This window comes from Stegodyphus dumicola, chromosome 4 (assembly GCF_044657685.1).
Source record: "Stegodyphus dumicola isolate Sdum_Otavi_A_Nest chromosome 4, ASM4465768v1".
Classification (NCBI taxonomy): Eukaryota; Metazoa; Arthropoda; class Arachnida; order Araneae; family Eresidae; genus Stegodyphus; species Stegodyphus dumicola.
In genome coordinates, this window is record NC_140771.1 from 37307019 (window position 1) to 37379107 (window position 72089).

Sequence of the window (72089 nt, forward strand, 5' to 3'; positions counted from 1 at the left end):
CAATAGCTATTCTGTGTACTACTCTAAACACGTCATCATTATTTGCAAAATTTTCATCGTTTTAATTACAGTTTTCAGAAACAACTGCAGCTGGTCAATAATTTGGAAATTTTCCGATCGTCGTTCATTGTCAGTTTCGTTTCAATTACAATAGAGCACCAATTATGTTTTTCAAGGGATCATTCACAAATGGTGTATGAATGAGAAAGATTACAAATTATATTTTAATTTACGATGCGAAAGATATATATTAGTTACATAATTTTGATACTAATGTTACACAATTTTATTATTGTACAACCTGTTTAAAATATTAACTGTTCAAACAAATTGAAAATAAACATTTTAAATAAGTATTTAATTAATATTTTAAACAATTTAAGGAATTTTTTGTAATTAATGTTTTAAAAATTATATTAATATAAATTTAACATTATTAAAATCAGAAGAATCCAAATTTTTTGTATGTAGCTACATTAAAGAAAAAAGGTCATACATTTGTTTGAATTACTATCTTGAATAAGAAATCCCCCCCCGAATAATTTAAGGCAAATTTTAACTCTTTTTACAAAGAAAAAGTATTTAACAATCATCTGATGTGTTTTTGATTTCGAATCTGAATGCTATGAATCAAATTCTAGTCTTGAAATGTTTTCTTGTTTGTATTATTAAATACAAAGAAATTTATGAGGGTGTCTATGCATTACATAGCATGTTATAATTTATTAAAGGTGGTATTATTTATTCAGTTTCTTCTTCATCCCTGTTACTTAAATCTCCATCTGGTAAAATGTTTTGAATCTGTTTTCCAATTATGCATAACTCTGATGTCATTACATTTTGGGATTACAGTTCATGTATTCCTCATTTGTAATGTCTAATCCCAATAGTTTCCGAACTTGACTCTGGGTTTAAGATACTTCTTTAATAAAGCAATTTTTAGTTGTTTACTGTTTTACTTGAACCCAGGCAAGTGAAATCACATTCATAGCCTCAAGAATATTTAAACTATTCTGTGTATTTCCTGTAGTTATGTTCTGTAGGGCTATTTGAATCGAACTTTGAACGGTAGAAAATTTTCAAATTCTTAATGATGCCCAGTTCTAAAGGTTGCACTACACTAGTGCAATTTGCTGGCAAGAAATTAGTTTCCATATTTTGCAACAAACCTGTCGTTTAAGAATGGGTGGTATACTGATCCATGAAAAGTAAAATTTTACAGTTTAGTCTATTTTCTTGAGCTTCCTCTACAAAAACGACAAGTCATCAATGCTTTCTGATTTGCTTTATATTCTACTAGCCCAGTTTTAATATCCTTGAAGCACCTCGATTTCTGTTACTTTCCTATAACTAAAGAAGTTGTTTTTTCATATCATCGGCCTTTGCACTGCGTAAAACAGCTGTTCTTTAATCAATTTTTTATCTGGCTTAGTTTAATGAAACTCTATACATGGGCACCATATTTTTTTCTGCTTCAATATTAGATGAATTTCATTCAAGAATAAATTTTTATAAGTTTTATAATGACAAAAAATAAAATTCAAATAATTTCTTAGTAAAATTCATGCAAAAATTGAATTTTCCACAAATGGCATCTCAAACCCCAGTGGTACTGCATACAAAAGGGGGGGAAAATGAGAAATTACGTTCACTGAAAGCTCTGTTTTACAGCAGGAAGAATGGCTAACACAATGCAGCTATTTAAATTCCATAAGTAATTTATCGAAAAAAGTAAGACCATGTGGTAGAAGTTGGAAAATTTAGTAACTCTGATTCAAATAAAAACAAATATTCAAAATTTCTGGAAACAAGGAGGATAAAGAATCCATTAAATTGATCAATTTCAATGATCCCGCATCATGGCTGACAATTTTAGGTAAAATTCAGTTTTTCTTCATAGAACATGCACCAGACCAAGGACAGGATGCTGATAGCTTTTAAGAAGCATTCTAATAGGAAGAGAATTCATCACAACTGACTCATCTGTTCAAAAAAGATCTCTGCGATACTGTGTTTTTCATGCATTCTTTTTACTAAAATAAGACAGGTTCTACTATCTCCAATCCAAAGAGGTTTCAAAGATTGGTCAAACTTAAAACTAATTTCAATCATGAAAATTTTGTTTCATTGCAGTGCTTATCAATGGGATTGCTTTGAAGGGAGGGAACAATATTGGGGGTTGTTTCATAGACAATTCATTGCACAAAGTAATAGAATCAGAAAAAGAAAAAGGAGGAAATAGTTTATGCAATTTTGCAAGAAATAATTTACCTCTTAGAGATATACATGAAACTACAGGCCATCTATAGCAGGAACATCCCTGAACTTAATTGAATTAATTTATTCCATTATATTGGGTCAGTCCATAAATTCATGCACATTTTTTGGTAAATTTTTAAATATAAATAAACACAATTTAACATTTTAATCAATTATATATTTTCCTCCATTATCTACAATGTCTCGCCATCTTATAGGCAGCTTTTTTATGCCATTGCTGTAGAAAGACTCTGGTTTTGATGCAAAAAAAACTTGAAAGTTCATTGTGTACACCCTGTTTAGAATAAAATTTTTTTCCCAATAAAAAATTTTGTAAGGCACGGAATAAGTGACAATCACTGGGGGAATATCTGGGGAGTAAGCAGGATGTGGCAAAAGCTCCTAATTAAATTCACTCATTTTTTACAGCGTTGTTCGAGCCGAATGCGGTTTAGCGTTATCACGATGAAACAACACTTTCTCGATATACACCAATCGTGGGCATTTTTTTTTATCAATTCTGAGTTTAGATGGCAAAGTTGTTCATTATAAACTTCTGAATTAATCGTTTGATTTGGTTCTAATAGTTCAAAATGTCCTGAACGGGGCTCATCATCAATGCTGCTTTTTCCAACTTTAAATTTTTTAAACCATTTCTGGGCAGACCTTACACTAATAGTGTGTTCACCATGTACACTATTAATTTTTGTCGCTGCAAACCTGGCAGATTCTCCACACGAAAATAAAAAATGTAGCACAGCACGTTTGCACTGATTATGTATATTCATCTTCTTCAATGGTCAGACAGCCCAGGATGGGCCCTTGCCTTTCTTAGAATCGAATTCCAAGCTCTTCTTTCCCTGGCCATGGACATCCAATTGGTTATTTTTAAAATTCTTAAGTACGTTTCCAAACAGTTGAGCCACCTAAGTTTATGTCTCCCTCTTTTTTTCGGGTGCCGAATGGTCTGGCCGAGATCTTTTTAGTTACTCGATTTTTATCCATTCTGCACAGATGGCCTGCTCATTTAATTCTCCGAATCCTTATATATTTTACTATATCTATTTCTTTAAAGGATTCATAGAGTTCAGAGTTAGTTCTTCTTCTCCAGATATTGTTACATTTTATGCCACCAAAAATACTTCTCAAAATGTTTCTTTCAAAGACTGAAATGATACTTTTAGCTTTTTCTGTCATTGCCCAGGTCTCAACAGAGTATGTAAGAATGAGTCTGATTAAGCTTTTGTAAATTAAAATCTTCGTTTTTCTGCTAGTGAAGTTAGACCAAGTATTTTTTTGAGACCGAAAAAACATCAGTTAGCATCTGTGACTCTACTATGGATCTCGGGCATTAAATCATTGAGAGTATTAACTTCTGATCCTAAATATTTAAATTTGCTAACAGTTTCAAATTTGTAATTCCCAATATGTATTTAGTTTTATTTTGGTTGAATATTCAGTTTCTATGGGTACTAAAATGCATTCGATATTTACGAAAGTTGGTGATGAACTGAATAATATGGTAGTCAACTGATGACAAGTTTCAACAGGCTCAAAATTGTATTTAGTAAATGCGTCATAGTGAATTTCACGCATACTCTTAATGCGCACGAACTTATGGACTGACTGATATTTGGAATACTGTCTATCATGTAGCTAGTCACAGAATGAGATCCATTCTTATCATTCTAATAAAGCAAAAGATAAGTTTATAGTTATATTTTTAATTAAAATTCTTTTTACTATCGAAAAAGGGAAAAACATTTTTTGATATTTGATAGCATAAAAGAAATTTTGCATCATGATCAACTGTGTCAAATTATTAGATACCTGTACATTAATGATGGATCCATAACTACTGATGAAAGCTTTATAAATTCTGTAGAAATAAAACAGAAAACTAGAAGTCGTTTAGCAAACGAAATTATTTATAAGAGATGGCCTCAACATTCAAAATTTTTAAGGTCAAGGATATGATAAAGGGACTAATATAGCTGAACTGCATAAATGTATTCAAGCCATTATTTGTTAAAGAAATGATAAAGCTACATTATTCCTTGTTCAGCTCATAGTTTAAATTTAATATGCAAAAATACCACCAATGCTCCTAAAGGATTACATCTACAAATGACTGATGTACACTGGTTATTACATGGCATTAAATGATAAATTTTTGCAGTGGTCTAAAAATCACAGCATTTTGAATAAGCCAGTATTAAATTTTTAGGTATCACCTGTATGTAATTTAATACTGCAAGAAACAGAAAAGGTAAAATAAAGTCTTACAGTCAAAAAGGCCTTTCATTTCAATAACTGTGAGTTAATATTCATTTTTGAAATATATAAAACTATGATAAAATAGTATTGTAAGAGTTTGAAATAAATAGTGTTACAAATTTTGTATATATGTAACATGAAATGCTTAAAAGGGACTAAGCTCTATCATAAAAATAAGAATACAGGAGCAAGTCTACTTAACATCCAGCTAAATGGCTATTTTGCTAAACTGGTGAGATATCGCTAAACTGATAATGGATTAGGGGACTAATTTGGTGATAAATCTCCCAAAGTGGCCAAAATTGGTGACATTTTTGACCGGCCCCTGTTTAACTGTAATAAGTATTCTAATCGAATAATTGTCATTGATCCCTATATGTAACTGTAAACACAAATATACCTCAAATGCTTTCCACTAATTTCGAGAAATGGAAGGTAATAAAGATTTCTCTGTGGCTGGGGTATAACTATATACGGTTAGAGAGAACATCATATCTCAGTTCATGGTCAACTAGGGCATACTGAGATACCTCCATGAGAGCTTTACTCTTTAGATGCACTTTGCATTGCATTGCATTTAAAATTCTTAGTAGTTTGATGTGTAATTACTGATTGCTTTCTGTGACACTGTGAAGAGATGTATCAGTATTTTTGTGGAAAGACAGACATAAAGTGTTCCTTCTGGTAAAATAAATTTTATCAAGCTATTATCAGTTCAGAGCGCATTCAATCTATTACAAACCTGTATGCATGCAACAATACTTTTTAAAAGTATGAAAGTACATAAATATAGTCAAATTGTATTGTATGTATTACTCTCTCTCTATTATATATGCATAATGCTCAGTGGTTAAATTACAGAAACTATTCTTAACCTTTTATGCCCATTATATGCAAATATTTTTTAAAAAATGGCATTTGTATTTAGATCTTCAATAGCTGAACTGTAATAATAAATATTCAATGCATAAATGCTGTGGAATGCAATAAATAAACAAATATGTAGAAAAAGTATTTTTATAGACACATCTAGTACAAAATTTCCTTAGACAAGATAAAATATAAAAAAGGAATATTTAATAACTTACAAAAATATATTTTTTCTTTTTGAGTAAAATTTCCAAACTTGATACAAAAGAATATAACAAAGAATGTAAGAATAATTAAAATATGTATTTTATAATCTGAATATTCACACGAATATTACATTCAGAAATTAAATATCACATTTTCTAATAATGAATATTTTTAATAATGCTGCAATACTATACAAAGAAATTTTAAAATGTTCATTTCTGCAACTTTAAAATCAATGATTCTATTATTACTAAAAGTTGCATATTAATTCATATAGCTGCATATATATTCTACTAAATGTTGCATAAAACATCCCCCCCCCAAAACCAAATACTTTTTGATGAAAAGCAATTGTACATCTGTATAGTTGCATACCACAGACGAAATATTGGCCATTTTCAGAATTACTTTTATTATAAATGTGACATTTAAAATTATAAATGATGTAATATTAATTTATAATGTGAATATTTGAGCATTTATAATATAAAAATTATTCATAAAACATGAGAAAATTTGGCAGCATAATTGAGAGTGAATTTAAAATGTTAAGAATGGTACGAGATGCTCTCCTATATCACAGTATATAACATTACATTTAGGCATATTCAACAGAAAAGAACTGTTCATGTGATAATATAAGGTATGAATTTTTCAATAATAAAATCCAATATTTTTTAAAAAAGGGGCTAATAGATATTACAGTGCACCAATAACATTATTGAAAATTCATTCAGTATGTAATAAATGTTTAGATTTCTTCCGATATGCCATACAATTTTGATATTTTTATAAGAGGATCACAGCACTTAATTTTAAAATATCTAAGCATTTTATATCCTGATACCTCCTCAAAGAAACCTCATTCTTATTCAACAAGACTGTACAATAATGGTATTAGAACGTTTCTCTCTAGTTGTAATTATTTGATCTTTTCACTGGTATAGGTTGAAGAAAGCAGTCTAGCATCTTTTACTTCTCCAGGAAGACTCAATTCTAAACCATTCATAGCTTCTGTAACAATTATTTGACAAGCCAATCGAGATCTAAAAAAAGAGACAATGTTTATAATGTCCATAGTTTTTAATTTCAGATACAAATCTATAAAAGAAATTATAAATAAGCATTTCAATCTGCTTTGTTCATTCCAGTTCTCAGACTACAAAAGAACCATTAAAAATTAGATAAACACATCACATACTCCCCTAAGATAAAATTCCTGTAAATAATCAAGTACATATAAGCCTCATACTGTATTTTTCGATGACCATTCAACTATTAATCATAAAAAAGCCATCAGATTTAAAAGATAAACAAGATCAAGTACATTTGCTTTTATTAAAATACAACTGCATTTCAAATTAAGAAAATCTTACAAGAATCAAACAAACTAATTTATTTTAGTGTTTTGCTTAATTCCATTTATGCATTTATAACATAAAAATATACAAAATCTAATAAATGAAAATAACATTTCCATCCTCTGCTTTGAAAATTGTATTTTCTTCAATAATATTTTATTTCATGTCTTTAAAATTTTAATAGACAAGAAAATGCATACATTTTAAAATATGCAGATCACATAAAGTCATGAAAATTTTTTTTCAGTGCACTAGATCAAGGAACATTGTTCTGAAAAATATTATGTTCTCATCTTTAAATAAATGGCAAACCATAATATATACATATACAGGGTGGTTATAAAAAAATCTCCTCCGATATATGAACTCCTAGCCACCTAGCTGCTCAACCAATCGAAATGAATTTCAGATATTATTTTTTGAAGGTGTGCGCTCGATTGCAATGATTTAAAATAACACAGCTTCTCATGGTTATGGTTAATGAAAATTTTTTTTAAAGTTCCCACCTTTTTCCCTGCACCAAATGGCGCTGAAAAACCATATATAGTTTGGTTTATTTAACTATGGTACAGCACTCGAGAAGTATCTGCCTAAGGGGGGGGGGGGTTTGCGGAGGAGTTTCTAAGGGAAACTAGCTCACATACACATGACATATATGCTGGGATTCAAACCCAGGACCGAATTACCAGTATTGAACAGCTTTACCACTCGACTACTGGTGGGCAACCATAAATGGCAAGTTAGCCATATGACAAAAATTGCCAGCATATAATATCTGCAAAGAAGAGTACTGTAAAGGACCATAAACAACACAAGAGAGGAATCTGTATAACTTCACATTTTATGGCATCTATCAGTTCTGACAGATCTTATTTTGTAGACCTTAAGGTTTCAGATAATTCCAGAACCAGAACCCCACCGAAGTGAGGTCAGCGGATTGTGACAGCTATGAAAGTGCAAATTTACAGGAGATGAATATCTTGAAACATTGTACACATTGAAAACCTCTAATTCTAAAACAGTTTTTTCTTCTCTCCTCTCTATTATCACTGATCCTTTATAATGCTCTTCTTTGCAAATGTTTTATAGTCATACATGTATCTTTCCATTGTCATTTAAGATTTTCCAATGTGCTAATAAATTTGCCCAGGGAAAAAAGTGGGTGTTACCATCTGAAAATTTTGGAATTTCTTTACTGCAACCATAACTGCGAGAGCTCTGTTGTTTTAAATCATCACAATCTTGAATGCATACCTTCAAACAATATCTAAAATTTCATTTCGACTAGTTGAGTGGATAGGCCACTAGAGGTTCATATATTGGTAAAAATTTTTTATACTATCCTGCATATACTAAGTTCACAGTGCCTTTACTTTCAAAACCCTTGGTCATAGACACATAGTGCATTTAATGGCATATTCCCCAGCTTCACGTAATTCTCTCCTTTTTCAAGGTGTTCAGAAAGCAAGCTTCCCATAATTTTAAAACAGATTTGTTCATTTAGACATTGTTTTGATCTTACTAATTGATTTGTTCATGGATTTGGGGTACATGGGCTCTGACTGATGAAACAATAATAGTTAAGTTTAAAAAAAAATAGGGAATATCTAGTGTTCTGGACAGTTCTGAAGATCATTGCAGGTGGAAAGATAAACTGAATAGCGATATTGATGATGGCGACAACTAGCAAACAGCAGACTTGATAGCAGTTCCATCACGATTAAACAACTTCAGACCTCAAGAGTAGCTAGCAGTGAACAACAATAAAAAGGGATGAGATTTAAAACAGAAGCATAAATGAAAATCTTGTGTTAGATACTTTAATGTTAATGTCATTAGTAATTTTTAATCTGATTAGAATGCAGGTTTCTTTTAACCCTCTAAGCGGCAAGGGCGTACATATACGGCCTAGAATATTTTTTCTGATATCTGTAAGAATGTATATATACGTGCATATTAAAATATATCAAAGAAATTAAGACACTATATCAAAAGAAAACAAATCCAGGCATGAAATACCAACCAGGAGAGTTTCTACATTAAAATCAAAAAATAATTTGTTCTCATAGTAGTTTTGGGAAATTTGTGCTTTCTTAGCGAAAACCCTGGCCGCTCAGAGAGTTAAATAAATAATATTGTGATAATTACCAAGAGTTTATCTATGAATATTTTTCATTTGTTATGTTTTTTCTGTAACTGTGTCCTTTGCATATCTCTTCCCCTCTATTTTTGTATGATAAAATCATAAAAAAAAAGGGGAAAATATGTGAATAAATACAATACTTCCAATTACAAAAATGCTTTAAATGATGGAGATATTTTTGCTTTTCCATTTTTTGAATTAAAAAGAATTAAGTTCATAAAAATTACGAAATCTAATCTTTTATACACTCCTTCAGTCCATAATGAGAAAATTTCCTACACATTCTTAAAAATATAACAACAACAACAAAAAAAAAAAAAGACTCTCATACATATTACATTTTAAAGTTGAAGATCATATTTAGAGATCATACAAAACTTGAAGAAATAACATTTCCATTTGTACGCAAGTAAAAATACAATACATTAATTTAGAAAAAGGTTAGATTGCCTGTGGGCCACATGCACAACCTGAAAAACAGCTGACGGGTTCGAATTTTTTTTTAACAAAATAAAAAGCGTTTAAAATAAATGTTGTTTACTAAGCATTTTTCGGAAAAAATTCAAACTTATATTTATTTTTTGTATCTGAAATTTAAAGTCTGGTACTTGCAAGACACTTATATTGGTTACACTTTGTAATTCAAATATTTGACAATTAAAAGTTCCAGACTTACTATAATCATTAAATAATTTAGTTCAATTTAAGCTGAAAGAAATTATGAAAACTTTCTTAACTTTTCAGAGAAAGTTTTCCAGGCAGAACAAAACTAGAGAATAAATAATGACAAACTTAAGTCTCTTTTCCTTATTTATTGAATTCGTTTCTATGCATAAATAAAAATACATATTTGTATGTATATAACTATAAATGTTTTTATTCCTCGACTTGACACTTAATGGCATTTCAGTTTTGATAAAATTTGAAGCCTTAGAGAGAAATACTAGAAATTGTCTTTATCACAGATTGTAGATGCTCATCGGTAAATCAGATTTCCTTCTTATTAATTTTCAATTGTGGAAAAAAAAATTCTTCACAAATAATTATAAAATATGTCAAGTACAAATAAAAGTTAATAAAATCCATATCTTCAAATCTTGATTAAGACTTGTATCACACTGTAAATTAGTTAACTCAATTTATAATGAAAATGTCTCTCTCTTGAACTTGATTTTGAAATCTTTGTATTTGCAACAAATTCATAATTAAAATATTTTTGTAAGCTACATAAAATTGCTTAGGGGTTTGGCAGTTCGAGTAGTAGTAGTAGCTAGTAGTAGAAGATTTTCTTGGCACATTTTCTTTTAGCCTGAAAGACTATTTGAACCAAACACATGGTAGATACATCCAAAACTTATAACCCATAATACAAACCCATCTCTTTCAGGTATTCAAATAAATGGTATCGACCTCTTCTCCCATTATACAGTAAAGAGGCAAGTCATATTTATTAAAATGCTTCAATCAAAATCTGTTAAAATATGGATATTCTACGAGGGTTGGGGCAAAAGTCATGGCAACTATTTTTTTCTTGTAGATATGTGAATGGATCACAAAACATATATGTGTTGTGTAGAAGTTCTGCAGGCATAGAGTGTATACACAACAACAGATGGCTCTGTGGTAGGGAGGGCTCTGAAATCAGTCAGTTGGTGAGTTCCGTGCGAGATGGAAGTAACCCGTGTTGAGCAGCACGCTTACATCAAAATAGCCGTTCTCCGAGGGAGAAATGCGAAGGAGTGTCACAGTGAATTAGTAGAAGCCCTTGGGAATAATGCCCTACCATATCATACAGTAGCATGGTGGGTAGGAAAGTTTCAGCAAGGACGTGTGTAAACCAGTGATGAGCAACGTTCGGGATGACCGGTGAGTGTGCAGACCGACTTGGCACGTGCCGTCATCAAGCACCTCATGGATGAAGACAGACGATGGACATTACTGGAGTTAGAGAGGGCAAGTGGCATCTAGAAACGCACTGTCCACAGGATATTGCATAATGAGCTAGCGTCAGAATCCTTCCCCAGTCAAATTGATGGTTATTGTCGCGTATGATGTCAGGGGTGTCATTGTTTGCCACTTTGTTCCTCATGGCAAAACAGTGACCGCACAGTACTGCAGGGACTTCCAGGTGCGATGTGGCATTTAGGATAAACGTCCGGATCTTGTGGACAGTGCAATAATTCTGCACGACAAGGCGAGGGGATGGGAAGAATTGGAGCACCCACCATACTCTCCTGACCTTTTGCCCTGTGACTTTGATCTCATTCCCAAGATTAAGGAACCAATACGTGGCAGACGGTTTGCAACACGAGAGCACATTGCTAATGCTGTGCGCCAACAGATGACCCAATTCATACATGGTGTGGAAAATGCTGAGGCTCATGGTATTCAGCACCTCCCACATCGTTGGCAGCGTGTGGTGACAGTAGCAGGGGACTACATTGAGGGTCTTTAGGCCCAGGTTTGTCATATCAACTTTATGTGTATTGTGTTATCATTCTTTTGCACGGTGAAGGCTATATTGCCCTGTATACTACTGTAATAAATTCGTGTGTTACGATATTTTAGTGCTATTTATTGTCCACACATGTAGTTAAGACCTTGTCCTTTCGTCTGTATATGTGACATTTTTCAACCGGACTGGTATCTTCAAGAAAAAAAATAGTTGCCATGACTTTTGCCTCAACCTACGTATTAAAAAATGACAAACGGACAGAACAATATCACAATTAGGACCCACTGACTCACTCTCTGCTTTTAGAAGGTAAATGCGAGTGATCGATTTTAAGATGGGTTAACAGCACCTCCTCCTTTCGATTTCTGGCACTCTTCCAGCTTTCCATCCCAAGTTTCAGACGTCTTAACTTATTACTAGCTGAACATCACAGAGTAGCTTCCATTTGTTTAAAATTCTCTGTCTAATATCAGATGTTATGTCTAAAAAGGGAACAGGTCTGCTGAACACTTCCACAGAATTCTTTGCTGTAATATCTGCAAGTTCCCTTTATTTCGAATGTCCAGACACATAGCAGTATATAATGTCATAATGGTCATTCTTTAAGACACTATTCAAGTTTAGGATTGGATTGGATTATTCAATTATGGCAAAGCACACGAGGGCTATCTTCCTAAAGGGAGGGATGCTTTCGTGGAGGACTTTCTAAAGGAAACTGACTCATATACACGTTACACATGAGGAAAACCACGAAAGGCCCATGCAGCCAGCCTGTTCGTGGGATTCGAACTTCAGACCAAACTACCAGTGTTCAGCGTCTTTACCGCTCGGCCGCTGGTGGTCCTCTACTCAAGTTTAGAACTTCTAAAACAGAAGAACTGTTTTCTTCAGAAAAACTCTGCAGTGAACTTTTGGGCACAAGTTTTGGGTAAACAAATAACTGTTGTATTAATTTCTGTGATCTAAAAAGCTTTAACAAGGCATTTACATTACCTCGTTAGAGCTGTTCTCAAAATGTTTGAAAACTTTAAGAAATTCAATTTTTACATCATCCCAAAGAGGAATTTGAAAATAATTTATTGCTTTTCATCTCAGAAATGCTGTATTCTTCAACTAATGACTAAGATCTTTTTGAATAGGTAGAAATCTAGGAAGGCTGTGCTTGGAAAAGGACATTTGAATCATATAAAAGAATATACAGGAAAATAATAGCAAAGAGACAGTTGCTCATGCCTTAAATGAAGTGAAGGCTCAACACAATCTACGTACAAGCTCTGTACAGGTGTTGATTGGAAGGCTCCAAAACAAATGTCTTATGCCTGATGGTAAACAGGATCAAGCTTTAGTAATGCAGATTGACATGAAGATGCATCCACCACAGAGGTGTAATCTAATTTGGAGCTGATTACAGCACTACAAAGAACTGGAGCAAAGAACAGCAGTCAGCTCCCCACCATGTGCTCGATAGAATTTTCTTGAGCTTTTGAGAACAGAGAACCAAGCTTTACTCGGAATAATCTATTTTTTAAAGACAGCTAAATTACCATGTAGATTAATATCACAAAGGTCATGGAGAATGTCACATCTCCGAGCCTTATCATATGCTTTTTCTATATCTAAGAAAATAGATACTAGGTGTTTCCTCCCAACTTCACAGCAAGGTCTCAAATATCACAACATTAACCAAAGTTGACCTACCTCTTTAAAACTCACCCTGATATGAAGAACTGCAATCATTCTTTTCCAGTGATGAGCTAGATGAGAGTTTATCTTTTTTTCGAGATTTTGCAAAGGCAGCAGGTTCATTCTTATCAATCTATAATTGCAAGAATTCTTACAAGATTCCTTATCAGGTTTTGCTATGAGAATAACTAAAGCTCTTCTCTATATATTTAGGAAAATATGCTTCTTCTACACTTTGTTAAAAGGGGTAAGAAGGGCAACTAATGATTCACAGGACACAAACTTTAACATAGTAGTTTAGAAACTTTAACATACTTATAGCTCCCACCATCTAGAGTTGTAACTGTCTTATGTATCCAAGAAAGAGTTCTTCGAATCTTGAGTATTGTGAATTCTGTGTTATAATTTTCACAGTTGAGCTCATTAAATTTGACAGAAACTCTCTTAGATTGTACCTGATGGGGGAAAAAAAATGCGGACAAATGGTTTACTTGACACAAAAGCAAAAGCCTCACAAATACTATCTGCAGTTTCTTCCCTGCTGTTTATCAAACTATCAAGACAGAAAGTGAGTGATTTTGACATTTTCTTAATACATTCTTAAATTCTTTTTCTCAGAGTATCAAAACTTGTTGATGACACAGAAAACAACACATATTTCCCTGGCTCTGCCATCTGACATTTTGTGCCTTTACCTTAGCCTGCTTATAGGTCAGAAGGTTGGAGACCCGAGTATTTGTAGGAAACATTCCACAGTTTTCTCTGCATCCTGTGCTTCTTTATATTCATTGCTCCACCATGGTTTTGCATACTTGATGCCTTGATGATGATTTAGGAAGCCTTGATGATGATTTAGGAATCGAGAGTTTAGTTGCCTGCAGGATGATGTCAGTTACCACAGTCACTGCATCTTCAATATCTGTATTATTCACTATTTCTTGACTAATCACAGCTAGGAATGATAAAAGTGATCAGTATTCTCTATCATAAATAAAATGATAGGTCAGCTCCAAAGGAGGTATATCCTTGAACAAGAAATAAAAACTGGATGACACAGAAAACAACACATATTTCCCTGGCTCTGCCATCTGACATTTTGTGCCTTTACCATAGCCTACTTACAGGTCAGAAGGTTGGAGATCCGAGTATGTGTAGGAAATATTCCACAGTTTTCTCTGCTTTCTGTGCTTCTTTACATTCATTGCTCCACCATGGTTTTGCATACTTTGGAAGTCTTACTGATGATTTAGGAATCGAGAGTTTAGTTGCCTGTAGGATGATGTCAGTTACCACAGTCACTGCATCTTCAATATTTGTATTATTCACTATTTCCTGACTAATCACAGCTAGGAATGATAAAAGTGATCAGTATTCTCTATCATAAATAAAATGACAGGTCAGCTCCAAAGGAGGTATATCCTTGAACAAGGAAAAAAACTGGAAAATGATCACAACTGAAAAGAACATTACTAACTTTAAGTGAAAACTAAGGTAGCAGTGAGGGAGAACTGATAGCTATATCTGTTGCATGAAATGACTTGGTTGGTTGGGAAAAGAAAGTCTCATTTCCAATATTTAGTATATACAGACAATGATCATCAACCAACTGTTCAGTTTGTTTACCATGTGAATTTACTTGTTGGTTTCCTTACAAAGAGTTATTGCCATTTAACCACTTGGGCTAAAATGACGCGCCATGTATGTCGAGATGCTTTTGTCTCAAACCGTGAGCGACGTGAACATAACGTCGATAGGCATTTATTGCAAAAATGAAAATAACGTGATACACATGTCGCCTAACAACAAAATTGTTTATTTCTTGAGTTACAGCTCTGGATTGCACTCGCAGATGCAGAGCGACATAAATGAGACACTTTACCGCTTGTTATATTGTAGCGTCCGGCACCGCAACTGTGAAGTTTACTCACAGTGCAAGTGATTAAATCTCCAAGAATAATAAATGAGTGAGTGGATGATCAATGTAATGATGTAAAGATTCTTGAAATGCACTAATTGTGTTATCGACTGGTTGTCTTAGCCCTCTCGACAAATACTGATCCTGCAGAAAGAATATATACCTAAACTGAATTAAGCATTTATAGCTTTCTAAATTATTTCAGATTTATTTTAAGTAGTTTGATTCTTCATAATGAAATTTTTGGATTGGAAGTATTAACCGATACAGCAGCTTTTCATCGTAAGCTCAATTAATCCATCAATGACTACAGTCACATCTTTCCTTCGTATCCCAGAGACCTTTCCTGTACTCTTATGGTTACACGTACCAATGGCTGAGAAACTAATCTAGGGAAGCTTTTAAGAAGCAAGTTGCTAAATAACACGATTGAAAAATTTAGCTGCTTAAATGCATCTGAAACAAGAATTTAAACATTCACTTGGCTGTATAAAGAGCACAATCACGCATCTTTTCGATGATAATCCCGAATTTCACCAGTCGACTCCATGTATATTCCCTTCATGTTTCTATCCAAAGAGAAACAAGTTAGGAATTATCAGTTCAACAATAAAACAGTGATCACAAATCTATTAACCGTGATATCCACCTCATGCAAGTAACACGCTCTTTCAATTGTTAACTATTGCGAGTACCATGGGCAAGAATCGTATGCTTGTTACGCGGGGATGTTTTAAGAGGTCCTCAAGGGTTGCCAATTTGTTTTTTTATTGCATGGTTGATTGACTTAAGTCTTTGCTTAAAATAAAGCATGTGTATCCTGAGGCTTTCAAATCCGACTGGAACTTATGCCATATAAAGACTACATTCTTGGTTATTTTCTTGAATTAAGGTATTGGAGAAATATTTAAAATTAGCATAGAGTTTAATTTCCAAGTATACCACTTAAAGGTTAACATAATATTTGTATTCATTCTCGAAGTTAATTTAAAATACTGTACTATTGGATAGTGCCCATTTCCAACACTGTCAGCTTCTAAACATGACAGAGTTGGCATCCTGCATTAATGAAGCATAACAATTCAAAGCGAAATGTACCTTTGATTTTCGCCTGTTACAGCAATCTAACTAGTGCCCTCCGAAATTCGGTATCTTAAGCAACTGCTTATATCGCCTAGTTCAGAGATGACATTGCAATACTGTTCAGTACATAAAAAATGAATGTTCCGTAAAACAAAAATTTAATTGAAACACTTGATTAAGATTTGTTGCACACCTGAAGGTAAATACTTAAGATATTTAGGAGTAAATGGGAATTTATTACATAGACTGCAAATGAGTGTGCACTTACAGTATGAACAAATGATGAAATTGTCAAAATTGATTTTTGAAGGCGTTCTGTAACAAACTTCGCTTTAATGCAGAGTCTTACAATTCTTGTGTGAAGAATTTAAAATCTATCGGGAAATTAAGAAGCAGTGCTTTGCATGCTGTTAAGATTAAAATTTCTCGTACATTTGGATAAGTAACATATTCATTAAAGAAATGAGAAATTCAAGGGAATATTTTAAAAGTTGAATGCAACTCCTTGGCAACCATAGGTTTGCTTAGATTTTTTTTGTTCATGTAGCTGAGAGCTGCAATTTTCATCAGACACTTAAAACTCTCGAGAGCTAGGAATGCCAAACGAACGAAGATTTTTAAAAATTAATTTCGATTTTAAAATTTTTATAATATCGAAAATCAACAAACTCTTCATTGAAAGATAAATTTAATATCCTCATTACAATACAGTACCATAAACTATTTTAACGAGAAGGAATTACTTATTATACAGTTACAAAAATTGAAATTTCGATCGCAATTTTCTTAGTGATGTGAAAATGCAAGGGTGCGAAAAAAATCCATCCCCAAGCTAAGAAATGAGCAGATTATCGATTTTAAAAATAATTCAAAGTAGGATACTGATAAACATATAAACTCGGTAACTACTAAATTATAGAATTATTTGAAAGCAAATAAATGAAAAATGCAAGATAAAATAAAGCTTTAACTTAAATTTAATTCTTCAAATTTTAACATACGAAAAGTTAGGGCAATGAAAGATAAATATTAGATACAGCAAAAGGCTTAAAAGTTAAAAATGTAGCATCAAAATCATTAAAAATATTAAAATGCAATACATTAGAATTTTCTGAAAAATACAATAAAGAACTAGAAATTACAATATGTAAATGTTCATAAACTTGCACCATTTTTCACAAGAAAAGATTACTTATTTCCGCAACTTGCTGTTCTTATCTATTTAGATAGATCAAAATTCAATGTCGCAATCTTCAATCTGTCACGGGAGACACAGCATACTTAAAAGTTCTTCTGTCTGCATTGATTTTTTCTAATTTTATGTTAAATTTTAGGGTCTTTTTTCTCCACCCCGAGTCTTAGGTATTTCTCCCTTTTTTAGGAGATTCTTTTGCAATTTTCTCAGGAATTTCCGACTCCAGGGCGGTTGATCGCTTTAAATTCACTTCGTAACCTGATGCTTCACCCCAATATGACGAACCTGGGACTGGTGAAAGGAAGTCTACTTGCTGTAAAGGACCTTTCCCAAGTTTTAAACTGTCAAACTGCTCTATCTTGGACTGCCTCTGAGGAAGAAAATTTTTGAAATTATCTATCGCTTTCAAACCACCGTAAGGATATTGAAGTTCAGAAAGAGCAGATTTTACGCCAGTGTCCACTATCTGCGCATCTTTTGCTGTTTTTTTCAGGTCATCCCAGATATCCTGAAATTCTGTGCCTTCCTTTCTGCTGAATTCTTCCAAAAAATTATCAATGAAGAAACTCGCCCACAATTTGGGTACTGATCTTAGATCAAAATTTTCATCTTCGCTATATTTGCGTATAGCAAATTCTGCGAAAAGTAGACATGACCCCATAGTTAGGTCTAAGATATTCTTTTTCGGTATGAAAACGTCCAACCACCTCCGCACTAAATCTTGGAAATCTGTGGTTCCCATAACCAGCTTTGGATTCTTATCGAAAGCATGCTTTATGTCACTTCTAAAGCACAGCGCATTCGTAACAACCGCAAATCCAATATCGTCGGTATAGTCATTAGACACCATTTCATTATTGATGGGGTAGATCTTCTCCTTTGGCACTTTTAATTCGTGGAACGCATAGCGAAATAAATGATGAGCAAAACGTTCAACTCGAATATCCATTCTTTTGCTTCGCAGTTGCCGCCAAAACGTCAGAACACAAAAGCCAAGGAGCTTCCAAAGTACGGTCTTTAAAAGCTTACACTCAAATGATTGATTTGCGTAATCCTACCTAATTTGTATGGCATCAAACCATCTTGTCTGAATGAGCGTTCGAGCTCCTTCCTTACGGCACATTCATGTGAATGATTTAATTATACATTGCCGGATAACGAATTAATTAATTTTCCAAAATGTTTGGTGTTCCTGCAAATAGTGGAAGCTGTTCTAGTTGATATATTTAAGTATTGTTGAGGGTGCTGTTTGGTATTAAAATGCGATGAGTTACGAGAGATAATTGGTGCTGGTTCCAAAGTAAAACTAACTAAGTTAGGCCACACAAATATTTAATTATTTACATAATGTACAAGGTTACAAGTTAGGTGCTCCATTAGCACAAAGTGGAACGAGCGAATGCACCATAGATCCGCTGCGTACATTCTTCAACAATAGAGCTGGAGCAAACCGCATGTATTCGTTACTGAGTAACGGGTACATCGGTTGACTCGAAGTACCGATTCGGTACTCACAAATTCATTTCGTTACTCGCATCTGTCGTGCGATGCGGTTTGTTCGAGTACGAATGATGCGGTTTCTATGCGAATACGAATGCTGTTCGAATAGGAATGATACGGTTGCGTCCAAGGAGGTTAGAATAGATGGAGTAAGCATGACGTCACAAAATTGAAGCCGAGGAAGGATCGACAGCGTGACGTCAGGACTGATGAGGCAGCATGGCTGCCGTGTAGCGTACGGATAAGACGAAAGCTTTGTTTATAATTGTATTAAAACTGCTCAGCCAGATAAAATTGGTGAATGTAGTGAAGGATGTCAATCGTTCCCGCTGCTACGCAGCTAATTTCATAAGTAAATGCCATAAACAGGTATTTTAGTATTTCTATTATTCTGACTTTATTGCTACTCGCTATTAGTTCAGCATTGCTTTGTTGATCGTTTCGACCCGATTTTGAGAAATATGGATAGATGTGCTGCACCAAATTGTCAAATCATTCTAGAAATAACTTTAGGATGTTTTGTTTAGCAAAAAATGAAAAAAGACGAAGAAGTAATTCTTTCTGGTCGAGATCAATGGATTTCGGTCGCAGGAGCGTGTTTTTGTGAAGTAAGTGCAGCTTCGTATTTTTTCATAGCATATGAGAAAAATTCCCTTATTATTTTTTTTCAAAATGTGTACTTTCATTTAGCTGTCACTTATTGACGCTGAAATGATTTTACAAATATAAAATCAATTGTGGAATGTGTGTAAATGCACAAAAAATGTGCAGCAAAATATCACCAATACTGTTTTTTACTGTTGCTAATAGTTTATACTGTTTGTAAAATTGTATTCTATATTTCATGTAAACTTTGTCTCGGTCCGGATCGTAATAGGCGTTTTTTTATTTAAATTTCACTGTACGAATAGTGTATTAAAGCTCTATGCTGTATTTTGATTCTGATGTATTATCGCCAAATATATCAGTTGGCGCCAGTCTTAAAAATTGGTAAGTATAACATAAATTATAAATTGTTTAGGTTATTCTGTATAGTGAGGTAAATATATTCTGTGTCCTTCAGGAAGCTTCATAAACTTAATTATTTATTCTTAATTTTGTCCTATTTTCATATAAAAGTTAAAATTTTTCACAAAATTTCATTCTTAATAGTGTGATTAAATTCATTTAGTACATGCAACTGTAATTAAATACTAGTGTTTTTGATTTTAATGTTAAACTTCATACATGCTTTTGTTAAATTTGAAGGTGCATTTTGAAGAAAACCAGTTTGAATGTTCTAGGAAAGATGGGTTTAAAAAACTAAAGCCTTGTTTAATGTGCCTAATCCAACACAACTGTTGACCCCACAGCATGTAAAAGGCATTGGGTTTACCAAACTACCATTCATAGATATCCAGTTTTTAAAATGTATGTTTTTTTTTTAAGTTTTATAGTTTTCATAAAAAATGTTTCATATTAAAAATGGACTAATTTGTTTTATAAATAAATCCAAATATTGAAATTCAAGCATTATATGATTAAGCTTTAATTTCAGTGCTTAAGAATAGATTAAAAATTGAAATTTTGGTTGATCTTTACATTACGGTAACTTGGCGATTTTTTGGCGACCAACTCCCCTACAGCAACCCTCTATTTTTTTTTCCCCGCTGCCATTTTGTCTTCACGAAGTAAAGACATGTTTCTTTTCTTCTTATCTACTGAACACTTCTTCCAACAATCTACTAGCCGAATTACACTTATGTTAGAAATTTTATCAAACAAAACTGCTTAATCATGACAAATATTCACTGCAAAATTCGGAAAAAGTGCACAATACCATACACCTTACGCGTTTTTCAAAATAACACATACACATAAACCATGTACACGCTGACTTATTTTTACTTAAAAAAACATCCCAGAATTGCACAAAAATGGCATTGTGCACACTCTTCACTATATCCATGTACACTGCTTTTATCTCATAAATTCGAAAAATTTCACGAAAATACATGACAATTTTCTCAATCTTTAAACCCGGTAAAAAGAACATATATGAAATTACCTGATCACGAAAAAGTATTTACCCTTTACAAATATGAACATTTCCACATATAAAATAAATAAAATATCCAAAAACTTTTACCTCTAAATCATCTATTACATTATACACGTCACCAACGAATTCATACCGCAAGCATTACAAATATTTAGTATCAAATATTTAAATTATTTCCATGCACGTTTATTTCAACTTAAACGTAAACCAAATTCCTACAAAGCATAAAATTCACAAAATAACTATCATTTCATTAAAATATCACTGAACCATGTACACGTCGACTTATTTTTACTTAAAAAAACATCCCAGAATTGCACAAAAATGGCATTGCGCACACTCTTCACTATATCCATGTACACTGCTTTTATCTCATAAATTAAAAAAATTTCACGAAAATACATGACAATTTTCTCAATCTTTAAACCCGGTAAAAAGAACATATATGAAATTACGTGATCGCGAAAAAGTATTTACCCTTTACAAATATGAACATTTCCACATATAAAATAAATAAAATATCCAAAAACTTTTACCTCTAAATCAACTATTACATTATACACGTCACCAACGAATTCATACATGAAGCATTACAAATATTTATTATCAAATATTTAAATTATTTCCTTGCACATTTATTTCAACTTAAACATACACCAAATTCCTACAAGTATAAAATTCACAAAATAACTATCATTTCATTAAAATATAATTAAATTCAAAAACACCACTTAAAATATACATGAGCACATACATTCAATTAATAAAAATTACCTTACAATCCTAATTACTTTAAACTAAATCATTGCTAATAACAATTTTCCCAATAATACCAAATTCCTTTCCACCTTACATTTCCAACAATGCATAAAAATAATTAAAAATACTAACTTACCTAATCTCCTTCAGAATCTTCATTACGTGGCGGATACACTTTTCTTCATTCTCTTTCAGAATCTTTAAAATCATACTTATCTTTCAAAGCAAGATACCAGGTAAAATAAATAACATAACAAAACATGTTTATTTCTCTCTCACACAACCTTAAAAAACATTTCTTACTATCCTTTTCAATACCACTAAATACCCATTTCGAATTCACTTTACTTACGGCCATGGGATCCAAAAATTCACAAACACTATTTCACACAACACAGAATAAAGCCAAATACAAAATTTCCAGATTTTTTCCCGATTTGCCCCCTTTTCCGATTAAAGAACCGTAATTCGTCCATTAATATCACATGACATATCCCATGATCTCTCATTTCCCCCACACAAAATAATGCGTAATCGGAACTCAGTACTGCTCACATTATTACCAAAGTCGCAGGTAGTAACCTTTATCGCCTCCAAAATGTCGCCAAACTACCAGTTACCTAATGTAAAGATCAACCGAAATTTTTAATAGATAATAATTCATAATACTGTTTAAATTTTGCTGTTATATATATATATAATTAAATGTGTATTTTATTATAATAATCATATTTAAAATGAGGCATAAAAGCAACCTCAATTTGATATAGTTTTTGATTAAAATTACTGATTTCGAGGCCTATCAGACACAGGTCTCATTTCTTCAGATTTGCCCCTAAAAAAGAGAAACCTGTATTTGATTGCCTTCAAAGTCCACAGAGGTTTGTTCAAAATCAGGATTAAACTAAAATAACTTTTTTGCTTAATTTTAAATTTTACATATAGGAATATGCATTAAGTAAGCAAAAGAACAGTATTATTGAAAGTAATAATTTTGAGTAATATAATAATATGGTAATGTATGTTTTAATGTCCTATATGTCTTGTCTAAGTCCTCGCTTTCAGAAGTGGGGCTTCATTGTTTAAATAATGTAAAGTCCTTCACCTATTATAAATTTCAGATTTTACATAGAAATATCATACAAAGTAAATTTGCAGTACTCAATTACGTTATTATTTCCATCATTATTGGATTAATTTGAAGTTAGTCATTAAGGTTAAGTATTTATAAAATGTTTGTATTTTGTTCACAAAAACTTCCATCATGTAGCAGTTACTTTTATGTTATGGAAGATATCAAGCTCTGCTAAATCAAATTTACTTTTGTGTGACCTTAAATCTTAAGCACCAATCGTAAATTTTTTTTGGCATGTTTTTAAGAATTTGAATGAAAAATTTATTGCTACTGTGAAAGAATGATCAACTGATGTTTACCTTACTAATCAATGTCTTACAGTGTTGTAATGATTCATAGGATTTTTCATAATGTGATGTTGCATATATGTTTTGATCTTATCAAATAAATATAAAGAATGTATTCCTAATCAGATATTTCTTCTTACGTAAGATTATTCTCTATCATGATGTGATGCTTAGGATTTGTTTTTAGAAGCCAAAACACTATTTTTTGAGATGCTAATAAAAGCAATGTATTTTATTTATTTACTTACTGCTTTAAAACAGGTTTTGAATTAAGGCTTTCCCCTTCCTTACAGTATGCTCATAAAACTCACTTAAGCTATATTTTTAACATATTAATGAGATATATGTAAATAAAATATGTCTCTTAGGGTAGCTCCTTTAATAGGGGGGAAAACTGAACTAAAATGGTATACCTTAAAAACATTTTATTGAAAACAAAAATACTAACATAACAGTGTCTGCTAAGATTTATTCAGATGGTTTTTTTTTTTTTTTTTTTTTTTTTTTTTCATTTATTCTGGCATTTCCCCATAAATTCATATAAATAAAATTTCAGGTAAAGTAGGTCTAGCATTATATCATTCTATACAAAGCTGTTGACTTTATGTATATTCTATATAAAGGTGTTGACTTTAATGGAAAAAATCCAGTTGTGTTTTAATAAAATTTGATTATAATGGAATGACTTGCACTGTGTTAGAAAAAAAAAGAGTGAAAAATAACAATTTTTGTTTTATTTTCACTATAAGTACAAGTATTTTGCATATGTTTGTTATCAAAAGATGTAGATTTAAAGCTAAATAATACTTTTGTTTTTACTTATGCAAATTAATTAATAAGGATATTAACTAATTATAGAATTATTGGTACTCTTCTGTTATCGGGACTGGATTCAGAAATCTCTATATGGATGTATATTGAATGTATGTATATATGAACCATGCATATGTATGTGTGTATACATACATTTTTGATTTCCATCCCGATAACAGAAGAGTACTGAATTATCATTAAATATTCAGATATGTGTAATAATATATTAACAACATTGTTTCACGAGAAAATAGTAAAATTAAATTAATTTTAATAATTTTCTTGTGCCATTGCTTCAAGCAATGAAATTTGAATTTAACAAATATTCACTATTTGTATAAAGCAAATATAAAATTCTCTACTCATATAAAGCAAATATAAAATTAAAATTTTAAATTTTATGTATGTTTTTTCCCTTGTTTAATTCATAAATTTACCAGTTTTTCTATGTACTGTATAAAGTATTTTCTCAATAGCAAATGTATCGGTAAATAGTGTCTAAATTTTGTGTGGAAAGGTATTCTTTTTATTTTTTATTTATTTATGTAAGTATTTATTAATTTTTAAAATTTTCTTTTTAGCTAAATAAAGAACAAAAATAGTATTTTTGATATGGAATTTTTACATTGCTAAATTTATATAAAAATATATTTTTGAAATATAGATTCCCACAGCCATTAGAGCATTGAAATAGTTTTTATAGCATTCTGCTAAAACATCAAAATTTAAAGGTGTATATCTCAAATCAGTATTTAAAATCATAAAGCTTTTAGCTACCTTTTTCTGGATATGCACACAAAATAACATTTTTAACCAAATTGTTGCAATAATAGACATTCGATTCCATGTGAGCAAACTTCAAACTGCATATTAAAAATGATAAACAAGAAGTAGATTAAAAATGAAAAACAAGAATTATTATGCAGACAAGCTATTAAATTTTTCAGAAGTTTAAAATGCGAACTTGCTAGATATATTACAGCATCAGCATGTATTTATCCACTTATCATATAAAATTTTCTTACAATTTTAGAAAAGTAACTTTTGATTCAGAAAAGCTTTAGAAACTTAAAAATTACTGAAGTTTTCTTCATACAAATTTGTAACCACAGCTTTAATGTTCTCTAAATAATTTAACATGTAATGTAAATAAAAGTAATATGCTTAACTCCATCAGTACTGAAATGGTATAGTTAAGATATTAAGAATTATCATACAAGTACTGTATTGAAAGGCTTATAATTTTTATATAATACATGAAACTACCTTGAATTATAAAAGAAAAGTAGTTACATAAATATGAAAACGTGATTTCAAACCCATTATAACCTCATGAAAATTAAGAATACAGCTGCGGGAAATCTCTTGTCAAAAAGTACATTTTGAGTTGTCTAACATTATGCATGTATTGTATGCATGTATGTAAAAGTATAAACTGAAAATTCAGAAGTAAGTTGACAAGAAAGTTTTTGTAACTTATATATGAATTTGAAGTATATGTGAAAATGTTTTAAAAACGCATCATGAATCACATGAGAAATTCGTCATTTTAAAAAACTACGAGAGAGAAGTCACACATCTCTATATGAGTGCGAAAAATCGGAACTTAAGATTCTCTAAAAGGTCCTCTAAAATGTTAAATAATTAAAGTTTTAACTAATACGGCTAAAGAGCCAAAGATTGGCCCCCAACCGAAATTGCAACCCTAAAGGGTCGCAAAAACATGGCTGACGACTCACACATATCAGTCGTGACGTCACGCATCGTGACGTATCATGGCTTCATTTTCATTGCATGGGGAACATACGGGGAAGGCTTACTCCATCTATTCTAACCTCCTTGGTTGCGTCACAATGCGCTCATATTTTTCATAGATAATTTTGAATTTTTTTGGGCATCGGGCAAACTCTTGTTTACATTATGTGTTTTAGTTGAAATACTATTTAGTTGTTGATATTTAAGAAAATGAGCAATTTTGATAGCGCGAAGCGTTATTTTGTATTTGCTTTTTACTATTGCTATTTATGTTTGTAATTTGAAAATTTAGATGATGATTCTTCTTTTTTTTTTTTTTTTTTTTTTTTTTTCCTTGAGCGTGCCATAGTCAGATTTTATTGATTTGAAATATTTATATACTGCACTCAGGTATTGTTTATATAAGAATATGTAGGTTAATATAGGTTCTTTACTTCCTTCTATCAAATAAAATGGTAGTAATTATTGTAATCGAGAAAACTTTTGGGTATCATATTTTAACGGAAATATCCGTTTTTGACGATTACGGAATCCATGTGAATTATTTTTTGGGCTGACGCCTGTACGTACGAACACAATGAAGGACTCTCTCTCTCTCTCTCTCTCTCTCTCTTTTTTTTTTTTTTTTTTTTCAAAAAAACTTATTGTTAAATGTAATCCCATTTACTCTAAGCTGATACTTATGACTAATGATTATGACTCTAAGTTGATACTTGAAAGGGATTTTTTCGTGATGTGTAAGTACGTATGTATGCATTTTGCATAACTCAAAAATGGTTAGTTATAGAACGTTGAAATTTTGTATATGGGTCTGTTATAACATCTAGATGCGCACCTCCCTTTTTATTGCAATCGGTAATACTATCAAACGTAAATATGTATATATATATATATATATATATATATATCAAATAAATTATAATTAAATGTAAAGTACATATATATATGTCCTTATAATTAAATGTAAAGTACACACACACACACACACACATATATATATATATATAATAAAAGCCAAGTAAGGAGAAAATAAAAGCCTTGGCTTTTATTTTATTTAATTATCACTAAATAAGTTACTTGACTTTTATTTTCGCAATCATTGGTTGTAGTCAGGACTTAATTTTTAAAATTAGAAGTGCTGGAGCTCTATGGAAGGCCATCAGGAAAGATGAATAAATAAATAAATAAATAAATAAAAATAAAATAACTATTACAATAATAAAATAATTAGCAACTAGAATATTAAATGATTATTATCATAATTCAATAAAAATTTAAAGACAAATGAAAATTTAATTAATTCTTAAATTAATGATGAATAACTAAGTAATGAAATAAAATACCAGACATTGTCTTGTTTGGGGGCTGTGGCTAAAATTGCAATTTAAGAACTAAGCCGAGCATTAGCTAAATTTAGGCTTTTGATAAGCAAATAATGTACTGTTTACCAGAGTATAGATAGAAATTTGGTTGTGTAGCCCATTCTTCTAAAACGACGTTTCGTAGCTGCCTTCCACCACCAATTCCCCCCCTTTTTTTTTTTTTTTTACTTTTTTTTTCAGTTTCGGTTAATTCGGTTACAGCAAAGCACACTAGGGCTATTGCCTACGGGGAGGGAGGCCTTCGTGTAGGATTTTTTAAAGGCAACTGACTCATATGCAAGTTACACACGGGAATAACAATGAAAACGCCCGTGCAGCTAGCCGTTAGCCGGGAATTGAACCCCGGACTGAACTATTAGTGCTCAGCGACTTTACCACTCGAGCTCTGGTGGGCTCTTTTTTTCTTTTCATTCGCTGTTTGAAAAACGGGTGTTCACTTTACGATAAAGTAAGCACCTGTTTACTTCAATTAAAATGGGTTAGACGATATGACTCTTCCTACTTTAATCTCACTTAGCTTTTGATTTCTAATATTGATTCAATGTTTTCTGTAGACAAAGTATTCTGATTAGAATAATAGATTTCAAACATGTTCAAAAGGTGTGTATCTGAATATAATTAGGTTTTTATAACATAGGGCACATTTTATTAGTTTCACATAGTTCTAAAGCAATTGAACCACAGCATCGCTGTTTTGAAAGAAAGTAAAAATGTGAGAAATGTATAATGAACATTAATATATACAGGCTTTATTAAAAGTAGTCAGCCTTTTAAAACGTGACCGTCTATACTTTTAGAGGATTTTTGGAGCTCTGTGCATTTGCTCTGGCATCTTAAAGAAGTGATGTTCAATATCAACGTATGTTTATGTTCTCAAAAATACAGGTCTCTTTCAAAAAGCGACCTCTTAGAAGTCGTCAATAAATGATTCAGTATAGTTATTTTCTAATAGACCATAGAATAAATTTATTTTAACGTCAATTTAAAAATGGCTGCTTGTACTAAGAGTTAAAAGCAATAAGACTCTAATTTTTCTTTCGCAATTAGCTATCATGCCAGCTGAATTGTTTTCTGCATAACCTTTATTGTGTATAATTGAAATATTTAGCTATGCATTCAACAAATATACAACAAATGTAAGACAAATCATTAAAAAAATTAAAATTTGGAACATTAATGATAATTTTTTGTTATACATAAAATATTATTAATGAATGATGAATTTATATCATATTATATATAAATCAAAATTTAAACTCCTATTCCTTTATAATAAATTGAAGAAAAGCTATAAAGTGAATTAATTTTTAAAAACAAAACAAAAATTTAAAAAAAAAATTTTTCGTACACCTAGAATCTAAAAATGACGAACACTGAATTTTACGACTCATGTGTGTATGGGTGTATTTAATTATGGCAAGGCACACTATGGCTATCTGCCTAAGGGGGGATGTCTTCGTGGAGTACTTTCTAAGGGAAACTGGCTCGTATACACGTTACACATGAGGAAAGCCACGAAAACACCCATGTAACCGGACCGTTCGCGGGATTCGAACCTCGGACTTACTTGGCTACCAGTGTTCAGCGACTTTACCGCTCGGCCGCTGGTGGGCCGTTTTACGATTCATATAATAATAAATGCATATTCATATTGTAACAGAAATTTTGTTAGAAGTCTAGCATACGTATAGTTATTTGTGATCTTTTAAAACTGTCGTAACATGATGCACATTTATCATTATCGTGAACCAAAACAGTATGCTTTACATCCTTACAAATATACGTGATAGATTTTAATATTTATTTCTGCATATACTTACGTTTCCCAAAGACACGAAAGCAAGTCAAGCAGATTTTTGTTGTATTAAGCAGACTTAAGTTCTCTGTTAGCTAGTGTAACATAATTTCGGATGTTAGTGTAACATAATTTCGGATTCTATGAGCCTTCCAGAACTATTAGCAAAATAGTGGAAACGTCTTTAAATTATGTTTTTATAAGCAAACAAAAAATTATGTTTTTATAAGCAAACAGCAGATGTACACTGAGCAGTGATCAACTGATATATTTCTTAAATGATTCGGTTTAGTTGATTATGACAAAACACACTGGGGCTATGTGCCTAAAAGGAAAAATGCCTTCGTAGAGCACTTTCTTAGGAAAGCTGGCTCGTATGGTACGTGGTAAGCTGGCTTGTAAGCTGGTACGGGAAAAAAAACACGAAACGCTTATGAAGCCAACTCGTTTGCCTGAGATCGAAATCAGATCGGAACTACCAGTGTTCAGCGATTTTACCGTTCGACCGCTGGTGGGCCATTTCTTAAATGAATAAAGGTATACTCATAGCATTATGAAATAACACTGATTGAAATATTTAGTGCTTCACTATTATCTGTAATAAAGTAACATAAAACTTTCCTTTCTAAATTTCTTTCAAGTTCTTATTCGTACTTAACCTATACATTTGCGAATGTTTTTATCGATTTTATTGTTAAGTGTAAAAAGCAAATTGACATTTATAATATAGCATTCCTTGTCTCAACAAATAACAGTCTCAACAAGGAGTTTTTGGAGAGGGGATGAATCGGGGAAATTTCACCCTTTCGTCATTAGCGGTTCTGATGAAGGGAATGGGGGAAGCAGCAAACGAAATAACGAATAACGGACAAATAACGAAAGCTAATCTTTAATGCGGTCTCCCAGTTTCTGTATTTGTATTTGGGAAAGTTTTATGGTCATTATGAAAAAGTGAAAATTTGATATGGATTCCGCATGACTTTCTTCTATGACTATTTAAATTATGCTTATTTTTTCTGCACTTCATTTAAACTTATTTCCTCGAATTATTCTAACTCAATTAAGCGATACCCAAAGGCAAGTTACAAATGGCATCAAACATTGCAAATTTTGAAACTAAATTTCCCGGTCAATCTTTGTCCTACGGGACTCAAACTTCTTGTATTTTTATTTTTTCATAACAAGTATAAAACTTTGCCAGATATAAATATAGAAACCAGAAGACGACATTAAAAGTTAGATTTCATAATTTGTCCAAAATTAATTCTTTTTTAAATTTGACATTGACAAAATATGAATATTTTCGTCATTTAAAATACTTCTGTATTTTTGTTGCACCGTATTTAAACTTGCTTCCTCGAGTTATTGACATTAAATTACATTAATTCCATTATCTATCGGAAAATAATTATAGCAAATCATCTATTTACGACATCTCTAAGAGGTCACCTTTTAAGAGATCTCTATTTTTGGGAACATAAACAAACATTGTTAGTGAACATTATCTTTTTAAGACCACCACATGTAAAATCCTCTAAAAGCATGAATGGTTGCATTTAATGAGGACCCATTACTTTTAATAAGGAATGTAACATTAATCTTAATTATACATGTTTCTGATGTGTGTGCCAAAATAGTGATAACGTACTTCTGTTGCTTTAGAAATGTGTGAAATTAAAAAAATGGATACTATACAACAAAAATGTTATTATATTCAGATACACACCTTTTGAACACGTCTGAAATTCATTATTCTGCTCAACATAATTTGTCTGCATAAAATATTAAATAATATTAAAAAATCAAAAGCTAAGTCGAAGTAGAAACAGTCATCTCTTCTAAACCATCTTAATTGAAGTAAACAGACGTTCGCCTTATCGTAAAGTAAATACCTATTTTTCAAACAGCGGATGAAACGGGAAAGAGGGAATTGGTGGGGGAAGACAGCGAACGAAATAACACTTTTTCGAGCTGGGGATAAAATGAGATAGGACGAAACGATACTAAGCTAAAAAGACAAGATCTGGTATTTTACTTTATTATTTAATTAGTCATCATAAATTAAAACATTATTTTAATTTTTATTTGTTTTTACATTTTTATTAAATTGTACTTGTAAGTATTTTATATTTCAGTTGCTAATTTTATGTTACTTTAATTATTCATTATTTTAATCACTATTTTTTATTATTTTAATTATTAAGTTTTTAATAAGTAATTTTTTGTTATTTTAATTACTAATTAATGTTATTATTGTAATATTTATTTCCTTTCTTTCTTTATTTTTTATTTTTTTTTTCCTGTTTTCCTGACGGCCTTCTGACTTTAGAAACTAAGCCCTACTACCAATAGAAAAATTAATAATGAATCCAATGCACCAAAAAATAATAGCCAAAATAAAGTGAATTATTTCTACCCAAAAATGCGACGCAAAACTCCCTATCGCAGCACTACCCAGTTCCCGCGGGGTAGAATAGCTCACGTGATTCAATGCAATGCGACGTTTCAAAGCCCTTTTTAGGGCCGTAGACCGATAAAATAGGCTCAAGATACGGATACCGATCGATTTTACCGAAAGTAACGAGTAACGATACGATAGTAACGAGTACTGGTTCACCGAGTAGCGAATACATACGGGTACACAATTTCTCGTTACTTCTACAGCACTATTCAACAACCAACTCAACTAAATTTGGCTTCTCTCACAAGACGGCGCTATATTAAACCGAACAGGTGCCATCTTGAATTTTCGTAAAGGGAATGATTTTTTTTCAAATTATATTAACGAATGGGAGTTAGCATTATTTGTATTTGGAAATTGGCTGTAATATTTGTGTATTAATATTGTTAAATATTACGCAACATATAAAATAATAAAAAAGCATATAATATAAATTTAAAATTCACTAGTTTATATCTGAATTGGAAATCTCTTCAGTTAACGTTTACAAACAATTTATATCTTAGAGTCATAATTCAATATTTCTTGGTTTTTGTGTATAGCATTTTGTGTAATAAGTTGGGAAAACAGAGAATTCTACTCAAATAGTTTACTAACTCAAATAACATGCAGGACTGTGTTAAGTTTATTTAACAAAATTTATGAAAAAGTAGACGGAAACTTCTCTGCATTCAGAAAGCTCTTAACACAAAGTCATTATAAAAATCAGATTTTTAAATTATATTAATTTAATCAGGTTAATTAAATTTAATCTTATTTTTCGTTAGAAAATATTACATTTTATAATGCAGTTAAGAGATTTTACATTTTTCGACACGCATTTTCGCTTCTGAAAAAGCCCCCGCCCCTCTATTCTCTCTTTCTGTTTCCTGTTTTGGCTTTTGATTACAACAAACAGAAACTGATTTTTTTACTTTACAATATGCATGTGAATTTTTTAATTGTAATTTATAAAATCATTCTGAACTATAAAAATTATCCATACTAACCTATGCTTAATTTTTTTCTCATGTTTAAATTTAGCGCAGACACATTTCCCTTGATTAGATCAAAAATCTAAGAATATTTAAAATTTTTCTACATTAATGAGTGACCACAAAAATTCTTATACAGTCTTTATTTTTGTAACCGTTCATTGTAAACATATATTTCCAATTACAAAAATGATTTATGCTTTCGTATTTTTAAATTAAAAAAAAGTACATAAAACATTAGTTTTAACTTTCCATACAACACCCCTGTCCTTATACTTATATTTAAAAATATATATATATATATTCGTTATAATAAAAAACAAAACATTTGTTGACCCCCGTACAAAAAACAAATTAACTCAGATATTTGGTATTAAAGTTGATCATACTCAGGGACCACATATTAATTTATTTTATTACCTTACTCGATAAAAAAAGTTTGACAGTATGATATCTGATGCTCATCCATAACATATACAGTCAAAAGTCGTTAATCCGAACACCCATAATCCTAACCTCAAAGCTACAAACTTTCTGCGAATGCGTATGCGTTCACGCATGCGCATAATACGTTTACGCATGCGCGTTTAATGTATAACGGACGGTATAAGCTAAGCTAAAATTATCTAATTATCTATTTCAGTTAATGTTGCAGATTGCGTTGTTCCTTAACCTTCGAATTGGATCCGGCTTATAATTGCAGACTGTTAGAGCAATTTTATAAAAGTAAGCCTGAACTTTCGATTATGTCCAATAGAATTTCCGATGCTGGAGCTGACAAAGGATCTACAAAGCGAAAGTATGTTTCGATGTCCATCAAACAAAAAGTGGAATTGCTGCAAAAAATGGATAAAGGCATATCCTTTGTTTCTCTAAGCATTCCGAAATCTGTTTAGCAATTTCACGCTGCTCTGCGAGGGGGGGGGCGTGAAATGAACTGAAAGTTGATCTGCCAGCACTATCCTTATCTTTAGGGCAGATGTTTTTATTTTATTTGGCTTATAATTCCTTACTAAATGTAGTATTTCATCTCGATGTACTCCGTCTTTGATACGATTTAAATCAAATTCCTCGTCATTATAATTCCATTCCGATAGTGAAGAAAGTGACACAGAGGTTATTGAAAACGAAAAAATTTCGATTCTGAAATTAGTCGGTATTCTCGACACAGCAATTATAGGACTTGAACAGCGGAACTTTGTAACTGAACAAGAAATTATATCTGTTTTTTAGAATTAAAGAGAAAGTATTATCACATAAAACGAAGGAACTTAAACAACTTACATTGAAAGAAATGTTTAATAAATTAAACAAATAAATATTAAGCTTTTTTTTTTTTTTTTTTTTTTTTTTTTTTTTTGTAAATTTTGATACCCTTTAGATCATAATTGTTCTTTATTTCATAAATTACAGTTTCATATTTTTAATTTTGTAATTTCTGCATGCCATCTTACCAGATTTAACCTGATGATCTATAATCCGGAAAAATCGATAATTCGTAAGCGCCAAAGTCCCTACGAGTCTGGATTAAAGACTTTTGACTATACTGTTTTCCTTTATCTTCTCTTCCTTGTAAATTCTCAGAGGGCTTCAGAGACATTTCATATAGCTAAATTTAAATGCGATAATTATTTTCCCCTACCACACAACAGTTTTAAGGGGGAAATCGAATTAAAGAAAATTAAATATTACATAAAAATTAGTTCTTTTTTATGACTTAATTATTGAAAATTTATATTTCTTCTTTCTTGAAAAGTTCCCCCCGCCCATTATTACTTAACCATACATTATCTACTGCTCCTAGAACAGTGGTGTCCAACCTTTAACTTGAAGCGAACCAGTTTATAATTTAAAAACTTTTGGCGAGATATTTCAATTATATATATATAATGCACGAACTATAAAAATGTGGGGTGAAACATGTTAAAGAAAAAATGTACTCTTTATATTAAGCATTTATCTATTTTATAAGGTATTTATGTTAACTAACCAGTTATTGCATATTACGAATCTATACTGTCACTTCTTTCTTTCCATTCTCCTGACAGAATGCAAATTTAGTTTGCATGTATTTAAGTGAGGGTTTGAGATCGTTTTAATGAGAGCATGTTCTGCCTGCTGAAGGCCACGTTACTAGTTGTTCGTCTACGATACGCATTCCTGTCTACGGCGTTGCTTTAGTAGTGCTGATAGTGCAGCCACGTTGGTGTATGCTAAGAGCCAGCTTGCACCTTTAAAGATCTCTACACAGCTTTTGGCTAAAAAAGACTTAGATTTAGGTTTAATTTAACATTCTACTTTTGAGTTTATGCTGTATATCCTAGTTGATTTGTAATCACCAGGGCTGCCTTCTGCTCAGCTTATTGAGTTCTTAATAAAACGGTCTTTTACACCTTTCATATGTTTCCATTTCCTTATCTAGACATAGTGATAAATCATTTAAGTCTACATAGAAATATTGAGTAGTTTACGTTACCAAAACAAGCGAGACTCTACAAATTCATTAAGATATAAATTGAATACAGAAAAAAGCACATTTTAATGTCAAACCTGGCACCGCCTATCTTCTGCGAGTGCTCTGGTATATACGATGCTGTGCTGCTTTCTCGGTCCAAGGATGATCTGAATTATTGCATAAATTTAACATGCAGTAATTCAGATGTTCGTCCATTAGTATCCTGGTTCGAAACTTTGATTTTAACAAGTTTGTTACTGAAACATTTTACCAAGTTCATTGTTACTTTCAAAACAGAAAGCAACAGATTAACCTTTGAAGAGTTTCTGTTAAGAGCGGATATTCTTCTTCATCTAAGAGTCCTTGTTTTTAATTGTAGATTAGACTGAAAATCAGTAGATCACAAGAATTTTTATTTTATGCGTTTGCGATCTATGGCAATATTTCGGAAATACTAGTGTTAGCAAATGGATTTGAAATGAATGAAGTAATGGACTGAATTTTATGAAAATCAAAAAATCTAATTTTGAAATTTTATATTTCTTGACATAGTTCTCCAGATTTACAAAATGGTAAAAGTTACGCAATATATCCACAAATTTGATTTTGATTAAAAAAAGTGCGTTTATACATCTATTGACTCAATAATAGTTTTTTTTTTTTTTTTTTTTTTTTTTTTTTTTTTTTTTTTTTTGCCCTGAAGTTCAAGACTTAGTTTATTCATTTTAGTTGTTATATTTGTATGAAAACCTAAATCAGATAAACACCTATGATTATTAAGTTCTTCATAAGTTTTGTTTCTGTATTTTAAAAACTGATTTATCTCTAAAAGAAGTTCTAAAAATCATTGCAGGACGTTTCCGTTACTAAGCAATTTAATTTCAGAATGTAGCAGAAGCTTCATACTTAGCATCAAGTTCATTAGTCAATACTTTCAAACAATCTACTTTGAAGTGTTCCGGCACGAACAGAATTTACAATTTTTAGAACATTAATCACTCATTCGTAACGTAAAACTTCTGTATATAATTTCTAGTGATGTATGATGCAATGGTAGGTAAAAACGTTTGGAAAGTCAGCAACATTCTTATATAATGTGATGCAACCAACAGCAGAAACAACCATGGCAGGTAAGTTGTCTGTTAAGTTTTTGAAGAGTTTTTAATTTTGGTTTTGTGGTTTTTAATAGCTTGGTACATGTCCACTCTAGTCTAGGTGTATTGTCTTTTAATGGCAAAATACAGCGTATCTTCCTTCACTGAGTAATCGTAAGACCATCTTTAATCGTGAACTGAATAATTGTAAGGACATCCTAGTAGAAGTATTGAGCTACATTTTAGATTATGTTGATTTACCGCAGTCTAAACTTTAAAAGTTTTAACTCTAAAATGAAAACGCATTTTTGTAAATCATCTTTTACTTACATAGCTTCTGTTCTGCAAGTGACGGAATTTCTGGATAATTGGACATCTTGGAGAGTAGCCTTAAATTCATTCTTATTTAGCATCTTGAAATAAAGTTTCTATTGCAGCAAGCATTGACGGGTGAGACTAAATTTCAACTTGGCAGGAAATTTTGATTGGTTGGCTCTGGTGACGTCATTTCAACGTATTTAAACTCCGCCTCTCATGTGGTTTACAATCAAAACTCATCATGCGCCATGTTTGGTCATGAACAAAGATGGGTTCTTCTCTTGCTTTACCAAGATATCCGTATAGCCAGGGCTTACATTGCGTCGGAGCCCGCCGGAGGCTGGCTCAGATACTTATTAGTTTTAGGAAAAATTCATAATTTTAGCCGGAGCCCTAAATAAGAAGGCTTTGGCACTTCTTTTATGTAACTGAACAATAATTTCAGTAGAAACCTGGTCTTGGAAGCTTTATTTTTAATAATAAAATTATATTAAAAATTGCTTATTAAATTCTAATTTATCACTTTGCATTTTATTAAATTTTAATTATTTAATTACTTTAACCATTAATTTTTTTAATAATGAATTATTTAATTTTTTAATTGTTAATGATTTTATTAGTCATCTTATTCTCTTATTTATTCTTGTTCCTCTTTCCTGAAGGTCTTCTATAGGGCTCTGGTACTTCTAATTTTTGAAATTAAACCCTGTGTATAGCTGACCGTTTTGTTTTTCTAATATGCTTCCTTAGGAATTATGACAGCCATATACTGGTAAAATGCCTTAGACCATTTACCAAAGCAAAGATCCGAAATGGTTTATATGGTAAATAAGAGAGTTCGTAAGGAAGGTTATATTGTAAGAATGTCGTTTGGTATGAAAACTTCAGTTTTCATAAAGGAAATTGGATAAAATGCAGATATTTTTTCCCCATGAGAGAAAAGTCCTAAAACTACTTCAACTGTTTTATTTTGTAAATGATAAAATAACGCCTGATATGTGTATGTACTAAAGAGGACTTCAATTATTTAGTGAAATAAATAAGGACAAAATACAAAATTTGAAATTGTAGTTTAAAATAGGTTTTTATTTGATTAAAGCACTCGAGAGCTAACTGCCTACAGGGAAGAATGCCTTCCTGGAGAACTTTCTAAGGAAAACTGGCTCATATACACGTTACACATGAGGAAAAACACGAAAACGCCTATGCAGCCATCCCAAATCATGTTTAGAATAAAAATTAATTTGTTATTTACTATCATTTGCGATTATTAGTGGTAAATATGTATTGAAATCCATTTAGAGCAAGATCTGCAAAGAAATGAATGCGGAAGAATCTAAATTCTCAGAAGAGATATGCAATTATCTGATTATAATCAGTAGAATGTGCTTTGAGTTAATCCATATTATGTAACGTTATCAAGTGGCTAAAAGTATAAAACACTGGTAATTAATTCTCCTTTCCTTGATTTGTAGTAGTTGAATGAAATTATCATAAGGTAATTTCATGACAAAGAAGCACTTAAAAGTCTCATGCCTGAAATCTGTTTGAATGTTTAGTCATAAGGGTACAAGATCTCAAAATATATGTTAGAATGTGTCCATGGTCAAAAAAGGGTTGGAGTAACTCCTATACATTTTGTGTTCATTAAATAATCTTGTACAAATGATTAGGTAAAGGTTTTTAAGTCTTTTGCCATTAGTTGATCCATTAGCATGCTAATATAGTCTAACTTCATGCTTATTTTTACCCTATGTATCAATGATTTCTTATTATATACAGATAATATTAAGTTTTGGTCGTTATTCATACTGTCAATAAATCAATATGAAGAATAATACATTTGTGATTTAAATTAAAAACGATTAGTTCAGTGTTTACAGATTCATGTGATGTAATGAAAGTTTATAATAAAATTAAGAATATTCTGTGGTTTATTTTCTTAAATGAAACTTTGTTTTTCCTCTGGAAAAAAATCCAAATAGCTTTATGTAAGAATCATTAAAGAGATCTTCATCAATAACAATGTGTTAATTAATGGAAACTATATACTTGTGTCTATATCAATAATATTTTCCTTTGAAATCTGTGTATAAGCCTTAGTAATCTCAAGGTGTGAGATTTATAATGTTGTAATATTCTGAAAAGTCACTTGACTTTAATATGTATGCAAGTTTCATGAAAAATTAAAAGCTGTATAATTTGCATCCATACATAAAAGCAAGAACTATGTATACATAAATTCTACAGTTTTACTGTGTGGAGCAAATCAACAAAAGCATTATCAAAGCATCACTATTAACAGTTTCATCACAAAACAACTACATTGCAGAGCATGTTTCCAAAGTATATCAATTTTTTAAAGTACTGATTCTACTGAAAATGTATTGTTTACAAGATAAATAAATAGCTCTTGCATGCTTCGCCACTTTATAAAATTTTTAAAGATTTTATTTTTATTTCTGTTATTGGTTGTCATATATCTGCATACTTTTGCAGCCCAATGATTTATTTACTGTATGAAATTTATTAATCAATTCTCTTGGAATAATTTAAGTTTTCACTATTCATAAATTGTTATTGTAATCACTAGCGATTCAAAAATGCTCGATAACAAAACACAGTAGCATTTTCAAAAACACTAAGATTTACACTTATATGAATTTAAGAATTTTAAAGCACTTATTATATTTTTGTGGCATTTTTAATCATTTATTTAGAGAAATACCAGCACACTCTCATTTGTCAGCAGATACTAAATTATGATTTTCCTTTGTAATAATCAAGTGCAATTGTTATTCCTGTTATGTTCTCTATCTGTATATGATGTTACTATCTATATTTGACTGAATCTGTAACTGCATATTTCATGCTGAAACTTTTAGTTCTTTTGCACATATTGTTGTGATACGTCCTAATAAACACATTATATGTCGATGTTTTGTAAAATGATGTTGCTAACTGTACTGTATGTGTACCATCAACTGGAGAAATTTACACTAATAATTTAGTAGTGAAATACTGCGACAGAATATGCAGATCAAAAATTGAGTAATAAATTACTTGTGTAACTAGCAAGGATGAAGTAGTGACAAGATTAAGAGCCTTTTAAATTTATATACTGTTTTTAATTCATCATATTTTAATTTATAAACTATTTAGAGATTATTTTATATACAATATATTTACATGATGAGATATCAATATGCATGATCAAAAGAATCATGAATTATAAGAGTTTCATTATTTCCAATGGCATGTATAGCAGCTTTCTTGTATGAAGTTGTTGCAATATTTTCAGTACTGCATGGACGTTTTCTTTTCTTTCTCGAAGAATTTCTTTCTCGTAGAAAAGAAATTCTTTTGTTTCTCTGCTTTTTTATTTGTAGGTTCATAGTTCACCATTTTCAATTTCGGCTTTTCGTTCTTTAATTTTGTAATCACTTTATTCAGTCTGTTTTCAATATCTCCCAAAGTTATATTATTTACTGTTGTTGATGTTACAAGTTTTGATATGATACTCAGTTGATCTATAATATGGTGCTTGGTTCCTGATTTTTTTAATTTTTGTGCTGATAGATCAAGAAAGGATTTTACATCATTTGATTCTTTAGTTTTAGCTGGCTGTTCTCTATTAGGTAATCTTGTCTTTAAAATTATTGCATGTATATGTTTACAGACACTTCCTTTAATCGTGGCATCTGTGCATGTGCATACAAATGCATCGTTACAAATTTTGCACCATTTACAAACAATGTTACAATTAATGCATTGTGTATGTATTTGAGTAACAGTATATTCAAGAGTAGGGTCACTTTCTGAAATCACATGCCAAGAAAACTCATTGATTTCTGTGATATTATTAGCTGGAAAATTTATTGCTCTGTTGTGTCGTAAATTTGTTTGGTTGATCTTTGATGTGTTTGGCCCTTTTGTTGTTTTGATAAATCTCTGGAACCATTTATCTTGCACCATATTAATAAGCTTCGCAACGCACCTATCAACCCTCTTGTTTTTCAATCCATCAAGATAAGAATATTTTAAAACTCGATGCAGTGCTTCAAGATGATTGTTAGTTGTGATGTTACATCTTTTTCTATAACATTTAGCCCACAACTCACATCTGTTTGCATAATTTGAAGCAAAATAATTAGCAAACTTGTCTGTATCTCTATCAGCAAAGAGTTTGCTGAGGAAATCAGATATCAGTGCTTCAAATTCTTTTATATCATGACATTCAGATACTACATTTAAAAATTTCAAAACTTCCTTTCGTTTTGAGGGGATAATTGAATTTGCTGCTTGCAGCCATGCCTTTTTAACGTGCCAGGTGCATAGAATCCTAAATTTGGCATCACACATTACTGATGTCCATGCAGTATAATATACTGGTGCATCATCACTCATAAAGCAGTTTACAGACAGCAGTCCAACTTTGTCCCTAATACACTGAAAAAATTTTTGCATTGAACCTAAATTTACTCTATTGCTTAGGCAAAAAGCAGCAGGAAATCCTGAATTAAACTCGTCTATGACTAAAACTGTCGATAATTGAAAATCGTAAGCATTAGTCCCATATATGCTATCGATGCATATGCTATCGGATCCAAACTTTAAAAGCATATGCTTTTGAACGTTTGTCGTTATGATGATGCAGAAGTCACTAATTTCCAAGTGCTGATCTGCTGCTTCTCCTTGGAATTTTACAAAAAGAACTGGATTATCATCTAAACATTTCATTTTTTCTATCCAGATCCTTAAACTGACAGCATCAGTTGGATGATATTGTTCATCATTACCAATACAGTAAGAATTAGAAATGTTATGTATGTCTTTTTTTGTCAATAAATGCTCCCTGTAAATGTCTTCTTTAATACTATTCCTTGTGGAATCTAATATTTTCTGTGGTGGAATGCCTTCATTTAACTTACCTGAAAATATTGCATTTATATGATAATGTTGTATAATAATGTCTGTTTTATATTGAATTTCACAATCAAGTTCATAAAGAAACTTACCTGCAATCACTTCTCGCAAATCTTTTGTTAATGGCAAATGTTCTAGATCTACTGTGTGTCCCACGTGTGTTTGGAAATATAAAATCTTAATTATGCCATTACTGGTAACTTCAATAGTAGATGGACAGTGCCCCTCTATTTTGCAGGTACCTTGTGATTTTATAGCTCTTACACCTTTACTTTTAGAATTATAAAATCCAGATCGATTACAAAGGAAGTAACTCTTTTTCCCACCTTCTTTAAGAGTTATTGTACTTCTCAAAAAGTAAGAAATTTTTTTACATACAATATAAAAGCCCATTATAATTGTGAACTAGTGAATCTTTAAAACAAAATTACTAATTTAAAACTAACCAAAATCTTATTTTGGCACTGATTGTAAATAGATACTGGTCACTTTAGCAGAATATTTTTTCTCTTCAAGAAGAGGAACCTATGTCTAATTGCTCTCAAAACTGATAGTTTTATTTAAAATCTACACTGAAATAAAGTTGCCTAATTTTAAGTCAGAGGCGTAGCTAGAGGGGGGTATCTGTCCCCGGGCGCAGAATCCAAGGGGCGCCAAACTGATGTTACGACATTTTAGAATTAAATGTTTTTCATCCTTGGCAAGCAGTAGAGGGGCACGAAACCTTTAGTTGTCCCTGGGCGCAGAAAACCCTAGCTACGACTCTGTTTTAAGTTATACATTGGCATATTTTTCTTCCTATTTGACAGTTACTAGTACTCGTGTTCCAGCTAAACAAGACTTAAAACATATTCCCCAAAGTTGTATAATAATGCAAGAAATTTATTCTTAAGAGACAAATTGTCATCAGACATTTTCCATAACATGAGTGTCATCTGGCCTATGTCTAAAGTAAAAAAACATTGTAGCCTGTTTCTTGATAACTGATACAATGTGTATAGGTTATTAAAATTTTAAGACATCGAATACATTTCTTTAAGTAGTTTTAAAATAACATATAATAAATTTTAAGCCTCATTTACATATAATAAAATAAGTGTCTATCATTATGATACTAAACTTACAATTGAAGGTTGCCACTTTAATAAAGATTTTACTAATTTTTTTATTAGGTCCACATCATTTTTGATATCTTCAATATACATATGCATTAAGAGATCCGTTTGTGTAATAACAGGATAGTCTTTTTTTTTTTTTAATGAAGCACTGAATTACATGTATAAATAATTATGTAGCAGTACATCTCTATATATGTTTTTATTATTTAGAAAATGTTTACTTCATATTTCAAATAGTTGAGGAAGAGAAATATTACTTTGAAATATTTTTACTGAAAAATAATGGGGGTTTATCAGGCTAACAGAAAAAAGCAAGATGCTAAGGAAATTATTCTGTTATCAATTATACTCACAAAAATAGATGTATTTTATTCCCCAGCTTGATGAATGAATTTGCAAAAATAGTAATTTGTACTCAGTTTGGGGCTATTCAAATTAAAAACGTTTATCGCAGAAAATGCAAATTTCTAATATCTTACCTTCATATGTATTAAATGTCATTTCAACGGAGTTAAGAGTGTATCCATGTTGATCTCTTGCGTGATTTCTTAACTCTTCAAACGTTCTACATGAAAAATTGCAGGCATTAATAGGACATTTCAAATTTCCTTCAGCCACAACAGGTACTTTATGTACTTCCCGAATGTGTTCATATAAAACCTTTTTTTTTTTTTTTTTTTGTACTTTTTGCAGCAGTACATACATTCAAATACTGCTATCTTTCATATTCCATTGTTATAACAAAAAGTTATGTACTGCAATAGAAAATAAAAACTTATTTTGTCATCAGATATATTAAGAAATGAATAAAAACTAGTAGCATATGATATTAAAATATTTAATGTTTGACACAAAAAAATGGTAGCATATGATATTAAAATATTTAATGTTTGACACAAAAAATGGTAGCATATGATATTAAAATATTTAATGTTTGACTGAAACTGACACGGCTTGCTATTCTGAAACATTTTTCATTTTTCTTTGTTCAACAAAGGAAATTTCCGCTAAATTTATCTGTTCTCAAAAGGCAATATATGAAAAATAAATAGATTACAAAAAGTTTGTCTCAAAAATAAATACTTTACAATAATTTGTAATCACATGTTTAATTACAAGCAAACAATACCTAAATTACCAATTAAAATATTTTATCAAAAAACACTTTTAGCCCGCCAAAAAATATAACTGCAGAGCTCAGCAAACAAGCAACCGAAAATGGCAGGTAATCCTGTGGGGTAAATCTAAAACATCCCGCTTTTGACGTCACATGTGACGTGTACCGTTGACCAATCAAATTTTCCTGCCGAGTTGAAATTTAGTCGCTCCCCATCTATTCTAACCTCCTTGGACGCAACCGTATCATTCCTATTCGAACAGCATTCGTATTCGCATAGAAACCGCATCATTCGTACTCGAACAAACCGCATCGCACGACAGATGCGAGTAACGAAATGAATTTGTGAGTACCGAATCGGTACTTCGAGTCAACCGATGTACCCGTTACTCAGTAACGAATACATGCGGTTTGCTCCAGCTCTATTGTTGAAGAATGTACGCAGCGGATCTATGGTGCATTCGCTCGTTCCACTTTGTGCTAATGGAGCACCTAACTTGTAACCTTGTACATTATGTAAATAATTAAATATTTGTGTGGCCTAACTTAGTTAGTTTTACTTTGGAACTAGCACCAATTATCTCTCGTAACTCATCGCATTTTAATACCAAACAGCACCCTCAACAATACTTAAATATATCAACTAGAACAGCTTCCACTATTTGCAGGAACACCAAACATTTTGGAAAATTAATTAATTCGTTATCCGGCAATGTATAATTAAATCATTCACATGAATGTGCCGTAAGGAAGGAGCTCGAACGCTCATTCAGACAAGATGGTTTGATGCCATACAAATTAGGTAGGATTACGCAAATCAATCATTTGAGTGTAAGCTTTTAAAGACCGTACTTTGGAAGCTCCTTGGCTTTTGTGTTCTGACGTTTTGGCGGCAACTGCGAAGCAAAAGAATGGATATTCGAGTTGAACGTTTTGCTCATCATTTATTTCGTTATGTGTTCCACGAATTAAAAGTGCCAAAGGAGAAGATCTACCACATCAATAATGAAATGGTGTCTAATGACTATACCGACGATATTGGATTTGCGGTTGTTACGAATGCGCTGTGCTTTAGAAGTGACATAAAGCATGCTTTCGATAAGAATCCAAAGCTGGTTATGGGAACCACAGATTTCGAAGATTTAGTGCGGAGGTGGTTGGACGTTTTCATACCAAAAAAGAATATCTTAGATCTAACTATGGGGTCATGTCTACTTTTCGCAGAATTTGCTATACGCAAATATAGCGAAGATGAAAATTTTGATCTAACATCAGTACCCAAATTGTGGGCGAGTTTCTTCATTGATAATTTTTTGGAAGAATTCAGCAGAAAGGAAGGCACAGAATTTCAGGATATCTGGGATGACCTGAAAAAAACAGCAAAAGATGCGCAGATAGTGGACACTGGCGTAAAATCTGCTCTTTCTGAACTTCAACATCCTTACGGTGGTTTGAAAGCCATAGATAATTTCAAAAATTTTCTTCCTCAGAGGCAGTCCAAGATAGAGCAGTTTGACAGTTTAAAACTTGGGAAAGGTCCTTTACAGCAAGTAGACTTCCTTTCACCAGTCCCAGGTTCGTCATATCGGGGTGAAGCATCAGGTTACGAAGTGAATTTAAAGCGATCAACCGCCCTGGAGTCGGAAATTCCTGAGAAAATTGCAAAAGAATCTCCTAAAAAAGGGAGAAATACCTAAGACTCGGGGTGGAGAAAAAGACCCTAAAATTTAACATAAAATTAGAAAAAATCAATGCAGACAGAAGAACTTTTAAGTATGCTGCGTCTCCCGTGACAGATTGAAGATTGCGACATTGAATTTTGATTTATCTAAATAGATAAGAACAGCAAGTTGCGGAAATAAGTAATCTTTTCTTATGAAAAATGGTGGAAGTTTATGAACATTTACATATTGTAATTTCTAGTTCTTTATTGTATTTTTCAGAAAATTCTAATGTATTGCATTTTAATATTTTTAATGTTTTTGATGCTACATTTTTAACTTTTAAGCCTTTTGCTATATCTAATATTTAACTTTCATTGCCCTAACTTTTCATATGTTAAAATTTGAAGAATTAAATTTAAGTTAAAGCTTTATTTTATCTTGCATTTTTCATTTATTTGCTTTCAAATAATTCTATAATTTAGTAGTTACCGAGTTTATATGTTTATCAGTATCCTACTTTGAATTATTTTTAAAATCGATAATCTGCTCATTTCTTAGCTTGGGGATGGATTTTTTTCGCACCCTTGCATTTTCACATCACTAAGAAAATTGCGATCGAAATTTCAATTTTTGTAACTGTATAATAAGTAATTCCTTCTCGTTAAAATAGTTTATGGTACTGTATTGTAATGAGGATATTAAATTTATCTTTCAATGAAGAGTTTGTTGATTTTTGATATTATAAAAATTTTAAAATCGAAATTAATTTTTAAAAATCTTCGTTCGTTTGGCATTCCTAGCTCTCGAGAGTTTTAAGTATCTGATGAAAATTGCAGCTCTCAGCTACATGAACAAAAAAAATCTAAGCAAACCTATGGTTGCCAAGGAGTTGCATTCAACTTTTAAAATATTCCCTTGAATTTCTCATTTCTTTAATGAATATGTTACTTATACAAATGTAAGAGAAATTTTAATCTTAACAGCATGCAAAGCACTGCTTCTTAATTTCCCGATAGATTTTAAATTCTTCACACAAGAATTGTAAGACTCTGCATTAAAGCGAAGTTTGTTACAGAACGCCTTCAAAAATCAATTTTGACAATTTCATCATTTGTTCATACTGTAAGTGCACACTCATTTGCAGTCTATGTAATAAATTCCCATTTACTCCTAAATATCTTAAGTATTTACCTTCAGGTGTGCAACAAATCTTAATCAAGTGTTTCAATTAAATTTTTGTTTTACGGAACATTCATTTTTTATGTACTGAACAGTATTGCAATGTCATCTCTGAGCTAGGCGATATAAGCAGTTGCTTAAGATACCGAATTTCGGAGGGCACTAGTTAGATTGCTGTAACAGGCGAAAATCAAAGGTACATTTCGCTTTGAATTGTTATGCTTCATTAATGCAGGATGCCAACTCTGTCATGTTTAGAAGCTGACAGTGTTGGAAATGGGCACTATCCAATAGTACAGTATTTTAAATTAACTTCGAGAATGAATACAAATATTATGTTAACCTTTAAGTGGTATACTTGGAAATTAAACTCTATGCTAATTTTAAATATTTCTCCAATACCTTAATTCAAGAAAATAACCAAGAATGTAGTCTTTATATGGCATAAGTTCCAGTCGGATTTGAAAGCCTCAGGATACACATGCTTTATTTTAAGCAAAGACTTAAGTCAATCAACCATGCAATAAAAAAACAAATTGGCAACCCTTGAGGACCTCTTAAAACATCCCCGCGTAACAAGCATACGATTCTTGCCCATGGTACTCGCAATAGTTAACAATTGAAAGAGCGTGTTACTTGCATGAGGTGGATATCACGGTTAATAGATTTGTGATCACTGTTTTATTGTTGAACTGATAATTCCTAACTTGTTTCTCTTTGGATAGAAACAAGAAGGGAATATACATGGAGTCGACTGATGAAATTCGGGATTATCATCGAAAAGATGCGTGATTGTGCTCTTTATACAGCCAAGTGAATGTTTAAATTCTTGTTTCAGATGCATTTAAGCAGCTAAATTTTTCAATCGTGTTATTTAGCAACTTGCTTCTTAAAAGCTTCATTAGATTAGTTTCTCAGCCATTGGTACGTGTAACCACAAGAGTACAGGAAAGGTCTCTGGGATACGAAGGAAAGATGTGACTGTAGTCATTGATGGATTAATTGAGCTTACGATGAAAAGCTGCTGTATCGGTTAATACTTCCAATCCAAAAATTTCATTATGAAGAATCAAACTACTTAAAATAAATCTGAAATAATTTAGAAAGCTATAAATGCTTAATTCAGTTTAGGTATATATTCTTTCTGCAGGATCAGTATTTGTCGAGAGGGCTAAGACAACCAGTCGATAACACAATTAGTGCATTTCAAGAATCTTTACATCATTACATTGATCATCCACTCACTCATTTATTATTCTTGGAGATTTAATCACTTGCACTGTGAGTAAACTTCACAGTTGCGGTGCCGGACGCTACAATATAACAAGCGGTAAAGTGTCTCATTTATGTCGCTCTGCATCTGCGAGTGCAATCCAGAGCTGTAACTCAAGAAATAAACAATTTTGTTAGGTGACATGTGTATCACGTTATTTTCATTTTTGCAATAAATGCCTATCGACGTTATGTTCACGTCGCTCACGGTTTGAGACAAAAGCATCTCGACATACATGGCGCGTCATTTTAGCCCAAGTGGTTAAATGGCAATAACTCTTTCTAAGGAAACCAACAAGTAAATTCACATGGTAAACAAACTGAACAGTTGGTTGATGATCATTGTCTGTATATACTAAATATTGGAAATGAGACTTTCTTTTCCCAACCAACCAAGTCATTTCATGCAACAGATATAGCTATCAGTTCTCCCTCACTGCTACCTTAGTTTTCACTTAAAGTTAGTAATGTTCTTTTCAGTTGTGATCATTTTCCAGTTTTTTTCCTTGTTCAAGGATATACCTCCTTTGGAGCTGACCTGTCATTTTATTTATGATAGAGAATACTGATCACTTTTATCATTCCTAGCTGTGATTAGTCAGGAAATAGTGAATAATACAGATATTGAAGATGCAGTGACTGTGGTAACTGACATCATCCTACAGGCAACTAAACTCTCGATTCCTAAATCATCAGTAAGACTTCCAAAGTATGCAAAACCATGGTGGAGCAATGAATGTAAAGAAGCACAGGAAGCAGAGAAAACTGTGGAATATTTCCTACACATACTCGGATCTCCAACCTTCTGACCTGTAAGTAGGCTATGGTAAAGGCACAAAATGTCAGATGGCAGAGCCAGGGAAATATGTGTTGTTTTCTGTGTCATCCAGTTTTTATTTCTTGTTCAAGGATATACCTCCTTTGGAGCTGACCTATCATTTTATTTATGATAGAGAATACTGATCACTTTTATCATTCCTAGCTGTGATTAGTCAAGAAATAGTGAATAATACAGATATTGAAGATGCAGTCACTGTGGTAACTGACATCATCCTGCAGGCAACTAAACTCTCGATTCCTAAATCATCATCAAGGCTTCCTAAATCATCATCAAGGCATCAAGTATGCAAAACCATGGTGGAGCAATGAATATAAAGAAGCACAGGATGCAGAGAAAACTGTGGAATGTTTCCTACAAATACTCGGGTCTCCAACCTTCTGACCTATAAGCAGGCTAAGGTAAAGGCACAAAATGTCAGATGGCAGAGCCAGGGAAATATGTGTTGTTTTCTGTGTCATCAACAAGTTTTGATACTCTGAGAAAAAGAATTTAAGAATGTATTAAGAAAATGTCAAAATCACTCACTTTCTGTCTTGATAGTTTGATAAACAGCAGGGAAGAAACTGCAGATAGTATTTGTGAGGCTTTTGCTTTTGTGTCAAGTAAACCATTTGTCCGCATTTTTTTTTTTTTTCCCAATCAGGTACAATCTAAGAGAGTTTCTGTCAAATTTAATGAGCTCAACTGTGAAAATTATAACACAGAATTCACAATACTCAAGATTCGAAGAACTCTTTCTTGGATACTTAAGACAGTTACAACTCTAGATGGTGGGAGCTATAAGTATGTTAAAGTTTCTAAACTACTATGTTAAAGTTTGTGTCCTGTGAATCATTAGTTGCCCTTCTTACCCCTTTTAACAAAGGGTAGAAGAAGCATATTTTCCTAAATATATAGAGGAGAGCTTTAGTTATTCTCATAGCAAAACCTGATAAGGAATCTTGTAAGAATTCTTGCAATTATAGATTGATAAGAATGAACCTGCTGCATTTGCAAAATCTCGAAAAAAAAGATAAACTCTCATCTAGCTCATCACTGGAAAAGAATGATTGCAGTTCTTCATATCAGGGTGAGTTTTAAAGAGGTAGGTCAACTTTGGTTAATGTTGTGATATTTGAGACCTTGCTGTGAAGTTGGGAGGAAACACCTAGTATCTATTTTCTTAGATATAGAAAAAGCATATGATAAGGCTCGGAGATGTGACATTCTCCATGAACTTTGTGATATTAATCTACATGGTAATTTAGCTGTCTTTAAAAAATAGATTATTCCAAGTAAAGCTTGGTTCTCTGTTCTCAAAAGCTCAAGAAAATTCTATCGAGCACATGGTGGGGAGCTGACTGCTGTTCTTTGCTCCAGTTCTTTGTAGTGCTGTAATCAGCTCCAAATTAGATTACACCTCTGTGGTGGATGCATCTTCATGTCAATCTGCATTACTAAAGCTTGATCCTGTTTACCATCAGGCATAAGACATTTGTTTTGGAGCCTTCCAATCAACACCTGTACAGAGCTTGTACGTAGATTGTGTTGAGCCTTCACTTCATTTAAGGCATGAGCAACTGTCTCTTTGCTATTATTTTCCTGTATATTCTTTTATATGATTCAAATGTCCTTTTCCAAGCACAGCCTTCCTAGATTTCTACCTATTCAAAAAGATCTTAGTCATTAGTTGAAGAATACAGCATTTCTGAGATGAAAAGCAATAAATTATTTTCAAATTCCTCTTTGGGATGATGTAAAAATTGAATTTCTTAAAGTTTTCAAACATTTTGAGAACAGCTCTAACGAAGTAATGTAAATGCCTTGTTAAAGCTTTTTAGATCACAGAAATTAATACAACAGTTATTTGTTTACCCAAAACTTGTGCCCAAAAGTTCACTGCAGAGTTTTTCTGAAGAAAACAGTTCTTCTGTTTTAGAAGTTCTAAACTTGAGTAGAGGACCACCAGCGGCCGAGCGGTAAAGACGCTGAACACTTGTAGTTTGGTCTGAAGTTCGAATCCCACGAACAGGCTGGCTGCATGGGCCTTTCGTGGTTTTCCTCATGTGTAACGTGTATATGAGTCAGTTTCCTTTAGAAAGTCCTCCACGAAAGCATCCCTCCCTTTAGGAAGATAGCCCTCGTGTGCTTTGCCATAATTGAATAATCCAATCCAATCCTAAACTTGAATAGTGTCTTAAAGAATGACCATTATGACATTATATACTGCTATGTGTCTGGACATTCGAAATAAAGGGTAAGGGTTTCGAAATAAAGGGAACTTGCAGATATTACAGCAAAGAATTCTGTGGAAGTGTTCAGCAGACCTGTTCCCTTTTTAGACATAACATCTGATATTAGACAGAGAATTTTAAACAAATGGAAGCTACTCTGTGATGTTCAGCTAGTAATAAGTTAAGACGTTTGAAACTTGGGATGGAAAGCTGGAAGAGTGCCAGAAATCGAAAGGAGGAGGTGCTGTTAAACCATCTTAAAATCGATCACTCGCATTTACCTTCTAAAAGCAGAGAGTGAGTCAGTGGGTCCTAATTGTGATATTGTTCTGTCCGTTTGTCATTTTTTAATACGTAGGTTGAGGCAAAAGTCATGGCAACTATTTTTTTTCTTGAAGATACCAGTCCGGTTGAAAAATGTCACATATACAGACGAAAGGACAAGGTCTTAACTACATGTGTGGACAATAAATAGCACTAAAATATCGTAACACACGAATTTATTACAGTAGTATACAGGGCAATATAGCCTTCACCGTGCAAAAGAATGACAACACAATACACATAAAGTTGATATGACAAACCTGGGCCTAAAGACCCTCAATGTAGTCCCCTGCTACTGTCACTACACGCTGCCAACGATGTGGGAGGTGCTGAATACCATCAGCCTCAGCATTTTCCACACCATGTATGAATTGGGTCATCTGTTGGCGCACAGCATTAGCAATGTGCTCTCGTGTTGCAAACCGTCTGCCACGTATTGGTTCCTTAATCTTGGGAATGAGATCAAAGTCACAGGGCAAAAGGTCAGCAGAGTATGGTGGGTGCTCCAATTCTTCCCATCCCCTCGCCTTGTCGTGCAGAATTATTGCACTGTCCACAAGATCCGGACGTTTATCCTAAATGCCACATCGCACCTGGAAGTCCCTGCAGTACTGTGCGGTCACTGTTCTGACATGAGGAACAAAGTGGAAAACAGTGACACCCCTGACGTCATACGCGACAATAACCATCAATTTGACTGGGGAAGGATTTTGACGCTAGCTCATTATGCAATATCCTGTGGACAGTGCGTTTCTAGATGCCACTTGCCCTCTCTAACTCCAGTAATGTCCATCGTCTGTCTTCATCCATGAGGTGCTTGATGACGGCACGTGCCAAGTCGGTCTGCACACTCACCGGTCATCCCGAACGTTGCTCATCACTGGTTTACACACGTCCTTGCTGAAACTTTCCTACCCACCATGCTACTGTATGATATGGTAGGGCATTATTCCCAAGGGCTTCTACTAATTCACTGTGACACTCCTTCGCATTTCTCCCTCGGAGAACGGCTATTTTGATGTAAGCGTGCTGCTCAACACGGGTTACTTCCATCTCGCACGGAACTCACCAACTGACTGATTTCAGAGCCCTCCCTACCACAGAGCCATCTGTTGTTCTGCATACACTCTATGCCTGCAGAACTTCTACACAACACATATATGTTTTGTGATCCATTCACATATCTACAAGAAAAAAATAGTTGCCATGACTTTTGCCCCAACCCTCGTAGAATATCCATATTTTAACAGATTTTGATTGAAGCATTTTAATAAATATGACTTGCCTCTTTACTGTATAATGGGAGAAGAGGTCGATACCATTTATTTGAATACCTGAAAGAGATGGGTTTGTATTATGGGTTATAAGTTTTGGATGTATCTACCATGTGTTTGGTTCAAATAGTCTTTCAGGCTAAAAGAAAATGTGCCAAGAAAATCTTCTACTACTTGCTACTACTACTACTCGAACTGCCAAACCCCTAAGCAATTTTATGTAGCTCACAAAAATATTTTAATTATGAATTTGTTGCAAATACAAAGATTTCAAAATCAAGTTCAAGAGAGAGACATTTTCATTATAAATTGAGTTAACTAATTTACAGTGTGATACAAGTCTTAATCAAGATTTGAAGATATGGATTTTATTAACTTTTATTTGTACTTGACATATTTTATAATTATTTGTGAAGAATTTTTTTTTTTTCCACAATTGAAAATTAATAAGAAGGAAATCTGATTTACCGATGAGCATCTACAATCTGTGATAAAGACAATTTCTAGTATTTCTCTCTAAGGCTTCAAATTTTATCAAAACTGAAATGCCATTAAGTGTCAAGTCGAGGAATAAAAAAATTTATAGTTATATACATACAAATATGTATTTTTATTTATGCATAGAAACGAATTCAATAAATAAGGAAAAGAGACTTAAGTTTGTCATTATTTATTCTCTAGTTTTGTTCTGCCTAGAAAACTTTCTCTGAAAAGTTAAGAAAGTTTTCATAATTTCTTTCAGCTTAAATTGAACTAAATTATTTAATGATTATAGTAAGTCTGGAACTTTTAATTGTCAAATATTTGAATTACAAAGTGTAACCAATATAAGTGTCTTGCAAGTACCAGACTTTAAATTTCAGATACAAAAAATAAATATAAGTTTGAATTTTTTCCGAAAAATGCTTAGTAAACAACATTTATTTTAAACGCTTTTCATTTTGTTAAAAAAAAATTCGAACCCGTCAGCTGTTTTTCAGGTTGTGCATGTGGCCCACAGGCAATCTAACCTTTTCCTAAATTAATGTATTGTATTTTTACTTGCGTACAAATGGAAATGTTATTTCTTCAAGTTTTGTATGATCCCTAAATATGATCTTCAACTTTAAAATGTAATATGTATGAGAGTCTTTTTTTTTTTTTTTTTTGTTGTTGTTGTTGTTATATTTTTAAGAATGTGTAGGAAATTTTCTCATTATGGACTGAAGGAGTGTATAAAAGATTAGATTTCGTAATTTTTATGAACTTAATTCTTTTTAATTCAAAAAATGGAAAAGCAAAAATATCTCCATCATTTAAAGCATTTTTGTAATTGGAAGTATTGTATTTATTCACATATTTTCCCCTTTTTTTTTATGATTTTATCATACAAAAATAGAGGGGAAGAGATATGCAAAGGACACAGTTACAGAAAAAACATAACAAATGAAAAATATTCATAGATAAACTCTTGGTAATTATCACAATATTATTTATTTAACTCTCTGAGCGGCCAGGGTTTTCGCTAAGAAAGCACAAATTTCCCAAAACTACTATGAGAACAAATTATTTTTTGATTTTAATGTAGAAACTCTCCTGGTTGGTATTTCATGCCTGGATTTGTTTTCTTTTGATATAGTGTCTTAATTTCTTTGATATATTTTAATATGCACGTATATATACATTCTTACAGATATCAGAAAAAATATTCTAGGCCGTATATGTACGCCCTTGCCGCTTAGAGGGTTAAAAGAAACCTGCATTCTAATCAGATTAAAAATTACTAATGACATTAACATTAAAGTATCTAACACAAGATTTTCATTTATGCTTCTGTTTTAAATCTCATCCACTTTTATTGTTGTTCACTGCTAGCTACTCTTGAGGTCTGAAGTTGTTTAATCGTGATGGAACTGCTATCAAGTCTGCTGTTTGCTAGTTGTCGCCATCATCAATATCGCTATTCAGTTTATCTTTCCACCTGCAATGATCTTCAGAACTGTCCAGAACACTAGATAATCCCTATTTTTTTTAAACTTAACTATTATTGTTTCATCAGTCAGAGCCCATGTACCCCAAATCCATGAAAAAATCAATTAGTAAGATCAAAACAATGTCTAAATGAACAAATCTGTTTTAAAATTATGGGAAGCTTGCTTTCTGAACACCTTGAAAAAGGAGAGAATTACGTGAAGCTGGGGAATATGCCATTAAATGCACTATGTGTCTACGACCAAGGGTTTTGAAACTAAAGGCACTGTGAACTTAGTATATGCAGGATAGTATAAAAAATTTTTACCAATCTATGAACCTCTAGTGGCCTATCCACTCAACTAGTCGAAATGAAATTTTAGATATTGTTTGAAGGTATGCATTCAAGATTGTGATGATTTAAAACAACAGAGCTCTCGCAGTTATGGTTGCAGTAAAGAAATTCCAAAATTTTCAGATGGTAACACCCACTTTTTTCCCTGGGCAAATTTATTAGCACATTGGAAAACCTTAAATGACAATGGAAAGATACATGTATGACTATAAAACATTTGCAAAGAAGAGCATTATAAAGGATCAGTGATAATAGAGAGGAGAGAAGAAAAAACTGTTTTAGAATTAGAGGTTTTCAATGTGTACAATGTTTCAAGATATTCATCTCCTGTAAATTTGCACTTTCATAGCTGTCACAATCCGCTGACCTCACTTCGGTGGGGTTCTGGTTCTGGAATTATCTGAAACCTTAAGGTCTACAAAATAAGATCTGTCAGAACTGATAGATGCCATAAAATGTGAAGTTATACAGATTCCTCTCTTGTGTTGTTTATGGTCCTTTACAGTACTCTTCTTTGCAGATATTATATGCTGGCAATTTTTGTCATACGGCTAACTTGCCATTTATGGTTGCCCACCAGTAGTCGAGTGGTAAAGCTGTTCAATACTGGTAATTCGGTCCTGGGTTTGAATCCCAGCATATATGTCATGTGTATGTGAGCTAGTTTCCCTTAGAAACTCCTCCGCAAAAACACCCCCCCTTAGGCAGATACTTCTCGAGTGCTGTACCATAGTTAAATAAACCAAACTGTATATGGTTTTTCAGCGCCATTTGGTGCAGGGAAAAAGGTGGGAACTTTTAAAAAAATTTTCATTAACCATAACCATGAGAAGCTGTGTTATTTTAAATCATTGCAATCGAGCGCACACCTTCAAAAAATAATATCTGAAATTCATTTCGATTGGTTGAGCAGCTAGGTGGCTAGGAGTTCATATATCGGAGGAGATTTTTTTATAACCACCCTATATATGTATATATTATGGTTTGCCATTTATTTAAAGATGAGAACATAATATTTTTCAGAACAATGTTCCTTGATCTAGTGCACTGAAAAAAAATTTTCATGACTTTATGTGATCTGCATATTTTAAAATGTATGCATTTTCTTGTCTATTAAAATTTTAAAGACATGAAATAAAATATTATTGAAGAAAATACAATTTTCAAAGCAGAGGATGGAAATGTTATTTTCATTTATTAGATTTTGTATATTTTTATGTTATAAATGCATAAATGAAATTAAGCAAAACACTAAAATAAATTAGTTTGTTTGATTCTTGTAAGATTTTCTTAATTTGAAATGCAATTGTATTTTAATAAAAGCAAATGTACTTGATCTTGTTTATCTTTTAAATCTGATGGCTTTTTTATGATTAATAGTTGAATGGTCATCGAAAAATACAGTATGAGGCTTATATGTACTTGATTATTTACAGGAATTTTATCTTAGGGGAGTATGTGATGTGTTTATCTAATTTTTAATGGTTCTTTTGTAGTCTGAGAACTGGAATGAAAAAAGCAGATTGAAATGCTTATTTATAATTTCTTTTATAGATTTGTATCTGAAATTAAAAACTATGGACATTATAAACATTGTCTCTTTTTTTAGATCTCGATTGGCTTGTCAAATAATTGTTACAGAAGCTATGAATGGTTTAGAATTGAGTCTTCCTGGAGAAGTAAAAGATGCTAGACTGCTTTCTTCAACCTATACCAGTGAAAAGATCAAATAATTACAACTAGAGAGAAACGTTCTAATAGCATTATTGTACAGTCTTGTTGAATAAGAATGAGGTTTCTTTGAGGAGGTATCAGGATATAAAATGCTTAGATATTTTAAAATTAAGTGCTGTAATCCTCTTATAAAAATATCAAAATTGTATGGCATATCGGAAGAAATCTAAACATTTATTACATACTGAATGAATTTTCAATAATGTTATTGGTGCACTGTAATATCTATTAGCCCCTTTTTTAAAAAAAATTGGATTTTATTATTGAAAAATTCATACCTTATATTATCACATGAACAGTTCTTTTCTGTTGAATATGCCTAAATGTAATGTTATATACTGTGATATAGGAGAGCATCTCATACCATTCTTAACATTTTAAATTCACTCTCAATTATGCTGCCAAATTTTCTCATGTTTTATGAATAATTTTTATATTATAAATGCTCAAATATTCACATTATAAATTAATATTACATCATTTATAATTTTAAATGTCACATTTATAATAAAAGTAATTCTGAAAATGGCCAATATTTCGTCTGTGGTATGCAATTATACAGATGTACAATTGCTTTTCATCAAAAAGCATTTGGTTTTAGGGGGGGGGAATGTTTTATGCAACATTTAGTAGAATATATATGCAGCTATATGAATTAATATGCAACTTTTAGTAATAATAGAATCATTGATTTTAAAGTTGCAGAAATGAACATTTTAAAATTTCTTTGTATAGTATTGCAGCATTATTAAAAATATTCATTACTAGAAAATGTGATATTTAATTTCTGAATGTAATATTCGTGTGAATATTCAGATTATAAAATACATATTTTAATTATTCTTACATTCTTTGTTATATTCTTTTGTATCAAGTTTGGAAATTTTACTCAAAAAGAAAAAATATATTTTTGTAAGTTATTAAATATTCCTTTTTTATATTTTATCTTGTCTAAGGAAATTTTGTACTAGATGTGTCTATAAAAATACTTTTTCTATATATTTGTTTATTTATTGCATTCCACAGCATTTATGCATTGAATATTTATTATTACAGTTCAGCTATTGAAGATCTAAATACAAATGCCATTTTTTAAAAAATATTTGCATAATATGGGCATAAAAGGTTAAGAATAGTTTCTGTAATTTAACCACTGAGCATTATGCATATATAATAGAGAGAGAGAGTAATACATACAATACAATTTGACTATATTTATGTACTTTCATACTGTTTAAAAGTATTGTTGCATGCATACAGGTTTGTAATAGATTGAATGCGCTCTGAACTGATAATAGCTTGATAAAATTTATTTTACCAGAAGGAACACTTTATGTCTGTCTTTCCACAAAAATACTGATACATCTCTTCACAGTGTCACAGAAAGCAATCAGTAATTACACATCAAACTACTAAGAATTTTAAATGCAATGCAATGCAAAGTGCATCTAAAGAGTAAAGCTCTCATGGAGGTATCTCAGTATGCCCTAGTTGACCATGAACTGAGATATGATGTTCTCTCTAACCGTATATAGTTATACCCCAGCCACAGAGAAATCTTTATTACCTTCCATTTCTCGAAATTAGTGGAAAGCATTTGAGGTATATTTGTGTTTACAGTTACATATAGGGATCAATGACAATTATTCGATTAGAATACTAATTACAGTTAAACAGGGGCCGGTCAAAAATGTCACCAATTTTGGCCACTTTGGGAGATTTATTACCAAATTAGTCCCCTAATCCATTATCAGTTTAGCGATATCTCACCAGTTTAGCAAAATAGCCATTTAGCTGGATGTTAAGTAGACTTGCTCCTGTATTCTTATTTTTATGATAGAGCTTAGTCCCTTTTAAGCATTTCATGTTACATATATACAAAATTTGTAACACTATTTATTTCAAACTCTTACAATACTATTTTATCATAGTTTTATATATTTCAAAAATGAATATTAACTCACAGTTATTGAAATGAAAGGCCTTTTTGACTGTAAGACTTTATTTTACCTTTTCTGTTTCTTGCAGTATTAAATTACATACAGGTGATACCTAAAAATTTAATACTGGCTTATTCAAAATGCTGTGATTTTTAGACCACTGCAAAAATTTATCATTTAATGCCATGTAATAACCAGTGTACATCAGTCATTTGTAGATGTAATCCTTTAGGAGCATTGGTGGTATTTTTGCATATTAAATTTAAACTATGAGCTGAACAAGGAATAATGTAGCTTTATCATTTCTTTAACAAATAATGGCTTGAATACATTTATGCAGTTCAGCTATATTAGTCCCTTTATCATATCCTTGACCTTAAAAATTTTGAATGTTGAGGCCATCTCTTATAAATAATTTCGTTTGCTAAACGACTTCTAGTTTTCTGTTTTATTTCTACAGAATTTATAAAGCTTTCATCAGTAGTTATGGATCCATCATTAATGTACAGGTATCTAATAATTTGACACAGTTGATCATGATGCAAAATTTCTTTTATGCTATCAAATATCAAAAAATGTTTTTCCCTTTTTCGATAGTAAAAAGAATTTTAATTAAAAATATAATTATAAACTTATCTTTTGCTTTATTAGAATGATAAGAATGGATCTCATTCTGTGACTAGCTACATGATAGACAGTATTCCAAATATCAGTCAGTCCATAAGTTCGTGCGCATTAAGAGTATGGGTGAAATTCACTATGACGCATTTACTAAATAACAATTTTGAGCTTGTTGAAACTTGTCATCAGTTGACTACCATATTATTCAGTTCATCACCAACTTTCGTAAATATCGAATGCATTTTAGTACCCATAGAAACTGAATATTCAACCAAAATAAAACTAAATACATATTGGGAATTACAAATTTGAAACTGTTAGCAAATTTAAATATTTAGGATCAGAAGTTAATACTCTCAATGATTTAATGCCCGAGATCCATAGCAGAGTCACAGATGCTAACTGATGTTTTTTCGGTCTCAAAAAAATACTTGGTCTAACTTCACTAGCAGAAAAACGAAGATTTTAATTTACAAAAGCTTAATCAGACTCATTCTTACATACTCTGTTGAGACCTGGGCAATGACAGAAAAAGCTAAAAGTATCATTTCTGTCTTTAAAAGAAACATTTTGAGAAGTATTTTTGGTGGCATAAAATGTAACAATATCTGGAGAAGAAGAACTAACTCTGAACTCTATGAATCCTTTAAAGAAATAGATATAGTAAAATATATAAGGATTCGGAGAATTAAATGAGCAGGCCATCTGTGCAGAATGGATAAAAATCGAGTAACTAAAAAGATCTCGGCCAGACCATTCGGCACCCGAAAAAAAGAGGGAGACATAAACTTAGGTGGCTCAACTGTTTGGAAACGTACTTAAGAATTTTAAAAATAACCAATTGGATGTCCATGGCCAGGGAAAGAAGAGCTTGGAATTCGATTCTAAGAAAGGCAAGGGCCCATCCTGGGCTGTCTGACCATTGAAGAAGATGAATATACATAATCAGTGCAAACGTGCTGTGCTACATTTTTTATTTTCGTGTGGAGAATCTGCCAGGTTTGCAGCGACAAAAATTAATAGTGTACATGGTGAACACACTATTAGTGTAAGGTCTGCCCAGAAATGGTTTAAAAAATTTAAAGTTGGAAAAAGCAGCATTGATGATGAGCCCCGTTCAGGACATTTTGAACTATTAGAACCAAATCAAACGATTAATTCAGAAGTTTATAATGAACAACTTTGCCATCTAAACTCAGAATTGATAAAAAAAAAATGCCCACGATTGGTGTATATCGAGAAAGTGTTGTTTCATCATGATAACGCTAAACCGCATTCGGCTCGAACAACGCTGTAAAAAATGAGTGAATTTAATTAGGAGCTTTTGCCACATCCTGCTTACACCCCAGATATTCCCCCAGTGATTGTCACTTATTCCGTGCCTTACAAAATTTTTTATTGGGAAAGAAATTTTATTCTAAACAGGGTGTACACAATGAACTTTCAAGTTTTTTTTGCATCAAAACCAGTCTTTCTACAGCAATGGCATAAAAAAGCTGCCTATAAGATGGCGAGACATTGTAGATAATGGAGGAAAATATATAATTGATTAAAATGTTAAATTGTGTTTATTTATATTTAAAAATTTACCAAAAAATGTGCATGAATTTATGGACTGACCCAATATAATGGAATAAATTAATTCAATTAAGTTCAGGGATGTTCCTGCTATAGATGGCCTGTAGTTTCATGTATATCTCTAAGAGGTAAATTATTTCTTGCAAAATTTCATAAACTATTTCCTCCTTTTTCTTTTTCTGATTCTATTACTTTGTGCAATGAATTGTCTATGAAACAACCCCCAATATTGTTCCCTCCCTTCAAAGCAATCCCACTGATAAGCACTGCAATGAAACAAAATTTTCATGATTGAAATTAGTTTTAAGTTTGACCAATCTTTGAAACCTCTTTGGATTGGAGATAGTAGAACCTGTCTTATTTTAGTAAAAAGAATGCATGAAAAACACAATATCGCAGAGATCTTTTTTGAACAGATGAGTCAGTTGTGATGAATTCTCTTCCTATTAGAATGCTTCTTAAAAGCTATCAGCATCCTGTCCTTGGTCTGGTGCATGTTCTATGAAGAAAAACTGAATTTTACCTAAAATTGTCAGCCATGATGCGGGATCATTGAAATTGATCAATTTAATGGATTCTTTATCCTCCTTGTTTCCAGAAATTTTGAATATTTGTTTTTATTTGAATCAGAGTTACTAAATTTTCCAACTTCTACCACATGGTCTTACTTTTTTCGATAAATTACTTATGGAATTTAAATAGCTGCATTGTGTTAGCCATTCTTCCTGCTGTAAAACAGAGCTTTCAGTGAACGTAATTTCTCATTTTTCCCCCCTTTTGTATGCAGTACCACTGGGGTTTGAGATGCCATTTGTGGAAAATTCAATTCTTGCATGAATTTTACTAAGAAATTATTTGAATTTTATTTTTTGGCATTATAAAATTTATAAAAATTTATTCTTGAATGAAATTCATCTAATATTGAAGCAGAAAAAAATATGGTGCCCATGTATAGAGTTTCATTAAACTAAGCCAGATAAAAAATTGATTAAAGAACAGCTGTTTTACGCAGTGCAAAGGCCGATGATATGAAAAAACGACTTCTTTAGTTATAGGAAAGTAACAGAAATCGAGGTGCTTCAAGGATGTTAAAACTGGGCTAGTAGAATATAAAGCAAATCAGAAAGCATTGATGACTTGTCGTTTTTGTAGAGGAAGCTCAAGAAAATAGACTAAACTGTAAAATTTTACTTTTCATGGATCAGTATACCACCCATTCTTAAACGACAGGTTTGTTGCAAAATATGGAAATTAATTTCTTGCCAGCAAATTGCACTAGTGTAGTGCAACCTTTAGAACTGGGCATCATTAAGAATTTGAAAATTTTCTACCGTTCAAAGTTCGATTCAAATAGCCCTACAGAACATAACTACAGGAAATACACAGAATAGTTTAAATATTCTTGAGGCTATGAATGTGATTTCACTTGCCTGGGTTCAAGTAAAACAGTAAACAACTAAAAATTGCTTTATTAAAGAAGTATCTTAAACCCAGAGTCAAGTTCAGAAACTATTGGGATTAGACATTACAAATGAGGAATACATGAACTGTAATCCCAAAATGTAATGACATCAGAGTTATGCATAATTGGAAAACAGATTCAAAACATTTTACCAGATGGAGATTTAAGTAACAGGGATGAAGAAGAAACTGAATAAATAATACCACCTTTAATAAATAATAACATGCTATGTACTGCATAGACACCCTCATAAATTTCTTTGTATTTAATAATACAAACAAGAAAACATTTCAAGACTAGAATTTGATTCATAGCATTCAGATTCGAAATCAAAAACACATCAGATGATTGTTAAATACTTTTTCTTTGTAAAAAGAGTTAAAATTTGCCTTAAATTATTCGGGGGGGGGGGGGATTTCTTATTCAAGATAGTAATTCAAACAAATGTATGACCTTTTTTCTTTAATGTAGCTACATACAAAAAATTTGGATTCTTCTGATTTTAATAATGTTAAATTTATATTAACATAATTTTTAAAACATTAATTACAAAAAATTCCTTAAATTGTTTAAAATATTAATTAAATACTTATTTAAAATGTTTATTTTCAATTTGTTTGAACAGTTAATATTTTAAACAGGTTGTACAATAATAAAATTGTGTAACATTAGTATCAAAATTATGTAACTAATATATATCTTTCGCATCGTAAATTAAAATATAATTTGTAATCTTTCTCATTCATACACCATTTGTGAATGATCCCTTGAAAAACATAATTGGTGCTCTATTGTAATTGAAACGAAACTGACAATGAACGACGATCGGAAAACTTCCAAATTATTGACCAGCTGCAGTTGTTTCTGAAAACTGTAATTAAAATGATGAAAATTTTGCAAATAATGATGACGTGTTTAGAGTAGTACACAGAATAGCTATTGATTTCTACTTAAATCCGATAACAAAAACATAAAAAGTGGTGAAAAGGTTTCCCAAATCATCTTCAGCAGCAACAAGTTTAAAAAAAAAGGGGGTTCGTTATTGAAATAAAATACGAAAGAAGAAATTAATGCAGAGCTTTTCTTTACACTCAACATGACTCGGTGATTAATTTACTGATTATATTAGGATGTTTCTCGATAATTAGAAATTATGCTGGAAGTCCCACATATACAAACTTTATACACTTGCATTGTTGTCTCATACAATATTAGTTTTACAATCGATAAAACTTGTGGTTCAAACACTTTGCTGTGAAAATGTTAATTTATTCATTCATATCTGATGATACAACTAAATTCATCTTGACGAATCAATAAATAAAAGCACAATTTTTAATAGCAAACTTAATGATACTATACTGTGAAAGAAAGACTATTTACTTATTCTAATCCCATTCGGTGGCTGAGTGGTTAAGACTGCTGAATACTGGAAGTTTGATCCCAAGCCAGTGAATTCACTGCCTGGTTGGTTTTCCCTTGCAAAAAATGATTACGAGCTAATTTTCGTCAGAAAGGTCCTCCACAAAGGCATTCTTTCGTTAGGCAGATAGTTCATGCGTGCTGTGGCATATTTGAATAACCTAGCTTACTTATTGTAATTTTTTTGCAATATAGTTTTGATCTAATTTCAAGTATTAGAATGACAAAGATTGTGAAATTTTCAATAATATTGCTAAATTTACATTACGATAGAAACCTTCGGAATAAATTAAATACATATATTAAAACGAAACAGATGTTACTTAACTAACAGAACTGGCACAGGATTCTGATTCTAGAAATTTTTTAATCCCAGTTTCTTTCACAGCCACTGTATTATTAATGAATCAAAAAACCTCAATTCTTAATAAAAAATTAAAAGCAAGTATCCCATAAGGAAAAAAAAAGAATGAAATGAGTAAAAATATAAATAAATAAAATAATTTAAATGAGATCTTCAAAAGAACTGGCGTACTTTCTAGAGGAAAAAATAAGAGAAAAACATTTTCAAATATCACATGATTTTGTAATAATTACCATATCGAGAAGTGTGTTTATATCACAAATAAGCCTCTCCCAAAAACAACAGCTCACCAGTCGCCTAGTGGTAGAGTCGCTGAACACTGGTAGTTCAGTCCGAGGTTCGAAACCCACGAACCGTCTGGCTGCATGGGTGTTTTCGTGGTTTCCCCATGTGTAATGTGTACATGAGCCAGTTTCCCTTAGAAACTCCTCCATGAAGGCATCCCTCCCCTTAGGCAGATAGCCCTCAAGGCTTTGCTGTAAATAATTAATCTAATCCAAAAACAACATTAGGGATTTATTGTCGATTTGGTCTGAACTGGAAAAACCTATTAACCGTCATTCTCATCTCAGTCTTCAGTTTCCGTCTGCAGTATAAGCACACATAAAGGAAGGTGAATTTATGAGTTAACTATAAAAATGGAAGTAGACAATGGATTTGCCGATCTAACAATTGCAAAGGAAGTACTCTCTTAAGTACAGACGAGTATGGCAGAATTCTTCGAAGTCATTGACTAGAAAAAAATCATGTATGCATAAGAGATGAAGCATAAAACAGGTTGCTTTAAAGGATATCAAAAGAATTAACAGTCATTCTGAAGACACATAAAATTTCTTTCATTCTGTAGATCAGGAATGCACGTGACTTGCGAGAACTTTTGATGTGGCCGTCATTACACATCTGGTCCGTTCTCAGTCTTGTGAAATCAAGTGCCAAGAGGGAAAGAAAAATTCAAATTTCAGTTGCGCCACATCCTCAAAATCGCAGCCGACATACTGTTTCACAGTAGAAGTTGTGCGGCAGCATTGCTGTCAGTATTTCCGCCTTGGTTATTGATGTCATGTTGGGTTGCTTCAGGAACTGAATGCTGCATTTCCATTCCCTGATCCATGTGAATACCTCTGCCGCACAATATATCTAGTTATTTTACACTGGCACCGTCAATTATTTGCCACAGCCTTCATGAAACACACACCAGCGAAAACAAAGAATTTTCGAAGTTGCGCTTAAGTAGCTGATTTGGTCATTTCATACAGGTATAAAAAAATATTCCCTTCTTTATATTTTAAACATTAATTTTGATGATTTTATAATTACACTTATCATGCTATCTTATAAGCCGAGAGAAAACAAAATATCTGCAATCATAATTTTAACAATGAAATGGAAAAGGAATATTTTTTCATGAATTTGTAGCAGATTAAGAACAGATGCGTTTGTTTCATTCAACAGTTTCTGTTAAAAAAAAATCTGATGTGTACACCACGACTTCCTTGTACGGAATATTAAATTATAAGCATTTTTCTTGCATTTCATTTAAACTTATTGGATTGAATTAAATCTACTTCGCCGACAGCGCATAAACCACAATAGAATAAATGCATTCTTTCTTTAAAATTCACTATAGTATTTGTTTACAATAGCGACACTCTGGCGCTAGATTCACTTAACAGTATTAATAATTGTATAACAGTTAACTTATACAATAATTATGTAACGGGAACTAAGTTAACTGTTATATAATCCAATAATTATATAACAGTTAACTTATATATTTCGTTCATATTATAACTCATAATGCACAAAATTTATATCATTTAACGAATAGAATTATCTAATCGTTGCCACATGTTCTATTCAAATACTATAATAAAGCTAAAATGATGTATAAAAGAAATTAAGCAAACAAAACAAAGCAAAAAGAAACAGTTTTTCACAGACGATTGAGTATTTTTCATTTAATTAATTCAGTTCTCACTTTGCGAGACGGCAAAAATACATAAAAACTCAAAATATCTATATTAAAAATTATGAAGTAAATCTTAAACACGAAAAATCTTTCCTCGAAAAAATTCCAGAAAGATTTAAGCATAATTTAATTGGCAATAATAAATGAATGCGTTATCTTTGTTGTTGGAAGCTAAGTTTCTCTAGATTGTCAACAAATCCACGGGTGAGACTAAATTTCAACTTGGCAGGAAATTTTGATTGGTTGGCTTTGGTGTCGTAATTTGACGTATTTAAACTCCGCCTCTCATGTGGTTTACAATCAAAACACATCATGCGCCATGTTTGGTCATGACCAAAGATGGGTTCTTCTCTTGCTTTACCAAGATATCCGTATAGCCAGGGCTTAAATTGCGTCGGAGCCCACCGGAGGCTGGCTCCGATACTTCTTAGTTTTAGGAAAAATTCATAATTTTAGCCGGAGCCCTAAATAAGAAGGCTTTAGCACTTCTTTTATGTAACTGAACAATAATTTCAGTAGAAACCTGGTCTTGGAAGCTTTATTTTTAATAATAAAATTATATTAAAAATTGCTTATTAAATTCTAATTTATCACTTTGCATTTTATTAAATTTTAATTATTTAATTACTTTAACCATTAGTTTTTTTAATAATGAATTATTTAATTTTTTAATTGTTAATGATTTGATTAGTCATCTTATTCTCTTATTTATTCTTGTTCCTCTTTCCTGAAGGTCTTCTATACGGCTCTGGTACTTCTAATTTTTGAAATTAAACCCTGCGTATAGCTGACCGTTTTGTTTTTCTAATATGCTTCCTTAGGGATTATGACAGCCATATACTGGTAAAAGGCCTTAGACCATTTACCAAAGCAAAGATCCGAAATGGTTTATATGGTAAATAAGAGAGTTCGTAAGGAAGGTTATATTGTAAGAAGTTCGTTTGGTATGAAAACTTCAGTTTTCATAAAGCAAATGGATTAAATGCAGATATTTTTTCCCCATGAGAGAAAAGTCCTAAAACTGCTTCAACTGTTTTATTTTGTAAATGAAGATAAAATAGCGCCTGATATGTGTATGTACTAAAGAGGACTTTAATTATTTAGTGAAATAAATAAGGACAAAATACAAAATTTGATATTGTAGTTTAAAAATATGTTTTTATTTGATTAAAACACTCGAGAGCTAACTGCCTACAAGGAAGGATGGCTTCCTGGAGAACTTTCTAAGGGAAACTAGCTCATATACACATTACACATGAGGAAAAACACGAAAACGCCTATGCAACTACCCCAAATCATGTTTAGAATAAAAATTAATTTGTTATTTATTATCATTTGCGATTATTAGTGGTAAATATGTATTGAAATCCATTTAGAGCAAGATCTGCAAAGAAATGAATGCGGAAGAATCTAAATTCTCAGAAGAGATATGCAATTATCTGATTATAATCAGTAGAATGTGCTTTGAGTTAATCCATATTATGTAACGTTATCAAGTGGCTAAAAGTATAAAACACTGGTAATTAATTCTCCTTTCCTTGATTTGTAGTAGTTGAATGAAATGATCATAAGATAATTTCATGACAAAGAAGCACTTAAAAGTCTATCATGCCTGAAATCTGCTTGAATGTTGAGTCATAAGGGTACAAGATCTCAAAATATATGTTAGAATGTGTCTGCGGTCAAAAAAGGGTTGGAGTAACTCCTATACATTTTGTGTTCATTAAATAATCTTGTACAAATGATTAGGTAAAGTTTTTTAAGTCTTTTGTCATTAGTTGATCCATTAGCATGCTAATATAGTCTAACTTCATGCTTATTTTTACCCTATGTATCAATGATTTCTTATTATATACAGATAATATTAAGTTTTGGTCATTATTCATACTGTCAATAAATCAATATGAAGAATACATTTGTGATTTAAATTGAAAACGATTAGTTCAGTGTTTACAGATTCATGTGATGTAATGAAAGTTTATAATAAAATTAAGAATATTCTATGGTTTATTTTCTTAACCCGTGAGCACACGCAATGGGTATGTCATACCCATGGGCATTTTTCTTTTTGTATATTTATCACTTATTCTTTCATAAAAGGACGAAACTTGGTGTAGCTGAGTTCAAGGCCACATACTTAAATGCGGGAAATTCCTAAGGTGACAGGTGCAACGGTTTTTTAGGAACAGCATTGTTTGGGCATCTCATACCCGCGCGTGTACTCATGTTTCTCAGTGAGTCACTTCGCACTTCTCGTTTTCAAGCTTTTTTTTTTCAAGTATAGGTTTTTCTTGAGTTGTAAGCATGACGCTGTATATTCCTTACGATGAAGAGATGAAAAGATTGAGAAATATTCTTAAAACAGTTTCTTCTGATGAGGATTCATTTAGTGAAGACGATGAAGATGTTGATGACGAAGAATATAATAGTCATCATGATTCATCCATAGAGAGTAGTGATTCAGATACAGAAACAGAAAAGGAAATTTTGCAATGTAGCAATGAGTTTTATGTTGGAAAAAATGGAGTAAAATGGAACAAAAATAAATTCCGGACTAATGTTAGAATTGGAGCCAAAAATATTATAACTAAACTCCCTAGAAATACGAAGTATTCTAAAGACGTCTCAACACCTTTAGATTCCTGGTCACTGCTTATCGATGAAGATATGTTAAAACATGTAGTCGACAATACAAATATTTATATTGATTGTACGTGGAAATTTCACTCATGAACGGGATGCGAAAGCAACAAATGAGTTGGAAATCAAAGCTTTAATTGGATTGCTGTATTTATGTGGAGTTTATAAATCATCCCATGTGAACGTAAGAGATTTGTGGGCAACAGGCAGAACGGGAATGGACATAGTTCGGGAATAAATGTCAATGAACCGATTCCTCTTTCTTTTACGATGCCTCCGTTTTGATGACATTAGAGATTGTCCCAGTAGAAGAGACGTTGATCAGAGGTCGTTGTTCCTTCAAACAAAATATGCCCAACAAGCCAGCAAAGTATGGCATAAAAATATTTGCTCTTGTAGACGCAAGGGTATTTTATACCTGGAGTATGGAAATTTATGCTGGTAAACAACCAGATGGGCCATTTCAAGTTGAATTTGGTGCAAGCGAAGTTGTCAAACGTTTAATAAGGCCCTTATACAACTCTGGTCGAAATTTAACAGTTGATAATTGGTATATGGGATTTGAATTATCTCAAGATCTCCTAAAGAAGAAAATTACGATAGTAGGTACAATGCGTAAAAATGAGAGAGAAATCCCACCTGAGTTTCTGGCAGAGAAAAGAGAAGTATATTCTTCAATTTTCGGTTTTCAGAAAGAAGCAACACTTGTATCTTATGTGCCGAAAAAAAATAAGAGTGTGATCCTGTTATCCACAATGCATTCCAGCGATCAAATCGATGAATCTACTGGGGAATCTAAAAAGCCTGAAATCATTACATTATATAACATGACAAAAGGAGCAGTCGATGTTGTAGATGAGATGGCAGCTGCGTATTCTACAGCAAGAGTAGCACGTCGATGGCCTATGGTGATTTTCTTTTCAGTGTTAAACGTGGCTGCCATTAATGCAAGAATAATTCTACTATCAAAGAAGGAACTACCAACGGAATACCATACCAGGCGTACTTTTCTCAAAGCCTTAGGCATGCAGTTAATAGAAAATGTTCAAAATGAACGACGACGAGCATCTGTAGTTCCTGATTCTAGACAAACACTGACCATCGATGAACATGTTAACAATGAACCACCACCCAAAAAACCTAAAATTACAAGAGGTGTACAGAGTGCCCCAAGAAAAAAGAAAGACTAGATACATTTGTGAAAATTGTAGCAAAAGTACGAGTATATGTATGGAACATATGACCTCATTTTGTAAACAATGTTCAAAATATTGTAAGTAAATAATTTTACCTCTCCTTATTCTTTCATATTTTGTCTAAAATGAAGTATTAACTTGGTTTTACATTTTAATTTCTTTTAAAAATCGATTAATTTTATTCGGCAAATTTTTAATTACAAACGTTTTATTCGGGTATGACATACCCGGCGCGTGTTCTAGTGTTCGTCGGATCGGTGCGTGTGCTCGCAGGTTAAATGAAACTTTGTTTTTCCTCTGGAAAAAATTCCAAATAGCTTTATGTAAGAATCATTAAAGAGATCTTCATCAATAACAATGTGTTAATTAATGAAAACTATATACTTGTGTCTATATCAATAATAATAAGGCCCTTATACAACTTTACAAACTCTTTCCTTTGAAATCTGTGTATAAGCCTTAGTAATCTCAAGGTGTGAGATTTATAATGTTGTAATATTCTGAAAAGTCACTTGACTTTAATATGTATGCAAGTTTCATGAAAAATTAAAAGCTGTATAATTTGCATCCATACATAAAAGCAAGAACTATGTATACATAAATTCTACAGTTTTACTGTGTGGAGCAAATCAACAAAAGCATTATCAAAGCATCACTATTAACAGTTTCATCACAAAACAACTACATTGCAGAGCATGTTTCCAAAGTATATCAATTTTTTAAAGTACTGATTCTACTGAAAATGTATTGTTTACAAGATAAATAAATAGCTCTTGCATGCTTCGCCACTTTATAAAATTTTAAAAGATTTTATTTTTATTTCTGTTATTGGTTGTCATATATCTGCATACTTTTGCAGCCCAATGATTTATTTACTGTATGAAATTTATTAATCAATTCTCTTGGAATAATTTAAGTTTTCACTATTCATAAATTGTTATTGTAATCACTAGCGATTCAAAAATGCTCGATAACAAAATACAGTAGCATTTTCAAAAACACTAAGATTTACACTTATATGAATTTAAGAATTTTAAAGCACTTATTATATTTTTGTGGCATTTTTAATCATTTATTTAAAGAAATACTACCATGCTCTGATTTGTCAGCAGATACTGAATTATGATTTTCCTTTGTAATAATCAAGTGCGATTGTTATTCCTATTATGTTCTCTATCTGTATATGATGTTACTATCTATATTTGACTGAATCTGTAAGTGCATATTTCATGCTGAAACTTTTAGTTCTTTTGCACATATTGTTGTGATACGTCCTAATAAACACATTATATGTCGATGTTTTGTAAAATGATGTTGCTAACTGTACTGTATGTGTACCATCAACTGGAGAACTTTACACTAATAATTTAGTATTGAAATACTGCGACAGAATATGAGATCAAAAACTGACTAATAAATTACTTGTGTAACTAGCAAGGATGAAGTAGTGACAAGATTAAGAGCATTTTAAATTTATATACTGTTTTTAATTCATCATATTTTAATTTATAAACTATTTAGAGATTATTTTATATACAATATATTTACATGATGAGATATCAATATATATGATCAAAAGAATCATGAATTATAAGAGTTTCATTATTTCCAATGGCATCTATAGCAGCTTTCTTCTATGAAGTTGTTGCAATATTTTCAGTACTGCATGGACTTTTTCTTTTCTTTCTCGTAAAAAAGAAATTCTTTTGTTTCCCTGCTTTTTTATTTGTAGGTTCATAGTTCACCATTTTCAATTTCGGCTTTTTGTTCTTTAATTTTGTAATCACTTTATTCAGTGTGTTTTCAATATCTCCCAAAGTTATATTATTTACTGTTGTTGATGTTACAAGTTTTGATATGATACTCAGTTGATTTATAATATGGTGCTTGGTTCCTGATTTTTTAAATTTTTGTGCTGATAGATCAAGAAAGAGTTTTACATCATTTGATTCTTTAGTTTTAGCTGACTGTTCTCTATTAAGTAATCTTGTCTTTAGAATTATTGCATGTATATGTTTACAGACACTTCCTTTAATCGTGGCATCTGTGCATGTGCATACAAATGCATCGTTACAAATTTTGCACCATTTACAAACAATGTTACAATTAATGCATTGTGTATGTGTTTGAGTAACAGTATATTCAAGAGTAGGGTCACTTTCTGAAATCACATGCCAAGAAAACTCATTGATTTCTGTGATATTATTAGCTGGAAAATTTATTGCTCTGTTGTGTCGTAAATTTGGTTGATCTTTGATGTGTTTGGCCCTTTTGTTGTTTTGATAAATCTCTGGAACCGTTTATCTTGCACCATATTAATAAGCTTCGCAATGCACCTATCAACCCTGTTGTTTTTCAATCCATCAAGATAAGAATAATTTAAAACTCGATGCAGTGCTTCAAGATGATTGTTAGTTGTGATGTTACATCTTTTTCTATAACATTTAGCCCACAACTCGCATCTGTTTGCATAATTTGAAGCAAAATAATTAGCAAACTTGTCTGTAGCTCTATCAGCCAAGAGTTTGCTGAGGAAATCAGATATCAGTGCTTCAAATTCTTTTATATCATGACATTCAGATACTACATTTAAAAATTTCAAAACTTCCTTTCGTTTTGAGGGGATAATTGAATTTGCTGCTTGCAGCCATGCCTTTTTAACGTGCCAGGTGCATAGAATCCTAAATTTGGCATCACACATTACTGATGTCCA

General features: G+C 31.9%; 2 protein-coding genes across 10 annotated transcripts; one reads left to right on the forward strand and one right to left on the reverse strand.

The window, feature by feature from the left end:
- Positions 1-5537: 5537 nt before the first annotated feature.
- LOC146997521 (uncharacterized) lies at positions 5538-36521 on the reverse strand. Of its 6 annotated transcripts, none has more exons than XR_015040621.1 (2): positions 13571-14370; positions 5538-6659 (listed from the first exon to the last, which is right to left on the reverse strand). XR_015040621.1 is itself a non-coding variant. In XM_085814731.1 (2 exons), exons 1-2 carry the CDS (start codon positions 36310-36312, stop codon positions 6536-6538), a joined length of 207 nt encoding a protein of 68 aa, XP_085670857.1. In that variant the 5' UTR covers positions 36313-36521; the 3' UTR covers positions 5538-6535. The 6 variants fall into 6 exon arrangements, 3 of the variants coding, with proteins under 3 accessions (XP_085670857.1, XP_085670858.1, XP_085670856.1); XR_015040620.1 differs by having other exon boundaries at positions 13286-14370; XR_015040619.1 differs by having other exon boundaries at positions 13271-14370.
- Positions 19190-57127, forward strand: LOC146997522 (uncharacterized). 4 transcript variants are annotated; one of them, XR_015040624.1, is made up of 2 exons: positions 19190-19556; positions 56060-57127. XR_015040624.1 is itself a non-coding variant. In XM_085814733.1 (2 exons), the coding sequence occupies exon 1, from the start codon at positions 44290-44292 to the stop codon at positions 45073-45075; it is 786 nt and encodes a 261-aa protein (XP_085670859.1). In that variant the 5' UTR covers positions 43805-44289; the 3' UTR covers positions 45076-45290; positions 56060-57127. The 4 variants fall into 4 exon arrangements, 1 of the variants encoding a protein (XP_085670859.1); XR_015040622.1 differs by lacking the exon at positions 56060-57127 and adding an exon at positions 20197-20330; XM_085814733.1 differs by lacking the exon at positions 19190-19556 and adding an exon at positions 43805-45290.
- Positions 57128-72089: the final 14962 nt, after the last annotated feature.

What these genes read in the sequence shown, in the direction of transcription:
- LOC146997521 (XM_085814730.1), bottom strand. Translation starts at nt 18,397, where the DNA reads ATGGATATTCGAGTTGAACGTTTTGCTCATCATTTATTTCGCTATGCG.
- LOC146997522 (XM_085814733.1), top strand. Translation starts at nt 44,290, where the DNA reads ATGGATATTCGAGTTGAACGTTTTGCTCATCATTTATTTCGTTATGTG.